The following is a 72,089-nucleotide window of genomic DNA, read 5'->3' as shown; positions in this document are numbered from 1 at the left end:
GCTAGTTTTGTCAGTCATGTATTGCTTGACCATCTTTAACACGTCTGTGACCTGCACCTTACTAGTAGTGCTCTGGTCGCTTCCCAGCCTTTGATCTAGGCTTCGGCAGTGAGCGCACATCTTTCATGTTACATGTCGCTGTTTTGAACAATGGGCATGTAAAAGGAACAGCCGTGGGTGGAATCGCGATCCACCCACAGCTAATAACTCATTAAATTGCCTCTTCAGAGAAAAAGATGACTTGAACTCTATAGCGCCACCTGTTGGTAGTAGCGATCCTACAAGTCACAATCAACCCTTTAACGGGTCTTGTAATATGACTTAGGATAAAAGCCAAATCAGAATCTCAATTTGCAGACATGGTGTTTCGAGCTATTGGCTCTCGTCAGTGCAAAGTATGAGAACTGATTTGGCTAGGTGAGAGGCTCTGGACTAAGGTCTAAGGGGTATGGTATGAGGTAGTTAAAGGGTTGATTGTGACTTGTAGGATCGCTACTACCAACAAGTGGCGCTATAGAGTTCAAGTCCTCTTTTTCTCGGAAGAGGCAATTTGCATATTATTTTCCCAGAGGAGCATTGCATGGTGAATTAGCCTCCTTACCTTGACAAGCCAGAGCTGGCATGCCACTCTCCACAAGGAGAAACCTTACCCCTTAGACCTCAGTCCAGAGCCTCTCACCTAGCCAAATCAGTTCTCATACTTTGCACTGACGAGAGCCAATAGCTCGAAACACCATGTCTGCAAATTGAGATTCTGATTTGGCTTTTATCCTAAGTCATATTACAAGACCTGTTAAAGGGTTGATTGTGACTTGTAGGATCGTTACATCCAACAGGTGGTGCTATAGAGTTCAAGTCCTCTTTTTCTCTGAAGAGGCAATTTGCATGTGTATATGTATGTGAGTATTTGTATATGCATAGAGAAATGTAAGTATTTCTGCATATCTGGAATTGTTTGTGGAATTGCTGGGTGTTTGGATTATTTATTCCGGAAAAAAATCATAATTTTCAGCAGCACACTGGTGTAGCATACTGCAAACAACAGATAGAACATATTGACCATTGCTCTGTTCCCCTATTTTTCCATCAGCCTAGGATAAAGGCCTGTAAGTCATTGATTGACTTGAATATAGTAGTATAGTGCTCAATTAACTCACTCAAATGGGTGGTGTAAAAGCACCTTAAATATTTCTATGTGATGGTGCAATATGTTAGTGTCACGGTTACACCCTTCAATGTGTCTGGGATGCAGTTACTGACAGCTCAGTGGTCCAATTTGGTACTGGGGCATGCTGAAGATGTTAGTATCGGGAGACTATTATATTATAGTATAAGTATTATAACTAATAGGTGTGTCCGCCTGTCAAGTGAAAATGCTGACAGGCTGACTCATCAAAATGAACAAGGGTTGGATTGGCCCAGACTTCTTAATACCACCAGATGACAGCAGCAGAACATAAACTCAAATTGAGTGATTGTTTTCTGGTCTATTCGCATGCACCACTTCTACCCAAATATGGGTATATGCTTTAGGAATTTGTCTTTTTTGTGTCATCCTCATCTTTCTTATATTTAGAGACTCTAAAGCGACGGGGTCTGTTCCTCAGGACTGGCGCATAGCAAATGGGGTACCAATATTCAAAAAGGGCTCTAAAAGTGAACCTGGAAATTAAAGGCCAGTAAGTCTAACCTCTATTGTTGGTGCAATAAAATATTTGAAGGGTTTCTGAGGGATGTTATTCTGGATTATCTCAATGAGATTAACTGTTTAACGCCATATCAGCATGTGTTTATGAGGAATCGCTCCTGTCAAACCAATCTAATCAGTTTTTATGAAGAGGTAAGCTATAGACTGGACCAAGGTGAGTCATTGTATGTGGTATATCTTGATTTTTCCAAAGTGTTTGATACCATGCCACACAAGAGGTTGGTACACAAAATGAGAATGCTGGGTCTGGGGGAAAATGTGTGTAAATGGGTAAGTAACTGGCGTAGTGATAGAAAGCAGAGGGTGGTTATAAATGGTATGTTCCTTAACTGGGTCGCTGTGACCAGTGGGGTACCGCAGGGGTCGGTGTTGGGACCTATTCTCATCAACATATTTATTAATGATCTGGTAGCAGGTTTGCACAGTAAAATATCGATATTTGCAGATGATACAAAAAAAATGTAAAGCAGTCAATACAAGAGAAGATAGTATTCTGCTACAGATGGATCTGGATAAGTTGGGAACTTGGGCCGAAAAGGTGGCAGATGCAATTTAACAATGATAAATGTAAGATTATACACATGGAAAGAAGGAATCAATATCACCATTATACACTGAATGGTAAACCACTGGGTAAATGTGACATGAAGAAGGACTTGGGGATCCTAGTTAATGATAAACTTACCTGGAGCAGCCAGTGCCAGGCAGCGGCTGCCAAAGCAAACAGGATCATGGGGTGCATTAAAAGAGGTCTGGATACACATGATGAGAGCATTATACTGCCTCAGTACAAATCTCTTGTTAGACCGCACAAGGAGTACTGTGTACAGTTTTGGGCACCGGTGCTCAGGAAGGATATAAGGCTACTTTCACACTTGCTTTTTTTTGCAGCACGTTTTTCCCGCAAAAAAACGCATGGAAAAAACGCATACAAACGCATAGAAATGCTACATTTTTTTCAAGCATTTTTATGCGTATGCTTGAAAAAACGCAGCGTTTTTAGAGCGTTTTTACCGCGTTTGCATTTTTTTTCCAACATTAGTTGGCCCCTCACACTAACCCAAACCATGACTTTACTAACCCTGACCCTAACCCTTAGCCAAACCATACCCTAACCCTAACCCTTAACCAAACCATACTAACCCTAACCCTAACCCTGACCCTAACCTAACCCTTAACCAAACCATACTAACCCTAACCCTTAACCAAACCCTACTAACCCTAACCCAAACCCTAACCCTAAACCCTAACTAACCCTAAACCCTAACCCTTAACCAAACCATACTAACCCTAACCCAAACCCTAACCCTAACCCTAAACCCCCTTTAACTAACCCTAACTCTAACCCAAACCCCTAATTTCCATTGTCTAACCAATGGTCAACAAAAAAACGCATGCGCAAAAAAACGCATACATGAGCATGCCAATGCACACATATGAGCACCCATAGACTTATAATGGGTGTATTGCTGTAAAAAAACGCATTGCGCGCGCATGCGTTTTTTTGAGGCAAGTCGGACTCCCAAAAAATGCAACAGGATGCATTTTGTGCGCCCGAGCGCACACCACAAAAAAACGCATGAGCGTAAAAACGCATACAAACGCATGTGTATGCGCACATAAGCGCATCCCATGCAAAATATAGGAAAAAAAGCGCATGCATTTTTTAGCGCTAAAATACAGCGCAAAAAACGCAAGTGTGAAACCAGCCTAATGGAACTAGAGCGGGTACAAAGGAGGGCAACAAAATTAATAAAGGGGATGGGGGAACTACAATACCCAGAGAGATTAGCAAAATTAGGATTATTTAGTCTAGAAAAAAGACGACTGAGGGGCGATCTAATAGCCATGTATAAGTATATAAGGGGACAATACAAATATCTCTCCGAGGATCTGTTTATACCAAGGATGGTGACGGTCACAAGGGGGCATTCTCTGCGTCTGGAGGAGAAAAGGTTTTTCCACCAACATAGAAGAGGATTCTTTACTGTTAGGGCAGTGAGAATCTGGAATTCCCTGCCTGAGGAGGTGGTGATGGCGACCTCAGTCGAAGGGTTCAAGAGAGGCCGTGACATCTTCCTGGAGCGTAACAATATTGTATCTTACAGTTATTGTTAGGTACTTTAGAAGGACGTTGATCTGGGGATTTATTTTGACAGAATTTTATAGGCTGAACTGGATGGACTGATGTCTTTTTTCGGCCTTACTAACTATGTTACTATGTTTCTCCTCCTCCACTACCATATCAACAGGGTGATCATGCTGCCCTCGCTATAAATTTTTTAAGGGGTATTTATGATTCCCACATTAAGAATTTTTATAGGCCTACCTCTAACATTCTTTGATATATATGTACACCCACAGAAGTAAATGTTTTTCAGTCCTTGCACTTAGTACATGCGCATTACCAGTCTAAGGTCCCCACTCCTTAACTCATTCGCGACCAAGCCTGTTTTCACGTTTCTGACACGGCCTATTTTTACAATTCTGACCACTTTCTCTTTATGAGGTAATAACTCTGGAATGTTTCAATAGATTCCACTGATTCTGAGATAGTTTTCTAGTGGCAAATTGTACTTTCTGATAGCAGTAACATTTCTTCATTATGACTTGTGTTTATTTGTGAAAAAAATGGACATTTGACGAAAATTTTGTAATTTTCCAATTTTTAATTTTTATGTCAGAGAGTCAGAAAGTCATATCGCACAAAATAGTAAATAAATAACATTTCCCACATGTCTACTTTACATCAGCACAATTTTGGAACAAAATGTTTTTTCTTAGGAAGTTGTAAGGGTTAAAAGTTGATCAGCGATTTCTTATTTTTTCAACAAATTTTACAAAGCCAATTTTTTAGAGACCGCATAACATTTGAAGTGACTTTGAGGAGTGTACATGACAGAAAATACCCAAAAGTTACATTGTTCTAAAAACTTGCACCCCTCGTGGTGCTCAAAACCTCATTCAAGGAGTTTATTAACCCTTCAGGTGCTTCACAGGAATTTTTGAAATGTGGATGGAAAAAATGAACATTTACTTTTCTTTTTTACTTTCACAAGAGTAACAGGAGAAAATGGACAATACATTTTGTTGTGCAATTTCTCCTGAGCATGCCAATACCCCATATGTGGGGGAAATCTACTGTTTATGTGCACTGCAGGACTCAGAAGGGAAGGAGCGCCATTTAACTTTTTGAATGTAAAATTTAATGGAATAATTAGCGGACGCCATGTTGTGTTTGAAGAGCCCCTTGATGCGCCTAAACATTAGAACCTCCCCATAAGTGATACCATTTTGGAAAATAGACCCTTATGGAACTTATCTAGATGTGTATTGAGCACCTTGAACAGACAGGTGCTTCACAGAAGTTTATAGCGTAGAGCCGTGGAAATAAAAAAATCACATGTTTCCCAAATCAATCTTTTAGCTCCATATTATCCATTTTCCTAAGGGTAACAGGAGAAATTGCTTCATAAAATTTGCTGTGCGATTTCTACTGAATACGCCGATACCCCATATGTGGGGGAAAACCACCGCTTTGGCGCACAGCAGGGCTTTAAATTGAAAAAAATAGTTTTTGCTTTCGGCAGACAGAATCATGAGGGCGTGATTTTTGCAGGACGACATTTTTGTTTGTATCATTTTTGGGCACATAACATTTTTTGATCACTTTCTATTCTGATTTTTGGGAGACAGAATGAACAAAAACCAGGAATTCAGGAACTGCTTTTTTCCATACCGTTCTTCATGTGGTAAAATTGGTAAGGCAGCTTTATTCTTCGAGTCAGTGTTATTACAGTGATACCTCGTTTATGTAATTTTTTTATGTTTTGACGCTTTTACACAAAACCATTTTATAGAAAAAATTATTTTTTTTTCCATCGCTTTTTTCTGAATGCTAAAACTTTTTTATTTTTTTGCAGATGGAGCTGCATGGGGGCTTGTTTTTTGCGGGACAAGATGATGTTTTCAGTGGTACCATTTTTATTTACATTTTTTTTTTGGTTGTGTGTTATTGCACTTTTTGTTCGGCAGTATGTTGATAAAGCATTGTTTTTTGCCTTGTTTTTTATTTATTTTTTTATGGTGTTCACTGAAGGGGTTAACTAGTGGGACAGTTTTATAGAGTGGGTCATTACAATACCAAATATGTGTACTTTTATTGTTTTATTTATTTACATAAATAAATGTATTTTGTGGTATAATATTTTTTTTTTTACTTTATTTGGGGATTTTTTTAAATATATTTACACATTACCTATATATTTTTAACTTTATTACATTGTCAGTATGGGACATTACTATATAATGTCAGATCGCTGATCTGACACTTACCACTGTGGAGTATCAGATCAATGATCTGACAGGCAGGGAAGGAGGAATCTGAGCTCCTGTTCTCAGCAGGCGCAGAGAAGACACCTCTCTGCAGGACCCAGAAGGACCCCGTGGCCATCTTGGAGCCGGGGAAAAAACGCAACCGCGATGCTTCTCTATGCTGCTGTCAGTGCTGACAGCATGATCAAAGGGGTTAAATGCCCATGATCAGTGCTAGCACCGATTGTGGGCATTGCAGCGGGGTGTCAGCTGTCACCGTGGCGCTCATGCCGCTGTACTAGTACTGCTGCGGGCAGAAATACAGTTCCCGCAGAGCCGTACTAGTACGGCGAATGCGGGTAGGGGTTAATAATGGGAAAAAAGTGTTTTCAGAGGGTCTTCCTGTTAGGAACGGCAGAACACACTAAATAAAAATAATAATAAAGTGCGTTCGCTGCTCGGGGTCCTCCGTGCAGTAGGTGATATAACTGCTGCTAAGTGGTGGCAGGAGCAATATGGTAGTAATGCGCACAGGGTTAAACTTCACCCAGGTGCGCAGAGCAATCTCAGTTAATTCACAGAGATGCCAAATAAATACAAATACAAAAGACTGAGCCTGTTGAGGTCACAGTACTCAGTAAAAAATGCACACACGGTATCAGGTCACAGGAGTAGCCCAAGACGGCGGCACTACGCCCATCTAGACCTACCGTGTGCAAAGCATCGCAACCGCGAATGCAAAGGAGCTGCTACTGCAGCACGGCATGGACACTGCCGCTAAACGACAAGGCTAAGGCGCAAGCGCAATGTCGGATGCTAGCAGCTGTGGATGTTGTAGCAGAGGACTGCTGGCGCTGATTCTAAACTCAGTCCCTAACCACATACGTAATATCAGAGGGAAGAGGTTTTATAATGAGTCATTCACCAGAATCATACATCCGTCCTCATACACACAGCAGCAAGTAAGTCTATACTAGTGCATGGTGGAACAGCCATGCGCGCCTTTTATAGCAGCCAGGACCTTCTGCAAGCTTCCAGTTCTCTGAGATGGACCAATGAGATCTAGAGCGGGACCTGAGCACATGACTCCCGATCTCCAATGGGAGATCTTCCCATGAGCATGCTCAATAGGAGGACAGAAGGAGTTAGCCTCAGGAGAGATCTGCTGCAAGGCAATCTCCTCTGCAATCTCCTCTGCAGTAGATAAACAGCAGGAGACTGCAGAATGTGAAGGTCTGGAACCTTGCGGAGTAAACGCAGAGATCCGACGCCTAACACTTCCTTCTAGTTGAGGGAACATTTTTTTAAACCAAAAGAGCCGGTGGGTTGTAGCAGTATATGATCCAGTGCCTTGTTGTGGGCTGTCAGGTGGTCATCACATAGGGAATTCTCACACTACATACAGGATTTTACAGTTAGGACAGGAAACTTTGTACAGTAAGTACAGAAGATCCTGGTCTCCTTCAAATCAGGCAGAGTAGAGTCGAAACACTCAACTATATTCCCCAGCAGGATTAATGAAATAACAGTCTATGCTGCTATGTTAAACTAAGTGCTTTTTTCATGGCTAATTCAAATAGATTCTATTCTCTAATAATACTCCTCTGGGCAGGTGGGCAGTAGAAATAATGTATTAAAAACATCTAGTCAGGGATTATTGTCTTATAAATTACAAGCCTTACTGCTGCTTTTTTCCATACACTCATTAACAGATTCGTGTTTTTGATGGTGATCTGTTCTCAGAAATTTAACAAAGCTGGTAGCGTTGCTTGTGTTTCTCCAGAGTTTGTTGATGCCATTTACAAGAAAAAATGTTTTCAGGGCCTGTTCAAATCTCTTCTATAATCTACAATAATGCTGCTCTTATCTACCATTCAGTTAGGGTTAGGTGTGGCACTAGGGATAGCATATTTTAGGGATCTAGTCTGCTCTTGGTGTGTGCAATCCACCCTCTACTCTATTGCCATCTAGTGGAGCTTGCATCTACCTGCATATAGCAGCAGCGTGACAGATACCACATCAGCCATCACCCAGACTCAGACATTCTCCCAACAGTTTACTAGCCTGAGGATGAATCAGGCAATTCTTGAGAAAATGTTGAGAGACCACAGTACAGATAGAGTCCATGATTTTTTTTGAAAAAAAGAATGAATCAGCTCACCCACAGTGGCACACGGCTTGCTGAAGCACGGAACTTGTGCATTCACAAGTTAAGTACTGATGAGAAAAAAATGTGTTCCAACTTCAGTATACTTCAAGAACCAGGTTTTATCAACATTGACGTTCATTGACTGTGGGTCAGCTAATGCCTTTATGAATATGGGACTGGTTCTGAAGTAAGGGTTAGTTTAAAAAGATCCTTTCAAATCTTCTCCTTTGACAAGACACTGTTAGAACAGAATTTGTGTTAGGGGCTGGCGGAACGCACCAAATAATGAAGATGGTATAAGGTGCGTTCGCAGCCCGGGGTTCACCGTACAGAGATGGAAAACTGCTGCCCAGTAATGGCGGAGGTTATATGGCAAATAATAACTGAACACACGTGGGTTAGCATCACCGGGTGTGTAGAGGAGCGAGTTCTGTTTCTTCACAGAACTGCGGTGCCGCACAAAGTAAATACCAAAGCCTGTTAAGCTCACAGGGCTCGGCTGAATGAGCGCTAGGATATGGACACAGGCTCCTGCCCCAAGAACACAGGGTGGGAGTCCCTCTAGTCCACTAGTGCTCGGCTAGCGAGGAACAGAATATATTTAACACACTAAGTGTGCACTGCACCGCTCTGGCTGACGCCACTAACCACCCTGACTGAGTAAGGAAAACGCTACCTGTGCACGGCGCCAAGCTGGCAGATGCAGCTACTTAGGTGCCTTGTGCTGGATGGCACAATATGGCGCTAAGAAAAGTGCTGTGGATAGCAAGCACTGTGGTGCTAGACTTGGCCACTGCAAGGTGCTGACTCAGACTAAGATACCCTACAACATGCGTATTAAATGAAGGGGTTTCATAATGAGTCAATCACCAGTTCCATACATCCATCATCACACATACAAATTACAATAACTGTCTATACTAGCACATGGCCAAGCGGCCATGCGAACCTTTTATATCAGCGTCCTTCCGGGACCTTCCTGATGGTCCAATCCGAGCTGGAGAAGAACCTGAGCATGTGACCTTTGATCTCCAATGGGAGATCGTCCCACAGGCATGCTCAGTGGACCAAAAGTAGGACTTAATCCCTGGAGTAGCTTGCTGCTGACCAGCATGCGTTGCTATAGCTGGACCAGAGGTGGCAGCAGCAACCAAACCCACAGTGCTAATCTGAGAAGAGCGCCGGGATAGACGAGTCTGCTGAGCAGCCTCATCTGTGGCCGTAGAGCAATGGGAGACCGCTGAAGGCAAGGCTCGGGATTCCTGCTGTGCAGCGACAGGAACCCGATGCCTAACTATTTGTTCAAGTGGGTAACAGTGGATTTCATGCTCCAAGTAGGAGCACTCCACTCTGAATCCTTCTTCTGTTTTGTTTTGGATAATTTACCTGCTGGGTTGGTAATGGGGCTTCCATGGTTGCAGATTCACAATCCTGTTATTGACTGGTGTCAGTAGGAGACTGTTAAATGGAGCCCCAATTGTTCCAATAAATGTCTAAACACTGTTCATATATGCTCCTTTACTCTTAATTGTCTGCCAGAGTGCCTGAATGACTTTGGAGATGTGTTCTCGGGAAAAAAATGCTGGAGAGAGAAAATGGTTCAAAATAGGGTTTTATCCAAATAGAGTATTAGTATAAACATTAGATTCTGCTAACTTGATTAGGCTTCATTTGCTCTTGTAGTATTTAACAGCTGCTGCAGATCCACGGGTTACAGCGCAACCTATTAGACTCTATATCCAGAAGAAATTTTAGTGGATATCTTTTTCGCTGCTGGATGGTTGAAAAGATGTCAGTCCAAGTAGAATTTAATAAATAAATTGAAGCTTTATTCTAAACGTTTGACGTGTGAATTAAAGGTAGGGACATGATTTTTCTTGTAAATGTACATCAAAAGTTGTGAAGGGTTTAAATTGTACTGGTAAAACAATTATGCAAAAACTATTCTTACACTTTAATATTTTATAGATACTTTAAATTCTACTTCCCTTAACAAATATAATTTTATTGTTTGACCTCTTATTGGTCACCAATGCACCTGTTAATGGTGACCATTAAGGGGCCTTATTCCTCAGCATTGCTTTTTAATGGTGCTGAGGAATAAGAGTTTAGTACCACCTTGCGAAATTCCCACGAGTGTCAGGTGTACATGACAGACAAATAGCACTCTTTACTTTCCTTTTCAAGCCCTGCCATGTGCCCAAACAAAAATATTTCACCACATGGGGTATCATGGCATTGAGGAGAAATTGCAAAACATATTCATTTTCACCTATTATTCATTGTGAAAATTACAAGATTATGGCTAAAACATTTTCGTGGAAAAAATTAACATTTTCAATATGACGACCTATAGTTTACAAATTCTGTGCACTACCATTGGGTTCAAAATGTTAGCTATACCCCTGGACAAAATCATTGAGGGGTATAGTTTCCAAAATGGGGTCATTTGTGGAGCTGCTTAGGTATATCAGGGGCGCTCACAGCATGACATGATGCCCACAGACAATTCCATCAAAGTCTGAGTTCCAAAACATCACTCCTTTCTTTCCGAACCCTGCCATGCATCCAGACAGTAGTTTTACCCTACATATGAGGTATCAACATACTCAGGAGAGATTGCACAACAAATTTTGGGGTCCATTTTCTCCTGGAACCTTAGGAAAATAATAAAAATTGATGCTAAAACACATTTTTTGTGGAAAAAAATGTGATTTTATATTTTCACGGCTCTATGTTATGAACTCATATGAAGCACCTGGGGGTTGAAGGTGCTTACTCCAAATTTAGGTAATTTCTTTGAGGTATCTAGTTTCCAAAATGGGGCAACTTGTGTGGTTTTTCTACTGTTTAAGCACATCAGGGGCTCTACAAATGTGACAGTATCTGCTCTCGATTCCAGCCACTTTTGTGTTAAAAAAAATCAAAATGTGCTCCTTCTCTTCAGAGCCCTGCTGTGCACCCAAACAGTAGCTTTTCGCCACATATGGAGTATAGTCGTTCTCAGGAAAAATTTCACAACAAATTTTGGGGTCCATTTTCTCTTGCTACCCTTGTGGAAAAAAAATTGGGCCTATAGTAAAAATTTTTTGAGAAAAGTAAAATGTTCATTTTTTCCTTCTGCACTGCTTTAGTTCCTGTGAAGCACCTGAAGAGTTAATACACTTCTTGAATGTGGTTTTGAGAACTTTGAGGGGAACAGTTTTTAGAATGGCGTCACTTCTGTGTATTTTCTGTCATATAGATCCTATAATTTTTTGGGTATAAAGGAGAAATTGCTGATCAACTTTTAACCCTTGTAACATCCTAAAAATGTATTGTGGGGATATGACTCGCTTAGGTGCAGCGGGAGACAAATATGAGACAGGTTCTTCAACAGTGCATGCGGTTTATTCACGTCATAAACGCACAAGGCAGTGTAACACCAAAAAGTAGCCTTTAGCTCAGGCAAAATAACACAAAATGTCCGTGGTTGAGGACTCAGAGCAGGAGTCTCAGCACACATGGGAGGCTTAAGGCCCTTTTACATTTAGCGATGCACCAGCGATCTGACCAGCGATCCGACCCGGTCAGGATCGCTGGTGCATCGCTAAATGATCGCTAGTGAGCTTTCATACAGAAAGATCTCACAGCGATGCAGCAGCGATGCAGCGCACGATACTTACCATTCACACACAGCGATCCAGATGTCCTCCCGCCTGCACCCAGCGTCGCTCGTCGTCACAGCAGGAAGTCTCAGCAGGAAGCGCCCGACGAGAAATGGAGCCGGACATTCTCGCGCGATCAGCGATGGACAGCGGGGGAGCCGGTCGCTGGTAAGTATCACACATAGCGATATCGCTAGCAATATCGCTATAACGTCACAAAACCAGTGACGTTTTAGTGATATTGCTAGCGATATCGCTTAGTGTAAAACCCCCTTTAGTCCTCCCCACACACAACTCCCTAGTTCAGGAGCAGGCCACATTATAAGGCTGTAGCCACACCCACGATCCCAGCAGCTGACTGGTCACCTGACTGTGACCTCACCACAGGTCCTTCAAACAACAACAATAACCATATCTGGTATGCTTTACTTATGCCTTACATTATAGAGACAAGCCATTTATGAGGCACATATCTCCTATCGATTACACGACCCTTAGCCCTGCCACAGTATTTAAAAAATTATGCAGGTGTAAAGTATACATGTGGGAAATGTAATTTTTAACTATTTAGTGTGATATAACTCACAGGTTTAAGGGTATGAGAATTAAAAGCTTGAAAATTGCAACATTTTTACCAAAATTCAGATATTTTCACAAATTGTCATATTGAACAATTGAAGAGAATTTCAGGAAATTCAAATCAAAGTTGATTTGCCGTAGAGCAATTTGCTCATTTGCACTCATTACTTTATGTTTGTGAAGTGTGTTCTATTTTGTTAAAAAAAGGAAAATGTTGAAATTAAACTTTTACTGAGCATATTTGTTTTTGCTCAACTGTTTTATTACTCCAACTTGACATTCAAACATGACACACCTACAGTATATTTGGGCCTGCTGTAATATGTTGCCTACAGAACATGTGCCTATTTACCTAAAATTTCTGATTGTGTCCTTTTTGGCAAAGGTTAAATGATAGAGGACAATGGTAAAAAGTTAATTATAGTGTTGCACAAAATTAATAATAAAATTAAATGTGTCAATTACAATTGATAGGGTAGTGTAAAATAAAAATATAAAAAAATACAATGGCTAAGAATGTGGGAGCAGCTAACAGCAGCAAAACACCTACCTACCACCACTACTGGAACCAGCTGCCCCAGCAGTAGAACTTACAAATGTAGGGCACAATTGGCTTCCTTTGTCTTCTGAAAGCATATTAATGTGGAGGAAATAGAGGACATTATGGAATATATGGCATAACACTTGTCTCAGTCACAGCAGGAGGATGATACAGCGACACTATCAGTTGAAGTCAATGTTGTGTACAGAACGGTCTGCCTAATCACAAATTATACATTTTGGACCATTTTTATTTAAAAAAAGATGAAAAGTCTTTCAGTGTGCTATGATAATAAAGGATCTGTTAGTAAATACTGGTTTACTGTCTGAAATCACTTTGACATTACTAAGGTGGTTTTCGTGTTAAAGAGCGTGAAATACTGTAGATTAGATACAGTTCTAATTAGAGTTGAGCGATACCGTCCGATACTTCAAAGTATCGGATCGGAATGGATCGGCTGATCTTAAAAAAAAGTATCGGTATCGCCGATTCCGATACCGGAAGTCCCATTCAAGTCTATGGGACTTCCGGTATCGGAATAAGAAAAATCCTGTTTTTCCCTTGTACAGCCTCTCTGGGGTCTGTACGGGCCTTTCGGGGGGCTGTGCCGGCCTGCCAGGGGGTCTGTGCAGGCTCCGGTGGTCTGTGCCGGCCTGCCGGGGGGCTGTGCAGGCTCCTGTGGGCTGTGCCGGCCTGCCGGGGGGCTGTGCAGGCTCCGGGGGGCTGTGCCGGCCTGCCGGGGGGCTGTGCCGGCCTGCCGGGGGGCTGTGCAGGCTTCGGGGGTCTGTGCAGGCATCGTCCGATGGGACTACAAGTCCCATCGGGCGATGCCTGCTACCATGACAGTGATTGACACATTAGCCAATGATGGGACAGTAGTAGTCCCATCATCCGGCTAATGTGTTGAATGTAAAAAAAAAAAAAAAATTACATGCTACATACATGCTACATACATACAACATGCATACTACATACATGCTACATTCATACTACATACTACATACATGCTACATTCATACTACATATATACTACATGCAACATACATACTACATATATACTACATGCATGCAACATGCATACTACATATATACTACATGCAACATACATACTACATATATACTACATGCAACATACATACTACATATATACTACATGCATGCAACATGCATACTACATATATACTACATGCTACATACATACTACATATATACTACATACATACTGCATGCTACATACATACTACATGCTACATACATACCACATACATACTACATACATACTACATGCTACATATATACTACATATATACTACATGCTACATACATACTACATATATGCTACATACATACTACATACATACTACATGCTACATACTTACTACATATATACTACATACATACTACATACATACTACATGCATGCTACATACATACTACATGCTACATACATACCACATACATGCTACATACATACTACATGCTACATATATACTACATATATACTACATGCATGCTACATACATACTGCATGCTACATGCATGCTACATACATACTACATACATACTACATGCTACATACATACCACATATATACTACATACATACTACATACAATACATTCATACAATACATACATAGACATGCAGTACATATAACATAGAGTAACATACTTACCAATACTTGTCACATTGTTCCCCGAAGCCATTGTCTTTTACGGAATAAATATTAACATAACAAACCACAAAAATACTCACCCACGATCCGAAGCAGTCCACGAGTGTGTCCCACGACGATCTTGGGTAGAGAACTGCCGCATCAGCTGATACTGCCGTTCTCTACGGGCTGCAGGAATCCAATGACGGAAGGTAGGTATCCTTCCGCACTGTATTCCTCCGCCACTTAAAAAAAAAAAAAGTCCCTAGTCTCACTTTATGCCATTGCTGCGTGGGAATTTCCCACACAGCAATGGCATAAAGTGAGACTAGGGACTTTTTTTTTTTAAGTGGCGGAGGAATACAGTGCGGAAGGATACCTACCTTCCGTCATTGGATTCCTGCAGCCCGTAGAGAACGGCAGCAACAGCTGATGCTGCAGTTCTCTACCCAAGATCGTCGTGGGACACACTCGTGGACTGCTTCGGATCATGGGTGAGTATTTTTGTGGTTTGTTATGTTAATATTTATTCCGTAAAAGACAATGGCTTCGGGGAACAATGTGACAAGTATTGGTAAGTATGTTACTCTATGTTATATGTACTGTATGTCTATGTATGTATTGTATGAATGTATTGTATGTAGTATGTATGTAGTATATATGTGGTATGTATGTAGCATGTAGTATGTATGTAGTATGTATGTAGCATGCATTTAGCATGCAGTATGTATGTAGCATGCATGTAGTATATATGTAGTATGTATGTAGCATGTAGTATGTATGTAGTATGTATGTGGTATGTATGTAGCATGTAGTATGTATGTAGCATGCATGTAGTATATATGTAGTATGTATGTATGTAGTATGTATGTAGTATATATGTAGCATGTAGTATGTATGTAGCATGCATGTAGTATATATGTAGTATGTATGTAGCATGTAGTATGTATGTAGCATGCATGTAGTATATATGTAGTATGTATGTAGCATGTAGTATGTATGTAGCATGCATGTAGTATGTATGTAGTATGTATGTGGTATGTATGTAGCATGTAGTATGTATGTAGCATGCATGTAGTATGTATGTAGTATATATGTAGTATGTATATAGCATGTAGTATGTATGTAGCATGCATGTAGTATATATGTAGTATGTATGTATGTAGTATGTATGTAGTATATATGTAGCATGTAGTATGTATGTAGCATGCATGTAGTATATATGTAGTATGTATGTAGTATGTATGTGGTATGTATGTGGTATGTATGTGGTATATATGTGGTATGTATGTGGTATGTATGTGGTATGTATGTGGTATTTATGTGGTATGTATGTAGCATGTAGTATGTATGTAGCATGCATGTAGTATGTATGTAGTATTTTTTTTTTTTTTTTTTTTTTAACATTTAACACATTAGCCGGATGATGGGACTACTACTGTCCCATCATTGGCTAATCTGTCAATCACTGTCATGGTAGCAGGCATCGCCAGATGGGACTTGTAGTCCCATCGGACGATGCTTGCACAGACCCCCGGACATCAGCACAGCCCCCCGGCAGGCTGGCACAGCCCCCCGGCAGGCCGGTACAGACCCCCACAGGGTGCAAAGACCACCGGCAGGCCGGCACAGCCCCCCGGCAGGCCGGTACAGACCCCCACAGGGTGCACAGACCACCGGCAGGCCGGCACAGCCCCCCGGCAGGCCGGTACAGACCCCGGGCAGTCCACACAGCCCCCCGGCAGGCCGGCAGAGACCCCCGGAAGGCCCAAAATGACGGCGCATCATGATGCGCACACACCGCGCATCATGATGACGTCAGGCTGTCAATCAACTTTGAACTTCCGATTCCGATGCCGACTTCCGATATTGAAAAAATATCGGAAGTCGGTATCGGAATTCCGATACAGCAAGTATCGGCCGATACCCGATACTTGCGGTATCGGAATGCTCAACACTAGTTCTAATAGATTTTAGAATGTAACTAATTTCTTATCAGGACAATTGGAATTTTTTATAGTATTGCAATTAGCTGTGAAATGATTAACAGCAAATTTAATGTTTTTAAAAAATGTATGAAAAATTCACTGTGAATCAATTTTTAAAAGAAATTCATAGAACCTTGCAAATTAAAATTTAAATTTCCTATTGAATAGGCTAAATATATTTTTTGCCCCCACATAAGGAAAATTAGTAGATTTTGTTCAAACATAATATCTGTGCATATATATTTTACCTTTTATGTTTATAAAGTTATATTTTTGACATTTATTCCAGGTTACTGGTGTATCCTGCATGGCAGAATATTGTGTTTTTGCGTAGATGTATGCACCTAAGATTTTTGACATTGTGCAGCCCTGGGGACGTTTTGAAAGTCCTTGAGCTATATCCAGGGTGATGCAATTTCCTGTTACTATACCATTGGGAATAGCATTTACCATTATAAATGGAAATTTCTCTTGTCCTCACTGTTGTAATTATGTTTGATCACACAACCAAAGTGCCAAAATGATTTATTATCAGGTAGACATGAGTCAATATTTTGAAATTAGAATTTTCCAGCTTTACGGAATTTTTCTAAAACATTTGACTTGTGACAAATTTGCATAAATCTCAGATCTGAAAAGTTTGTAAATGCTTAGAAAATACACATGGATGAGAGGAGAGAGAGTCCTGCTCACCATAAGAGCTTAAATTTTGTAGACGACAAAGAGAGGGGATCCTGCTGAAAATTTGAGCTTGCACACTATAAAAGAGAGAGAGAGAGGGCCCCGCTGATCATAAGAAAGTACACTTTACATGAGAAAGAGAGAAAAAGAGAAGATCCCACTGACTGATAAGAGGAAAGAACCCCACTGATTATAGGAGCTTAAAATCTACAGGAGAAAGAGGGATTGAGAAAGGACCCTGTTGACCATAAGAGCTTAAACTCTAAAGGTAAGAGAGTTAAACAGTGACTATGGTGACATAAAATGACTCTGACACATACAGTGGCTTTCAAAAATATTCACCCCCTTGGCTTTTTAGCTATTTTGCTACATTACAACCTGTGTTTAAATATTTTGTAATCTGATTTGTGTGTGATGCATCAACACTAAATAGTCTAAGTTGGTGAAGTGAGAAAAATATAGACAAAAATTCAATTTATGGCATCAGATAACTTAAAATTGGCATGTGCATATGTATTCACCCCTTTTGCTATGAACCACCTAATACTTTCTGGTGCAAGCAATCCCCTTCATAAGTCACATGCTTATTGAAAGGAAGGCCACCTGTGTGCAATCTTCATGACACATAGTCTGTCAGTATATACACACCATTTCTGAAAGGCCACAGAGGCTGCAACACCATTAAGCAAGAAGCACCACTAACCAAACAACATCATGAAGACCAAGGAGATCTCCAACTAAGTCAGGGACAAAGTTGCCAAGAAGTACAAATAAGGGTTGGGTTATCAAAAATATTCCAATTTCTAATGATCCCCTGGAGCACCATCAAATCCATTATCTTCAAATGAAAAGAAAATAGTATAGCAACAAACCTGCCAAGAGAGGACCACTCACCAAAATTCTCAGCCTGGGCAGGGAGAGGATTAATCAAAGAGGCAGCACAGAGACCATTCATAACCCTGAAGGAGCTGCAGTGTTCCCAAGTAGAGACTGGAATATCTGTCGATACAACCGCAATAAGCCCTACACTCCATAGAGGTGGCCTTTATCGAAGAGTGGGCAGAAAAAAAGCCTTTACTTACACACAAAAATTGTAAGGCTCATTTTGAGTTTGCCAAAAGACACGTGAGCGAGTCCACAAATGCATGTAAGAAGGACTGCTGTGGTCAGATGAGACCAAAATTGAAGTTTTTGGCCATCAAGATAAAAGCTCATCAACCCAAGAACACCATTCCCACAGTGAAACATGGTGATGGCAGCATCATGCAGTGAAGATGTTTTTTCAGCAGAAGGGAAAGGGAAAATAGCCTGAGTTGAGGGGAAGATGGATGGTGCGAAACACATGGATATTCTTGATCAAAACCTGTTACAGACTGTCAGTGATTTGAGACTGGGATGGAAGTTCACCTTCCAACAAGACAATGACCCAAAGCATGCCACTAAAGCAACACAAGTGGTTTAATGGAAAAAGTGTAAATGTTTTGGAGTGGCCTACTCAAAGCCCGAAACTTTAATCTAATTGAGGATCTGTGGTCAGGCTTGAAGATTGCTGTTCACCAGAGGAAAATATCTAACTTGAAGGAGCTAGAGCAATTTTGCCTTGAGGAATGGGCAAATCCCCAGTAGCAGAATGTGGAAAGATCATAGGCTTATCCAAAGTAACTTCCAGCTCTAATTGCAGCAAAAAGAGGCTCTACAAAGAACTGACTTTAGGGATGTGAATAGTTATGCTCATTGATGTTTTTAGTTATTTTGTCCTATTTGTTGTTTTCTTCACAATAAAAAAGCAAATGTACACAGTTGTAGACATGTTCTTTATATGAGCAAATGCAAACCCTCAAAAAACAGTGAAATTAAAGGTTGTGAGGTAGCAAAACACGGAAAATGCCAAATCGGTGAATTCTTTTGCAAGCCACTGTAATCCATTAAGAACTGCTGATCTATGACTGCCAAAGTACTAACCATCACTGTGCAAGGAAAGAAAAACATTATGGGAAAGCTGACACTCCGATGTTTCAATAATGTGGTATATGGTGCGACGCAAGTTGTTTTTTTTGCAAATTTTGAATTTGTGAGAAACTGCGAATTTCATGAAATTCAACTCAAACACAGTACTTCATGAATCGATGTGCTCATCCCTACTACCAGAGTCAGAGTTCTCTGAACCCATCATCTCCAGTATGAGCTATTCTGATTTCAAGTAAGCACTGAAAATGCGTCCAAAATCCTCATGTTGATAAAGGTATTTTGTGGCTACTGGCAACCCCCTAATATATACATTTCCGTCTTTGCAGAAAACTATTTAACAGAGATGGACGACTCCGAACAGTAAAATTCAGTGTCCGCAATGAACACCTACACTACTGTTCAGGCATGAACACCAAACATGGACTTCACCAGAAAGTCTGTTTTACTGTTCGGGTTCAGCCCGGGTGTTTGTTGTCCTGTCATATGCATTGACAGTGCTACAAAGCAAGTGGGAAGAGCCAGGCAAAGCAACAGAATTGGCACTTCTAATAGATATGCCTTTTCTGGGCAGCTGCAGGCTGCTATTTTAGGCTAGGGGGCCAATATAGAAGGCCCCTAACTATCCTGACAATACCAGCCCCCCAGCTGTCTGCTTTAGCAAGGTTGGTTGTGAAAAATTGGGGGGACTCCATGCTGTTTCTTAAACAATTTTTTTAAGCTGTCAGTCTTGCCTGGTTGATTATCAATAATACAGGGGAACCCACACAGTTTTTTTTATTCTTATTTTTTTTAGATGCTATTGTCCAGAGGTAAACTTTATACATCCGATCACAGCTGCAGACTCAAGCTGTCGATTGACAGCGTGGTAACCGCAGCTGTCCGACCGGCGGTAATGATTTTATCAACGATCAGAAGTAGTGTTTGCTGTACTATCATGCCAATTACAGCATGGCAAACACTGGATGCTCGGGTCACCCAATCAAGTGAATTGGGTCCGGGTTCACATTCGGGTCTGGGTACTTTTCTGGTACCGAAACATTTTTCAACCATTTGGCCGAATCCGCTGGAAACGAATATCCAGGAGTCTGCTCATCTCTACTACTATTTAATTTTAGTTTCAAATGGAACATTTTTTTTGTTTTTGTTCAATCACACCACTTTTATCTTTACTCTGAGACATTGTCACCATGTTAGGTAGAAAAATTGTCCTCTTTTATCTATATCTTCATAATACATATTTTATCTGACTTACATTCTGGTGGCTTGTTAGGACAGATTCTTTGCCAACTTAAACTCTGCCTATAAGTATACGGCTTTAAAATATTTGCATGTTCTTATAAAATAAAGCAAAACATCAAAAATCCCCTGTAGTCTTTTACTTGCCCCTCTATTGGTGGCCCATTTAGACTTGGCATTGTAATAGCATAATAAATATAAAAAAACCCTTAAATCCATATTGCTCAGGAAGGGGGCGGAGGTCTCCTTTAAGCGGGTACAATACAGAGCTACAAAATTCAAAAGATATGCCTAGCATGTCATTTCGGCATGTTGAGCGTTCATAGAAATATTGCATAGCTTTGTCAATTACCACATGGCTGCTATTTACTAAATCTGTATTTTTAGGGATATATATTAGCACAATTATACTCTACTTCTCCCTAGATAAATATAACTATGTATATATTGCTATACCTAACACTATATAGCACTGAAAGCCTGATTTGTACCCAGGGTGATGTTCAGTGTTAACAGAAATTTTGTGAAGTTGCACTGTTTTTACAATGTACAGCACAGTACGTCATGTTTCATTTTAATTGCATGCAATCCAAACTATATGGGAACCAGTTATTGAAAAAATGATGATTAATTTTCATTCTTGTCACATGTCCACAAAAAATAAGACACCTACTTACCATAATTGCTTAATAAACACTCAACACTTACCCTAAAGAAATCAGGCTCAAATTACCCCTCAAGTCTTTTATTGCAATTCTTTGTTGTTATTTTAGTAGATGTGAACTGTTTCATTAGATTTGTTTTAAGGAGCAGATGTGTATTTGCATAATGTACAGATTTAGTTAGACATGTGAAAAGAAAATCGCATCTTTACTTTGCAATACACCTAATATATGTATGGATTTGACAAAGCCGTCCAACAACAAGCATATGATTTACACTTTATTCTTAACTTGTTCTTTGTAGTTGAAGAGGTCCCAGATGTATTATAAATGTACACAGCTATATCTAATTTACCAGCAGAGGTATGTTCGATTTCTAAAATAGCTTTGTTAAAAATTCAGCATGTTTCACCAGGCAGCGAAATTGTAATGCTGGATGATTTTTATTTCTCCACAAGAACTCAATCACTTCACCTTCATCTGATAAATAGCTTTTTACAAAGTTATATTTTAAAGATACCTTGAGTCTTTGTATGAATTTGTGTATTAAAATATTATACATTTTGCTTTCTTTGATACTTTGAAGTGTGCTGTAAAGTAATAGAAGACAATTTCCTAAATTGAATAATATTCATTGTAGTAATTTCATCAAGTTTAAGATTACAAATAAGTCTGTGCCTACAGTTTGTTTTTCTTTTGGCATTTGGTAAAAAATCAACCATCATCCACTTCTAATAGCAGCTTTAATTGTCACTGTAAATCTCTGATAGTAGCATTTAACAGACAAGATCGTGGGGAGATGATGGGCTGCCATGACAGCTGGGGGTCTATTGAAATTTTCTGTGCTTAACATGACAATGTGAAATCCAGCATTTAGCTATCCTTCATTAGAGACTGTGATTTCCGCCATACATAGCAATGCTTATAACCTGCTATGTATTTATAGTAGCTGATCGTAGGTAGAGATGAGTGAATATGTCAATGTTCGGTCAGGCTCACTATTGCCGAATTTGCAATATTTGCCAATTTAATCAATAATTAAATCACCAAATATAGCCGAACATACACAGCACAAAAACTGGTGTTTCCCACGCTGTGTGACAACGTGGGAAGCTCCGGTGTAGCCCTTCTGATAGGCGGTGAAATAATCTCCACTGGTCAGACAACTGCTGTTCCCATGCTGTCAGAAGACAGTGTGAGCACTCAGATGTGATCAGAGGTATAATGTTTACCTCTGGTCACTGGTGTCAGCTGATGGGACTACTGATCCCATCATCTGACACCTGCTGCCGCTAATAACTGTGAGAGCAGGAGCAGAGGATGGGAGTATTCATCAGCCAATCCTGTGCTATAAATAAAAAAATAAAAAAAACCTGCATGGGTTCCCCTGTATTTTTGATAACCAGACAGGCAAAACTCACAGCTGGGGGATGCAACCATATGTTGTCAGTTTCAGCAAGGTTGTTTATAAAGAATAGAGGGGTCCACACGCCATATCTTTTAATTAAATAATTAAAAAAAATGGAGTGGGGTCCCCCCATTTTTGACAACCAGCCTTGCTAAAGCAGGCAGGTGGGGGCTGGTATTCTCAGGCTGTTAAGGGGCCATGAATATTGTCTCGCCCAGCCTTAAAATAGCAGTCTGCAGCCACCCAGAAAAGGCATATCTATTAGATGTGCCAATACTTGCACTTTGCCCATCTCTTCCCACTTGCCCTATAGTGGTGGCAAGTTGGGTTCATATTTTTGGGGTTGATGTCACCTTTGCATTGTCAGGCGACATCAAGCTCTCGGATTACTAATAGAGAGGCGTCTGTAAGACACTTATCCATAATTAATCATATATTTACATGGTAAATAAAGACACAGCCAGAATAAAGTAATTTATTAGAAATAAGACTAAACAGTTTTCAATTTTATTTAAAAATAACAAACAGCTATACTCCTCTAAGGCCTATTCCACCAAAACCCTCGTTCTCCTGAAATAAAACTAAAACAAAAAACAACAATATACCATACCTAATGCAAATAAATATACCAGCAAATAAACTGCAATCATATACCCATTAAATTGGCGACTCTAATATAGCATAAACAAACAAGGAGAAAAAGAGCATTTGTTGCCAAAAAGTATTTTTTAAATTTTATTCATTACCAAATGTTGTACAAAAGTTACATAATTTATATGTCATATAAGTTACATGGGTTTATTTTTAATGTGACTAAATCCATGGGTCAAACAATTGACCACAAGATACAGGACAGGATAAAACTATGACACATGCACAAACAATAATATCGCTCAATGCAAATCTCATATCTTTCCAAAACATGTGCCAGACAGTAAGGTGAAATTCAGTGAATAAACATATCAAATGCCATGATTACCACATAATCAATAAACACCATACCACCTCATGTATATCATATTAAACATGGTAAGGGAAAAAGATAGTTACCCATATGTGTTCAATAGTCCCGTTCTGACCCCAGTCAAAAACCCAGACGTGCTTTTCTCAAACACAGGATGTCGCTTCCTCAGGGGGCGTGATATACCATACCTGTCAGTTATTCTGTCCCACGCTGTAATCCATTTCTGTGTGATTAATAGTTTTCAATCTTGATGGTGCCAAATGCTACCATCCAGGCTGAGAACCACTGGGGAATGAACTGCTGTGAGCACAGCCTCAGTGACCGGCGGTGACATCATTGAGGTTATGTCTGGTCACTGAGACTGCACCCCAGCCAGGCTGAACTGCTGAAGAGCCAGCACTCACAATGATGTCAGAAAGGTGAAGTGAGTTTATTGGCAGTGAACTTGCAGGACCTGTCAGACGGCACCTCGAGCAGGAGAACTTTCTCACGCTAGTGGCGCCATCAGACAGGGAATAGCAGTTTACAGGCTGACACTGAGCAAATAGGTGCTCAGTGTCTACTGGATGACAGATTGCATGGTTGCATCATGCAACCATGCAGTCTGCCATTTAGATGTAGCAGAGCTGAACCCAAAAAATTGATTAAAAGCATCTCAGCGGAAAGGTGAGAAATATTGTCATTTTTTCTACCTCTTTTGCAGATGACGAGGGCATTGGGGGAATAGGTGAGGTCATATGTATGGTTTAATTAAGATTATTAAAGGAGTCTGTGTCTTTCTTTCAATTAAAAGACTTTTTTCTGGGTGTGACTATGAGGTTAGTAATGGGGTTACAGTGTGACTATGAGGTTAGTAATGGGGTCATCGAATTGACACCTCTCCATTACTAACCCTGAGGCTTGATGTAACCTGATAATACAAAGGTGACATCAACCCCCCCAACTATTACCCCACTTGCCACCACTACGGGGCAAGTGGGAAGTGGGAGGCTAAGTGCCTGAATTGGTGCATCTTAGATATGCATTTTTTTTTTCGGGGGAGGCTGAGAGCTGATGTTTTTTAGCCTGGGGGTCCAGTATCCATGGCCCCTTTCTAGGCTATTAATATCAGCCGGCAGCTGTCATCATAGCCTTTCCAGGTTATTAATTATAGGGGGACCCTACATCATTTTTTTTAGGTTCCTTCATTTTAATAGCCATAAAGGCTAAGAATACAGCTGTGAGCTGATAGTAATAGCCTGGGAAGCTCAATGGGCATTACGCCCTTCCGAGGCTATAAACATCGACCCCCAGCCATCGACTTTCCCTCTACTAGTTACGAAAATTACGAGGGAGCCAGCGTAATTTTTTTCAGAAAAATAGTCTTTTAATAATTAAATACATGTACAGTAATCTGCACACACACTGTACTAATTGTATTTGCCACTGACATCTGTATATCTACATTTTCTACTTGTATTTACTGCATGTAATCCACCTCTTCTATTTTACAGTACACGGTAAATGAATTGCCGGCTTTTCTTCTATGTATGTAATACATATATATATATATATACATACATACATATATATCTGTGTGTGTCACTGACATTTATATTTCTATATATTCAGTATGTATTTACTGTATGTAGTCCAACTCTTCTATCCTGTCGGTTCCTGCTGAGATTGTACAATACGCGGCTGCTGAATTGTCAGCTTTTCTTCTATGTAATATACAGTATACAGTATGTGTATTCTATGTTTATATATCTTTTCTATCTTTTCTATTCTTACCTGCCATGCTGTGATTTTACTGAATGCGGCACATGAATTGCCGACTTTTAATCTTTCTTTTACCTAATGTTACCGACTTTTTACGATTTTAAGAAAAAAGCTTGTGTTAATGATTACGAATCCGAATGTACAATATTCATGCCGACTTTGCTTGGCGATCATTTTCCAAATGTATTCACTCATCTCTAATCGTAGGTTCATGTCCATTAAAGGTACTATTAAATATAGTTAAAAATGGGAAAAAAGCAACATTCTTAAAAATATGAAACAAAAATTTCAAATTGGCCCCCTTTGCCCAATTAAAACAAAACCGTTAAAAAATGCACATATTTGGAATTGCTGCATTCATAAAAGTCTGATGTATAAAAATATAAATTAAATTAATCTGACCTGTAAATGGCGTAATGAGAAAAAGCTTAAAAAAGCTCGAATTGTTTTTGTATGCCGCAACATTGCAATAAAATGAAATTTGAGGTATTCAAGACATCAGTATCAATATCGGCAAAAACATTAGCTAAAGGTGCAAAAAATAAACCATCACACAGTCTCATATCCTGAAAATTAATAAATGTCACGTGTCTCAGCATAAGGGGGCACAAGCAAACATTTTTTTTTTACAATTTTCCCAATTTTTTGCTTGGCTTCAGCATAATCATAATGACCTGAAAAATCATGTTGTCAGGTCAGTTTTACCACATAGTAAACATGATAGATAAAAGATTCAAAAAACAATTATGGAATTGCACTTTAAATTATGACATAATGATCATGGGAGATTTTAGCTATCCAGTTATTTGTTGGGAATTAATCTCAGGCAAAAGTAATGGGTCCAGAAAATTATTTTAGTCTCTTGCTGACAACTTTATTTTTCAAAAGGTAGAAGAGAAAACAAAAGCATCTGCAATCTGGGACCTAATCTTTACTAACAAGGAGGAAATTGTTGAGGAAGTAAAGCTGGATGGGAATATAGGACCATGCTGTTCTCTATTTTTTACTACAAGAGGAAGAAGACCAGTGAGGACTCAGATCTTAAAGGATGGACTTAAGAAAGACAGATTTTAATGGACTCAGAAACAGGGTAGGAAAAGGCCTATGGCTGAATGTTCTAAAGGACAGAAATATCCAAGAAGGATGGGAAATTTTGCTAAATGAATTTGTCACTGCACAATTAGTAATGATAAGGAGTAATTGGAAGCATTTAAAAAGAGACAAGGAAGGATGAACACAGAACTTGCTAAAAAGGAAAAAAGAAATGAATATCAAATGGAAAAAAGGGGCATATCTAAGGAAGAATAGAATGCTGTTTACAGGGAATACTGGGAAAATGTTAGAAGAGCTAAAGCAAATAAGTGAGGCTTGCAAGGGAGACAAAAAACAATAAAAAAAGGATTTTGGGGCTATATTAAAAACAAAAGAAAAGTAAAAAATGACATAGGATTTTTGCAGTATGAAAAGGGTGAAATGGTTAAAAATGATGTTGAGGAGACCAAACTTTTACATTTCTATTTTGCTTCTGTGTTTTCTAAGAAATGAAATGTAACATCAACTGAGCTTCATGGTGCCATCAAAGGAATAAAAGCATCCACACTATCCACAAACAGAAAAATGGTGAGGGAACACTTAGCTATTTTAAATAAATTTAAATAGCTTGCTACAGATAAATTATATCATAGGATACTAAAAGAGATAGCAGAAGAAATTGCACAACCACTAGCCAGTATCTTTGAAAATTCCTGGAAAACAGGAGAATTACCAGAAAATTGGAGAAAGGCTATTGATATCCCTATCTTCAAAAAAGGAAAGAAGATGAAGCCAGGAAATTTCACATCAGTGACCCTTACTTCTATACCAGGAAAGATCTTTAACAAATTATTAAATAGCATGTATGTGAGTACTTTGACAAGAATACAGTAATTAACCAGAGGCAGCATGGGTGTGCAGCAAACAAGTCATGGCAGACTAATCTAATTTCCTTCTATGATGGCATCACTGGCTGGGTGGAACAGGGAAATACGGTAGATATAGTATATCTGAACTTCAGCAAAGCATTTGATAAAGTAAATCATACCATACTTAATGAAAAATTTACCAAGTATGCAATCAACAAGTCTATAGTTAGATAGATTCATAACTGGCTCAGTGATTGTATCCAAAAAGTGGTAAAAAATGGTTGCACATTGAATTGGAAGAGTGTTTCAAATGCGATGCTACAAGGCTCTGTCTTGGCCAGAGTGTTGTTCAAAATTTTTATAAATGATCGAGATAAGGGAACTGAAGGTAAAATAATCAATTTTTAAGATGACACAAAGCTAGGAGGGATAGCTAACACAATAGAAGGCAAAGAAAGGTTTCATAAGGATCTAGATAAGTTTTAACAATGGGCAGCGACTAATAGAATGGTATTTAATAGGGAAAATGCAAGATTCCATATCTGGGCAAAAAAAATGAAAATTACATATACAGAATGGGAGGAATAGAACTAAGCAACAGAACGTGTGAAAAATACTTGGGTATACTAATGGATTACATACTGCACATGATTCAAAAGTTTCATGCAGCAGAAAAAAAGGCAAACACAGTTCTTGGATGTATTAACAGAAGTATAGATTCTAGATCAAGTGAAGTGATTACCCCCCTCTGCTCCTCCTTGGCCAATCCATATCTGGAATACTGTATTTAATCCTTGGCACCACATTTTAAAAAATACAAAAAAACTGGGGCCTGTTCAGTGAAAAGCTACCAGGATAGTGTGCAGACTGCAAACTACAGTGGGGCAAAAAAGTATTTAGTCAGTCAGCAATAGTGCAAGTTCCACCACTTAAAAAGATGAGAGGCGTCTGTAATTTACATCATAGGTAGACCTCAACTATGGGAGACAAACTGAGAAAAAAAAATCCAGAAAATCACATTGTCTGTTTTTTTTTTCATTTTATTTGCATATTATGGTGGAAAATAAGTATTTGGTCAGAAACAAAATTTCATCTCAATACTTTGTGATATATCCTTTGTTGGCAATGACAGAGGTCAAACGTTTTCTGTAAGTCTTCACAAGGTTGCCACACACTGTTGTTGGTATGTTGGCCCATTCCTCCATGCAGATCTCCTCTAGAGCAGTGATGTTTTTGGCTTTTCGCTTGGCAACACGGACTTTCAACTCCCTCCAAAGGTTTTCTTTAGGGTTGAGATCTGGAGACTGGCTAGGCCACTCCAGGACCTTGAAATGCTTCTTACGAAGCCACTCCTTCGTTGCCCTGGCGGTGTGCTTTGGATCATTGTCATGTTGAAAGACCCAGCCACGTTTCATCTTCAATGCCCTTGCTGATGGAAGGAGGTTTGCACTCAAAATCTCACGATACATGGCCCCATTCATTCTTTCATGTACCCGGATCAGTCGTCCTGGCCCCTTTGCAGAGAAACAGCCCCAAAGCATGATGTTTCCACCACCATGCTTTACAGTAGGTATGGTGTTTGATGGATGCAACTCAGTATTCTTTTTCCTCCAAACACGACAAGTTGTGTTTCTACCAAACAGTTCCAGTTTGGTTTCATCAGACCATAGGACATTCTCCCAAAACTCCTCTGGATCATCCAAATGCTCTCTAGCAAACTTCAGACGGGCCCGGACATGTACAGGCTTAAGCAGTGGGACACGTCTGGCACTGCAGGATCTGAGTCCATGGTGGCGTAGTGTGTTACTTATGGTAGGCCTTGTTACATTGGTCCCAGCTCTCTGCAGTTCATTCACTAGGTACCCCCGCGTGGTTCTGGGATTTTTGCTCACCGTTCTTGTGATCATTCTGACCCCACGGGGTGGGATTTTGCGTGGAGCACCAGATCGAGGGAGATTATCAGTGGTCTTGTATGTCTTCCATTTTCTAATTATTGCTCCCACAGTTGATTTCTTCACTCCAAGCTGGTTGGCTATTGCAGATTCAGTCTTCCCAGCCTGGTGCAGGGCTACAATTTTGTTTCTGGTGTCCTTTGACAGCTCTTTGGTCTTCACCATAGTGGAGTTTGGAGTCAGACTGTTTGAGGGTGTGCACAGGTGTCTTTTTATACTGATAACAAGTTTAAACAGGTGCCATTACTTACAGGTAATGAGTGGAGGAAAGAGGAGACTCTTAAAGAAGAAGTTACAGGTCTGTGAGAGCCAGAAATCTTGATTGCTTGTTTCTGACCAAATACTTATTTTCCACCATAATATGCAAATAAAATGAAAAAAAAACAGACAATGTGATTTTCTGGATTTTTTTTTCTCAGTTTGTCTCCCATAGTTGAGGTCTACCTATGATGTAAATTACAGACGCCTCTCATCTTTTTAAGTGGTGGAACTTGCACTATTGCTGACTGACTAAATACTTTTTTGCCCCACTATATCTCCTATGAGGGACAGTTAAAGTATCTGGGAATGTTTATCTTGCACAAAAGAAGGCTAAGAGTAGATTTAATAGCTGTTTGCAAATATCTTAAGGTAAGTCACAGTGTACAGTTTTCATCCTTACTCTCATTTTCATTTTGAAACACGAGAAGCGATGGAATGAAACTGAAAGTCTTCAAACAGAGGCTGGACAGACACCTGTCTGAGATGGTTTATTGAATCTTGCATTGAGCAGGGGGTTGGACATGATGACCCAGGAGGTCCCTTCCTACTCTTAAGGGGGCTTCACACATAGCGATATCACTGGCAATATCGCTAAAGCATCACCGATTTTGTGACGCAGTAGCGATATTGCTAGTGATATCGCTACATGTGACACTTACCTCTGACCGGCTCCCCCGCTGGCTATCGCTGATCGCGAGAGAACGTCCTGGGCCGTTTCTCGGCGGCGGCTATCTGCTGGTGCCGACGAGTGACGCGTGGACACAGGCGGAGGACGTCATCATTGCCGCGTCTGACAGGTAAATAACGACTGCCGACTGCTGCTGCATCACTAGTGAGATCTGCATGTTTGGCAGCTCACTAGCGACCATTTAGCAATCCACCAGCGATCCTGACCGAGTCATATCATTGTCGGATCTCTGGTGCATCGCTAAATGTAACGGGGCCCAAACATTCTATGAAATATGATGTGATTTTCTTTTTTAAACTTTTTTTTGACTTTTAGATGTAAAAAGCACAATTTAATAAGAATATTATTTTTTTTCTGTTACTGTATTCTGAGGGTTATTACTTTTTCATTCTTCTATTTTGCTGTATGAGGGATTGTTTTGTGTAAGATGATTATTTTCATACATTTCTAACATTCATGAGGTTTAATGAATATTTTTTTTCTCTATAAGAAATTGAAACGCCTGTAAATCCGCCAACACTTACACCTTGCTTACTTATTGTTTAAAGCTAGAAAAAATAGGAAAAACAGATGGAAAAAAGAAAAAATCCTTGTGAATAATTACATGTTCTAAAATGTAGCAAATTAGTAGTCATTTTTAACCCCTTAAGCCCCAAGGGTGGTTTGCACGTTCATGACCGGGCCAATTTTTACAATTCTGACCACTGTCCTTTTATGAGGTTATAACTCTGAAACGTTTCCATGGATCCCGGTGATTCTGACATCATTTTCTTGTGACATATTGTGCTTCATGTTAGTGGTAAAATTTCATTCATATAACTTGCGTTTATTTGTGAAAAAAATGGAAATTTGGCGAAAATTTTGAAAATTTTGCAGTTTTCCAAATTTGAATTTTTATGCCCTTAAATCACAGAGATATGGCACAAAAAAACTTAATAAATAACATTTCCCACATGTTTACTTTACATCAGCACAATTTTGAAACCAAAATTTTTTTTGTTAGGAAGTTATAAGGGTTAAAATTGACCAGCAATTTCTCATTTTTGCAACACCATTTTATTTTTACGGACCACATCACATTTGAAGCCACTTTGAGGGGTCTATATGATAGAAAATACCCAAAAGTGACACCATTCTGAAAACTGCACCCCTTAACGTGCTCAAAACCACATTCAAGAAGTTTATTAACCCTTTAGGTGCGTCACAGGAATTTTTTGAATATTTAAAAAAAAATGAACATTTAACTTTTTTTCACAAAAAAATAATTCAGGTTCAATTTTTTTTATTTTACCAAAGGTAACAGGAGAAATTGGACAGCAAAAGTTATTGTGCAATTTGTCCTGAGTTCGCTGATACCTGATATGTGGGGGGGAACCACTGTTTTGGCGCATGGCAGACCTCAGAAGGGAAAGAGCGCCGTTTAACTTTTTCAATGCAAAATTGGCTGGAATTCAGATTGGACGCCATGTCGCGTTTGGAGAGCCCCTGATGTACCTAAACATTGGAAACCCCCACAAGTGACCCCATTTTGGAAACTAGACCCCTCAAGGAACTTATATAGATATGCGGTGAGAACTTTGAACCCACAAGGGCTTCACGGAAGTTTATAACGTACAGCGGTACAATTAAAAAATCATATTTTTTCCACAAAAATGATCTTTTCACCCCCAATTTTTATTTTTCCAAGGGTAACAGGACCCTAAAAGTTATTGTGCAATTTGTCCTGAGTACGCTGATACCCTATATGTGGGTGTAAATGACTATTTGGGCGCATGGCACAGCTCGGAAGGGAAGCAGCGCCATTTGACGTTTTTAGCTGGAATAGAGATCGGACACCATGTCGCGATTGGAAAACCTCTGATGTACCAAAACAGTGGAAACCCCCCACAAATGACACCATTTTGGAAACTAGACCCCCCATGGAACTTATCTAGATGTGTAGTGAGAACTTTGAACCCCCAAGGGCTTCACAGAAGTTTATAACATACAGCCATACAATTAAAAAATCATATTTTTTCCACAAAAATGATCGTTTTTGGCTGGAATTGAGATCGGACACCATGTCGCATTTGGAAAGCCCCTGATGTACCAAAACAGTAGAAACTCCCTACAAATGACACCATTTTGGAAGCTAGACCTCTCAAGGAACTTACCTAGATGTGTGTTGAGCACTTTGAACCCCCCAGTGCTTCACAGAAGTTTATAACGCCCGGGCGTGAAAATAAAAAAATCGTATTTTTTCCACAAACATGATCTTTTAGTCTCCAATTTTTTATTTTCCCAAGGGTACAAGGAGAAATTGGACCCCAAGATTTGTTGTACAATTTGTCATGAGTACGCTGATACCCCAAAAGTGGGAGAAAACTACTGTATTGGCACAACTCGGGGCTCGGAAGGGAAGTAGTGACGTTTTGGAATGCAGACTTTGATGGAATGGTCTGCGGGTGCCATGTTGCTTTTGGAGAGCCCCTGATGTACCTAAATAGTGGAAACCCCCCACAAGTGACCCCATTTTGGAAACTAGACCCCCTAACGACCTTATCTAGATGTGTGGTGAGCACTTTGAACCCCCCAGTGCTTCACAGAAGTTTATAACGACTGGGCGTGAAAATAAAAATATCTGATTTTTTCAATTAACATCATCATTTAGTCCCCATTTTTTTATTTTCTCAAAGGTAACAGGAGAAATTGGACCCCAAATGTTGTTGTCCAATTTGTCCTAAGTACGCTAACACCCCATATGTGGGAGAACACTACTGTATGGGCACACGTCGGGGCTCGGAAGGGAAGTAGTGACGTTTTGGAATGCAGACTTTGATAGAATGGTCTGCAGGTGTCATGTTGCCTTTGGAGAGCCCCTAAGGTACCTAAACAGTGGAAACCCCCCACAAATGACCCCATTTTGGAAACTAGACCCCCTAAGGAACTTATCTAGATGTGTGGTGAGCACTTTGAACCCCCAAGGGCTTCACAGAAGTTTATAATGCCCCGGCATGAAATTAAAAAATTGTATTTTTTCCACAAACATGATCTTTTAGTCACCAATTTTTTTATTTTCCCAAGGGTACAAGGAGAAATTGGAACCCAAAAGTTGTTGTCCAATTTGTCCAGAGTACGCTGATACCCCATATGTGGGAGAAAACTACTGTATGGGCACACGTCGGGGCTCGGAAGGGAAGTAGTGACGTTTTGGAATGCAGACTTTGATGGAATGGTCTGCGGGTGTCATGTTGCTTTTGGAGAGCCCCTGATGTACCTAAACAGTGGAAACTCCCCACAAGTAACCCCATTTTGGAAACTAGACCCCCTAAGGAACTTATCTAGATGTGTGGTGAGCACTTTGAACCCCCCAGTGCTTCACAGAAGTTTATAACGACCGGGCGTGAAAATAAAAATATCGTATTTTTTCAACAAACATCATCTTTTAGTCCCCATTTTTTTCATTTTCCAAGAGTACCAGGAGAAATTGGACCACAAAAGTTGTTGTCCAATTTGTCCTGAGTACACTGACACCCCATATGTGGGAGAAAACTACTGTATGGGCACACGTCAGGGCTCGGAAGGGAAGTAGTGATGTTTTGGAATGCAGACTTTGATGGATTGGTCTGCGGGTGTCATGTGCGTTTGGAGAGCCCCTGATGTACCTAAACTATTGAAACTCCCCACAAGTGACCCCATTTTGGAAACTAGACCCCCCACGGAACTTATCTAGATGTGTGGTGAGCACTTTGAACCCCCAAGTGCTTCATAGAAGTTTATAACGCCTGGGCGTGAAAATAAAAAAATCATTTTTTTTCCACAAAAATGATATTTTTGCCCCCAATTTTTTATTTTCCTAAGGGTAACAGGAGAAATTGGACCCCAAAAGTTGTTTTGCAATTTGTCCTGAGTATGCTGATACCCTATATGTGGGGATAAAACACTGTTTGGGCGCATGGCATTTTTTAAGGGGTTCGCTAAAGGGGTTAACTAATGGAACAATTTTATAGGGCTGGTCATTACAGATGCAGCGATACCAAATATGTGTACTTTTATTGTTTTTTTTTATTTCCAAAAAATGAATTTATTAGGGAATATTTATTCATTTTTTTAACTTATTTAGGCTGGTTTCACATTTGCGTTTTTTAGCGCTGGAAAAAAACGCATATGTGCGCATGCGTTTTTTCCCCTATATTTAACATGGGTGCGCATACCTGCGCGCTTGTAAGCGCATGTATGCGATTTTCATGCGCTGCGTTTTTTTGGGGTGTGCTTTTGTATTTTCCAGACGCAGCATGTTGCATTTTTTGGCCCTGCAAAAGAGCGCATGCGCACATATGCGCACGTTTTGCGCTAAAAATGGCCATTATAGCCTATGGATGCGCATATGTGCGCACTGGCATGCTCATGTATGCGTTTTTTTGCATATGCGTTTTTTATTTTTAACCATGGAATTTAGGGGTTTGGGTTAGAGTTAGGGTTAGTTAAGGGGGTTTAGGGTTAGGGTCAGGGTCAGGGTTAGGGTTGGGGTTTGGGTCAGGGTTAGGGTTAAGTATGGTTTGGTTAAGGGTTAGGGTCAGGGTTAGGGTCAGGATTAGGGTTAAGTATGGTTTTGTTAAGGGTTAGGGTCAGGGTTAGGGTTAGGGTCAGGGTTAGGGTTAGGGTTAGGGTCAGGGTTAGGGTTAGGGTTAGGGTCAGGGTTAGGGTTAGGGTCAGGGTTAGGGTTAAGTATGGTTTTGTTAAGGATTAGGGTCAGGGTTAGGGTCAGGATTAGGGTTAAGTATGGTTTGGTTAAGGGTTAGGGTCAGGGTTAGGGTTAGGGTTAGGGTTAGGGTCAGGGTTAGGGTTAGGGTTAGGGTCAGGGTTAGGGTTAGGGTCAGGGTTAGGGTTAAGTATGGTTTTGTTAAGGGTTAGGGTCAGGGTTAGGGTCAGGATTAGGGTTAAGTATGGTTTTGTTAAGGGTTAGGGTCAGGGTTAGGGTTAGGGTTAGGGTCAGGGTTAGGGTCAGGATTAGGGTTAAGTATGGTTTGGTTAAGGGTTAGGGTCAGGGTTAGGGTTAGGGTTAGGGTTAGGGTCAGGGTTAGGGTTAAGTATGGTTTTGTTAAGGGTTAGGGTCAGGGTTAGGGTTAGGGTCAGGGTTAGGGTTAGGGTTAGGGTTAGGGTCAGGGTTAGGGTTAGGGTTAGGGTTAGTTAGGGTTTAGGGTTTGGGTTAGGGTTAAGTATGATTTGGTTAAGGGTTAGGGTCAGGGTTAGGGTTAGGGTTAGGGTTAGGGTCAGGGTTAGGGTTAGTAAAGTCATGGTTTGGGTAGTGTGAGGGGCCACCTAAAAATGTTGGAAAAAAACGCAAACGCGGTAAAAACGCACTAAAAACGCATACAAACGCATAAAAACGCTGCGTTTTTTTCATGCATGCTCATAAAAATGCTTGAAAAAAATGCAGCAGTTGTATGCTTTTGTATGCGTTTTTTCAATGCGTTTTTTTGCGGGAAAAACGCGCTGCAAAAAAAAGCAAGTGTGAAACTAGCCTTAGCGATTTTTTTTTAAATTATTTTTACACTTTTTTTTAAACTTTATTAGGTTGTCCCAGGGGGGACATCACTGTCCTGTGACAGATCACTGATCTGTCACATCACAGATCACTGTGACAGATCAGCGATTTGTCACAGGCATAGACGCAGACTTCCTCATGCCTGATAATCAGCTGACACCCAGCAGCGATTAGCGGCGCTCACCACGTGGGCGCCGCTGATCGCGCTAGACGTACTATCCCGTCCATGGGCATAGGGGCCCGGGTCCCATGGACGGGATAGTAAGTCTGATGTCAGAAAGGGGTTAAAGTGCATATTTATTTGATAATTTAAAGTACAATTGAACAATTTAGGCTTTATCTTTTCAGATGCTGATATCTCTATTTTTGTTTGGGAGAGATTTTCCTTTCATTAACCCCTTTCTGACATCAGACGTACTATCCCAGCCATGTGCCCTGGGACGTAATTCCCATTGATGGGATAGTATGTCATAGCAATCAGCGGCGCTCACATGGTGAACGCCGCTGATCGCGGCCGGGTGTCAGCTGATTATCACAGCTGACACCCGGCACAATGTGACAGGGGCGGTCACGGACCACCCCCAACACGTTAACCCCTTGTACACCACAATCAAACACGATCGCGGTGTACCGGGGTTAAAGGGAAGCATCGGCAGGGAGGGGGCTCCCTCCGTGCTTCCCTGAGCCCCCCACGGCAGCGCAATTTACAGCGCTGCTGCGGGGGTCTCTTTCCCTACAGGCCCCCGGATCCAAGATGGCGACGGGGACCTTCGGGGGCCTGTAGGGAGCTTACTTCCTCACTGCCTGCAAAGCATGAGGAAGTCTGCAGCAGTGCCTGTGACTGATCACTGATCTGTCACAGTGATCTGTGATGTGACAGATCAGCGATCTGTCACAGGACAGTGATGTCCCACCTGGGACAATGTAATAAAGTTTAAAAAAAAAAAAAGTGTAAAAATAATTTTAAAAAAATCGCTAAATAAATTAGTAAAAAAAAAAATATTCCCCAATAAATTAATTTTTTGAAAAAAACAATAAAAGTACACATATTTGGTATTGCCGCGTCCGTAATGACCTGCCCTATAAAACTGTCCCATTAGTTAACCCCTTTAGCGAACCCCTTAAAAAATAAAAATAAAAAACGAAGCAAAAAATAATGATTTATTATCATACCACCAAACAAAAAGTGCAATAACGCGCGATCAAAAGGACGCATATAAATATACATGGTACCGCTAAAAACGTCAGCTTGTCCCGCAAAAAACAAGCTGCCATACAGCGTCATCTGCAAAAAAATAAAAAATTTATAGCTCGCAGAATAAAGCCATGCAAAAATAATAATTTTTTATATACAGTAAAATAGTTTTCATTGCATAAAATTGCCAAAACATAAAAAATAACCTAAATGAGGTATCGCTGTAACTGTACAGACCCGAAGAATAAAACCGCTTTATCAATTTTACCGCACGCGGAATGGTGTAAACGCACCCCACAAAAGAAATTCATGAAACGCTGGATTTTGTCCCAAAAATCGGAATAAAAAGCAATCAAAAAATGTCACGTGCCCGAAAATTGTACCAGTAAAAATGTCAACTCGTCCCGCAAAGAATAAGAACTCACATGACTTGGTGGGTCAAAATACAGAAAAATTATAGCTCTCAATATGTGGTGATGCAAAAACTATTTTTACAATAAAAAGCGCCTTTTAGCATGTGACAGCTGCCAAACATAAAAACCGCCATAAATAGTAAATCAAACCCACGTTAGGGAAAAATAATAAAATTAAAAAAATGTATATTTCAATTTTCCCATTAGGGTTAGGGCTAGGGTTAGGGTTAGGGCTAGGGCTAGGGTTAGGGCTAGGGTTAGGGCTAGGGTTAGGGCTGAGATTAGGGTCAAGGGTGTGTTGGGGTTAGGGTTGGTGTTAGAATTGGGGGTTTCCACTGTTTGGGCACATCAGGTGCTCTCCAAACGCAACATAGCGTCTGATCTCAATTCCAGCCAATTCTGCACTGAAAAGTCAAATGGTGCTCCTTCCCTTCCAAGCTCTGCCATGCGCCCAAGCAGTGTTTTACCCTCACATATGGGGTATCAGCCTACTCAGGACAAATTGCAAAACAACTTTTGGGGTCCCATTTCTCCTGTTGCGTTTAGGAAAATAAAAAATTTGTGGCAAAAATATCATTTTTGTGGGAAAAAAAATATGATTTTTTTATTTTCACTCCCTGGCGTTATAAACTTCTGTGAAGCCCTTGGGGGTTCAAAGTGCTCACCACACATCTAGATAAGTTCCGTGGGGGGTCTAGTTTCCAAAATGGTGTGATTTGTGGGGGGTTTCCACTGTTTTGGTACATCAGGGGCTCTCCAAAGGCAACATGACACCCGCAGACCATTCCATCAAAGTCTGCATTCCAAAACATCACTACTTCCCTACCGAGCCCCGACGTGGGCCCATACAGTAGTTTTCTCCCACATATGGGGTATCAGGGTACTCAGGACAAATTGGACAACAACTTTTGGGGTCCATTTTCTCCTGGTACCCTTGGGAAAATAAAAAATTGGGGACTAAATGATCATGTTTGTAGAAAAAATACGATTTTTTTATTTTTAAGCCCAGGAGTTGTAAACTTCTGTGAAGCACTGGAGGAGTTCAAAGTGCTCACCACACACCTAGATAAGTTCCTTAGGGGATCTAGTTTCCAAAATGGTGTCATTTGTGGGGGTTTCCTCTGTTTAGGTACATTAGGGGCTCTCCAAAGGCGACATGACACCCGCAGACCATTCCATCAAAGTCTGCATTCCAAAACATCACTACTTCCCGACGTGGGCCCATACAGTAGTTTTCAACCACATATGGGGTATCAGGGTACTCAGAACAAATTGGACAACAACTTTTGGGTCCATTTTCTCCTGGTACCCTTGGGAAAATAAAAAAATTGGGGACTAAATGATCATGTTTGTAGAAAAAATATGATTTTTTTATTTTCACGCCCGGGCGTTATAAACTTCTGTGAAACACTGGGGGAGTTCAAAGTGCTCACCACACACCTAGATAAGTTCCTTAGCGGGTCTAGTTTCCAAAATGGTGTCATTTGTGGGGGTTTCCACTGTTTAGGTACATCAGGGGCTCTCCAAAAGCAACATGGCACCCGCAGACCATTCCATCAAAGTCTGCATTCCAAAACATCACTACTTCCCTTCCGAGCCCCGACGTGGGCCCATACAGTAGTTTTCTCCCACATATGAGGTATCAGGATACTCAGGACAAATTGGAGAACACCTTTTGTGGTCCAATTTCTCCTGTTGCCCTTGGGAAAATTAAAAAATTGGGGACTAAATGATCATGTTTGTGGAAAAAATAGGATTTTTTTATTTTCACGCCCAGGCATTATAAACTTCTGTGAAACCCTTGGGGGTTCAAAGTTCTCACCAAACATCTAGATAAGTTCCTTGGGGGGTCTAGTTTCCAAAATGGTGTCATTTGTGGGGGGTTTCTACTGTTTTGGTACATCAGGGGCTTTCCAAACGCGACATGGTGTCCAATCTCAATTCCAGCCAAAAAAGTCAAATGGCGCTGCTTTCCTTCTGAGCTCTGCCATGCACCCAAATAGTGGTTTACCCCCACATATGGGGTATCAGCGTACTCAGGACAAATTGCACAATAAGTTTTAGGGTCCTGTTACCCTTGGGAAAATAAAAATTGGGGGTGAAAAGATCATTTTTGTGGAAAAAATATGATTTTTTAAATGTACCGCTGTACGTTATAAACTTCTGTGAAGCCCTTGTGGGTTCAAAGTTCTCACCACATATCTAGATAAGTTCCTTGGGGGGTCTAGTTTCCAAAATGGGGTCACTTGTGGGGGGTTTCCACTGTTTAGGTTCATCAGGGGCTCTCCAAACGTGACATGGCGTCCGATCTGAATTCCAGCCAATTTTGCATTGAAAAAGTCAAACGGCGCTCCTTCCCTTCTGAGCTCTGCCATGCGCCGAAACAGTGGTTCTCCCCACATATCAGGTATCAGCGTACTCAGGACAAATTGCACAATAACTTTTACAGTCCATTTTCTCCTGTTACCCTTGGTAAAATAAAAAAAATTGAACCTGAATTTTTTTTTTTGTGAAAAAAAGTTAAATGTTTATTTTTTTTTAGATATTCAAAAATTCCTGTGAAGCATCTGAAGGGTTAATAAACTTCTTGAATGTGGTTTTGAGCACCTTGAGGGGTGCAGTTTTTAGAATGGTGTCACTTTTGGGTATTTTCTATCATATAGACCCCTCAAAGTGGCTTCAAATGTGATGTGGTCCATAAAAATAAAATGGTGTTGTAAAAATGAGAAATCACTGGTCAAATTTTAACCCTTATAACTTCCTAACGAAAAAAAATTTTGGTTCCAAAATTGTGCTGATGTAAAGGAAACATGTGGGAAATGTTACTTATTAAGTTTTTTGTGTGCCGTATGTCTGTGATTTAACGGCATAAAAATTCAAATTTGAAAAATTGCAAAATTTTCTAAATTTTTGCCAAATTTCCATTTTTTTCACAAATAAACGTAAGTTATACGAATTAAATTTTACCACTAACATGAAGTACAATATGCCATGAGAAAACATTGTCAGAATCACCAGGATCCATGGAAACATTCCAGAGTTATTACCTCATAAAGGGACAGTGGTCAGAATTGTAAAAATTGGCCCGGTCATTAACGCGCAAACCACCCTTTTTGGGTGAAGGGGTTAAAGTTTTGTTCATTATCAGCTTTACAAATGCATGACTACTTTACATCTGAATTGCTGCACAAGAACTTCTCTTCAACTATTTTCATCCTGAATGTGTTGGAGGTGATGTAAAGTTCAGGAGCAGCAGATAATAACACAAGGTGATGTGAAGGACCATGATATGATATTTTCAGGTGATCAGTCATTCTGAAGTAATAGATTAGAAGAGGTGCTGACAGGCAGCATGAAATAAATTCTTTGTTAAAATCTTTGTTTAAGGTAAATATAATTTAAAATCATGTGTTATTATTTGCAGATTTAATAAAACACCAAAGGCAGAAAATAAGAAATCCTTACAGTGCTCAGAATAATATTTTCTTCTTCAGTGCAAGGGAATTTGGAAAAAAATTTGACATGTAACCCTATAGGCAAATGTTTTTATTAAACCCTGCAGTGAAAAAAACAAGTTTTAAAAAAGTTTAGGTATATAATTGGTTCATATATGGCCAGAGCTGCATCTTAACCATTCAGTGTTTAACTGAAACGCCATACAAAATATGATGGAAGAACTGATCCCATTGTCCCTACCTATCTGTAGCATTTTGATCCAGCACCTTATAAGCTCCTGGGATAAAAATAGTGAAAAAGCAAAAAATAAATTTTGCATTAGTTATGTTATTAGTTTTGATCACCTTGAGTTGTATTTAAAAAACTGATGCAACATATACAGTGGGGCAAAAAAGTATTTAGTCAGTCAGCAATAGTGCAAGTTCCACCACTTAAAAAGATGAGAGGCGTCTGTAATTTACATCATAGGTAGACCTCAACTATGGGAGACAAACTGAGAAAAAAAAATCCAGAAAATCACATTGTCTGTTTTTTTTTCATTTTATTTGCATATCATGGTGGAAAATAAGTATTTGGTCAGAAACAAGCAATCAAGATTTCTGGCTCTCACAGACCTGTAACTTCTTCTTTAAGAGTCTCCTCTTTCCTCCACTCATTACCTGTAGTAATGGCACCTGTTTAAACTTGTTATCAGTATAAAAAGACACCTGTGCACACCCTCAAACAGTCTGACTCCAAACTCCACTATGGTGAAGACCAAAGAGCTGTCAAAGGACACCAGAAACAAAATTGTAGCCCTGCACCAGGCTGGGAAGACTGAATCTGCAATAGCCAATCAGCTTGGAGTGAAGAAATCAACTGTGGGAGCAATAATTAGAAAATGGAAGACATACAAGACCACTGATAATCTCCCTCGATCTGGTGCTCCACGCAAAATCCCACCCCGTGGGGTCAGAATGATCACAAGAACGGTGAGCAAAAATCCCAGAACCACGCGGGGGTACCTAGTGAATGAACTGCAGAGAGCTGGGACCAATGTAACAAGGCCTACCATAAGTAACACACTACGCCACCATGGACTCAGATCCTGCAGTGCCAGACGTGTCCCACTGCTTAAGCCTGTACATGTCCGGGCCCATCTAAAGTTTGCTAGAGAGCATTTGGATGATCCAGAGGAGTTTTGGGAGAATGTCCTATGGTCTGATGAAACCAAACTGGAACTGTTTGGTAGAAACACAACTTGTCGTGTTTGGAGGAAAAAGAATACTGAGTTGCATCCATCAAACACCATACCTACTGTAAAGCATGGTGGTGGAAACATCATGCTTTGGGGCTGTTTCTCTGCAAAGGGGCCAGGACGACTGATCCGGGTACATGAAAGAATGAATGGGGCCATGTATCGTGAGATTTTGAGTGCAAACCTCCTTCCATCAGCAAGGGCATTGAAGATGAAACGTGGCTGGGTCTTTCAACATGACAATGATCCAAAGCACACCACCAGGGCAACGAAGGAGTGGCTTCGTAAGAAGCATTTCAAGGTCCTGGAGTGGCCTAGCCAGTCTCCAGATCTCAACCCTATAGAAAACCTTTGGAGGGAGTTGAAAGTCCATGTTGCCAAGCGAAAAGCCAAAAACATCACTGCTCTAGAGGAGATCTGCATGGAGGAATGGGCCAACATACCAACAACAGTGTGTGGCAACCTTGTGAAGACTTACAGAAAACGTTTGACCTCTGTCATTGCCAACAAAGGATATATCACAAAGTATTGAGATGAAATTTTGTTTCTGACCAAATACTTATTTTCCACCATAATATGCAAATAAAATGAAAAAAAAAACAGACAATGTGATTTTCTGGATTTTTTTTTCTCAGTTTGTCTCCCATAGTTGAGGTCTACCTATGATGTAAATTACAGACGCCTCTCATCTTTTTAAGTGGTAGAACTTGCACTATTGCTGACTGACTAAATACTTTTTTGCCCCACTGTATTTTGTATGTTTACCCAGCTTTAGGGCTTCTTCAATCATCAGTATTTTTTCTCCTCCCCAAAATAGTTTAAGCATTCTAAGTCTAAGTCTAAGGCCTGTTTCACACTTCAGTTGTTTGACATAATTTGCAAACTGCCAGTGTGAAAAAACAGATCCGTCTCCGTTTTGCAACAAAGGGTTGCCACTGGATCCGTTTCTTTGAAGGATCCGCTGCAGCCGCTAAGTACATGAAATGTAAGGGATCCGATCTCTGGAAAAGGAGAGAGAAAGATTCACTTTTTTGCGGCTTCCAGAATGCTGTTTAGGGTTAAACTGCATGAAAAGGAAAATCTTCCGGGCATGCGCAGTTTAAAATAGCAGTCCGCCACTGGAAAAAAAATGTTACATTGTCCGTCTACTCCAGCTGGCGGATGCTAAAATTCAAACAGATCCGTCAAAAAATGGATGCAACGGATGACCATCAGTCAATATCTGCCGCTATTGCAAGTCTATGGGGAAAAAAAAACGGATCCGCCAAAATAATGGCGGATCAATTTTTTTAATAAAAACGACTGATTTTGACTGACGTATAACTGAAGTGTGAAACAGACCTAAGTTATTAAAAAATGTTTTTCATCAGAGTATCATAAAAGTTTGGTCACTGTCAGTTTCCACCATCCGTGTTTGGACAAAGTGAAAAAAAGATGTGTTTTTGAAATTTCTCCGATCAGTCTGTGGCAAATGTGATAGCATCTGAGTCGTCATTTTTTCACAGACCCATAGACTTGCATTGGTGAGTTTTAGTCAACACTCATATCTATATTGAACAAGTCTTTCTGTTTCTATGCAGACCACTCGGTCCAAGGATGAAATATGACATGTGAAAGATGTAATGTGACTATCAATAGTTTGGGTACTATTTGTGAAAAACATGGAGAGCAGCTGGACAACAAATACAACAAGTCCTAATGTTTTAATAAGCCCTTAAACTGCTTTGTTTCTGAATTGATGACAGATTGCTGCAGAAAAATCCTGAAATACAACAAAAGAAACATGCCTCTTAGTCTTTTTCTTCTAAATATTCCAGCTAAACATAGCAAGAACAAGGAATTAAAATTGTCTCTAGATGTCTTCAGTAGTGATTTAGGCGCTTTTAGGCCTGCATAATGCATAATGCATTTGCTTTTGACCAATGCTAAAATAAAATAATAATTTAATAAGTCATTAATAGTGTTGAGCATTCCAATACTGCAAATATCGGGTATCAGCCGATTTTCGCGGTATCGGAATTCCGATACTGATTTCCGATACTTTTTGCACATCTAATACCGGAATCGGAAGTTCCCATAATGCTATGAGCCAGTTTTATTTGATTCAGCCAATGAGGAATCCTAAGAAGTGTGAGCACATCCTGTTAGGCATGTAGGCATGTTAACTAATGGTATGGCTGTGATTGGCTGCGAGCAGACCACCCAGCTGCTCCTCCCCCCAGACACATGCTGAACAGTGATCTATGGAAAGTGAAACTAGTGAGGGAGGAGGAAACGACAAGTTCTCATTTCAATGCCAGAACACCCCCCCCCCGGACGTTTATCTTAGAAGCAAGAGATGATATCTTGGAAACCATGCAGACTAGCCACAGAAGGTAAATTACTTATTGTCAGCATTCTGCAGCCTAGATATACATTGAGATTATGTGAAAAGCCCAGACAACCTGTTCTGTTATGTATTTCCACCAAGTTGGATCGCCCGCCAGGGCTGGTGGGGTACTTGGTACCGGGCCCATTGGTTTCAATGGGGGATATCACAGTAGCTGTGACCCGGTCCGTGGCCCTGGGCATCCATTGTAAATGGGAAATGTTGAACATGTGGATGATGATTAAAGTTTATGAGTGAATGATTCGTGACGCCACCTGTGGTGTTCGGCAATGAAGATGTTAAGCCGATGCTGCAGACAGATCCTCTGGAACAGATGGTGTGATGCAGCAATGATGTTGTGGCCCTCTACAGGTAGGGCTGCAGTCCCAGGGCAGTGTAGATGGAGAGGTAGGGAAGAGATGTAGATGGTGCAGTGCCAGGCACAGATATGTAGCAGTGCTGAGTGTGTTGGTGCAGGAATAACTGGAGGACACTAGGGCATGTAGTTCCAAAGCTTTACTCACAGTCTGTTGTGCATACAGGTGCCCGCATCTGAGCCATGTCCTCCGTGTCAGGGGCTCAGTCAACCTCCAAGCTAGATGAAGCACTCCGTTACAACACTCCGCCAACATGTGCCTTTTCTGAACGTCTCCCTCTATTGCTACACAACCCCTCTAACATAGTCAATATCTTTGTAACTCCGAACGTCTTAAAAAAAATTAATTCCTGCTATTCCATTTCATTGGGCTAAACCTCTATGCCTTAAATGTCTCCTCCACCTCCCCCAATATATTCTACATTATTCTTAGTTGTTTTCCTTCATGTAGAATTAACCTACAAGGAAAGAAAGGGTTTATTTTAATTTCAATATTTCTGTCCCATTGACTTGCATTGGTTTCCGGTATCGGAATCGGCGATATCCGATACTTTTTGGGTATCGGTCCGATCCAATCCGATCGGATATTTCCCGATATCAGAAGGTATCGCTCAACACTAGTCATTAATTTAAAAAAATGAATGCAATTAAGTATTATAGGTATTTTGTATTTAAGATTAAAATATCACATGGAACTTATGAGTCTACTTTGAATTAAAGTATATAAGTCAAATATTCCATGTCTAATTTTTGCATGTTTCTTAACCCTTAACTCTGAATCCCTCCCTTTGATGTGGGCTCCAGCACTGAGCCCACATCTTTCCCGGCATATGTCAGCTGTTTTGAATAGCTGACATATGCTTCTAGCAGCCTCGGATTGAATATCGATCCACCCATGGCTGTTAACCCATTAAATGCCGCTGTCAATCTCTGACAGCAGTATTTAACTCATGCTTCCGGTACGGTGTTAATGACATTGTAATAGAATAGCAAATTGTAACCAAAAAAACAGTAAGCTAATAAGAGTCCTCTGTTTGAATGAAATAGTGACTGATCATCATTTATTCTCTATTCATAGTCCACAGGACTAAGAGAGAAAGCCATATACAATAGAAAGAATCCTTGAAGTAATCACCTAAAGATAGGTGATGAGTTTCAATATTGATGCAACCCATTTAAAGAGGTAGCATTACCCCATCAAATGAATTTTAATTATTTATATGATTATCAGCTATAGTATAACTATTGTAGCGGGAATTATGAGCAGTTCCAAATATCAGTATACTTTGCAACACATCCTTCAAATTTCTACTAAAAATCCAAAGATGAAAATAGAACTTTACCATTCAGCACAAAAAACTCTAAGTGTGATGGCACAGCATTTATCCTTAATTATGCCAGACATATTATGTAGCAGGTCAAGAGACATAAGCCATTGTTCACATGAGCCTGACTTTTTGTATTTTGAATTGATATTGAAGTTGTGGATTTGTTGAATGTTATGAGCTCATTTTCTCCTTCACCTTTGATGTCCGATGAACTCCCTCTGCTGGTGAAAGGAGGTAGTGAAATTGATTTGGATGGGAAAAACCTGTCATCTGAACAGGTGGCGTGTGATTGGATATCCGGAATCTCTGAGTGGATATAAGGCCGCCGACGCCCTGCTGGGTTGCTGGTGATCCTCTCTGCTCTGAGCTCTGGCCTCCAGTTTAGTCCTGTCTACTAAAGCTAAGTTTTTGCTCTGCTATTGTTCCATTAAATTTTGCCTGGTTTACTTAGTGTTTGTGTTCAGCCAGCCCTGGTTGGGACTGGCTGAACTCCATTTTTGTCTCTGATCAGTTGATCTCTTTGCTCTGTTTTCAGAAAATACCTGAGTGCTGATATACTGATTTTGAAGTCTAGTGACTTCAGGGCCTTTTCTATCAGACGTGTTGGACATAATTTTTGGCAGGGTTTTTGCGTGATTGCAGACAGTTGCTTTTCTTTCCTGTACTATCTAGTTAGTGAGGGCCCCATCGTTTGCTCAGCCTGTCTTTCTGTCTGTGTTTGTGTTTTCATCTGTTTTCACCGTCAATACATGTTGGGGGCTGTCTATTGCTTTGGGGTCTGCTCTGGGGCAGTTTAGATTTCCCCTTTCTTTCTTTAGGTTTATTTAGTTCTCCGGCTGTGAACGAGGTGTCTAGGACCACCGTAGGAACACCCCACGGCTACTGTTAGTTGTTGTGAATAGGATCAGGGGTCTGCAATCCGCTAGCTACCAACCTCTCCGGTTTTCTGGACTTAGCTTGTATTTTTGCTTTATCCTCCTCCAGTGACTCATCCATAACAGAATCACCAGCAATACCACAGATTCTAGGGTACTCAATAGCAGGAAAGAATTGTAAAAAAAAAAAGTGTCAGAATTTTTTTTTTTTGTTTATTTTTTCCTCTTTTTCTCTGGGGCCGTTGGAGGAATTTTCTTAATGGAGATTAAGCAATTGTCTGATCGTGTGGAGCAGCTGGCTGCTGAATGCGGGGAATTTCCGCCTATCTTGCTCATTCACTTGCTGCTGAACCAAAGATTCCTACTCCTGATGTGTTTTTTGGGGATCGGTCTAAATTTTTGAATTTTAAGAATAATTGGAATTTCTTGCCTTGAAGCCTAACTCATCGGGGAGCTCTGCGCAGCAGGTTAAAATTGTCATCTCTTTGCAGCGCGCCGATCCCCAGGATTGGGCATTTTCTTTGACACCTGATGATCCTATTCTAACTAATGTGGATGCATTTTTTCAAGCCTTGGGGTTGTTGTATGATGAACCTAATGCTATTGATCAAGCTGAGAAAGCCCTGTTGGCATTGAGCCAGGGTCAGGATTCTGCAGAGTTATGCTGTCAAAAATTCTGAAAGTGGGCGGTCCTTACTGCCTGGAATGATGGTGCCTTGGCAGCTCTCTTACGGATGGGTTTGTCAGAAACCATAAAAGATACTATGGTGGGATTTCCTGTTTCCTCTGGTCTTGACGATTCTATGTCATTAGCCATTCAGGTTGATCGGCGTTTACGTGAACGTAAAAGTTCACGAGAAATGTTGCCACCTGTTGAACAAATGTCTGAACCTATGCAATGTGATAGAGTTTTGTCTAGGGCGCAATGTCAGGAGTTCAGAAGGCGTAATAAGCTGTGCTTTTTCTGTGGAGATGCCTCTCATATGATTTCTGCCTGCCCTAAACGAGAGAAACGTTTTGCACACACATTTGCTGTGGGTGGTGTTCAACCTAAGTTTCTTCTGGCAATTACTCTGATCTGCTCCCTGTCCACATTTTCTGCTAAGGCTTTTGTGGATTCATGAGCGGCTCTGAACCTGATGGACTTGGATTTTGCTAAACATTGTGGGTTTCCTATGACACCTCTGCGGACGCCTATCCCTTTGAGGGGTATTGATGCTACTCCTTTGGCGAAGAATAAACCTCAGTTTTGGACCCAGGTGGTAATGCGGGTCGCCCCAGACCATCAAGAAAATTGCAGATTTTTGGTGTTGCATAATTTGCATGATACCATTGTTCTGGGATTTCCCTGATTGCAAATCCACAATCCAGTTTTGAATTGGAAATCTGTGTCTGTGGTGAGTTGGGGTTGTCGGTGTGCTCTTGGTGACGCTCCTGTTTTCTCCACCTCTCCCCAGTCGCATGATGTTCCTGATTATTCGGCTGATTTTTATGATGTATTTAGTGAGAATAAGTCTGCGTCTTTGCCTCCTCATAGGAGTTATGACTGTGCAATTGAGTTGAGCCCTGGGTGTAAATTTCCCAAGGGTCGACATTTCAATTTATCTGTACCCGAGTACGAGGCTATGCGATCTTATATTAAGGAGTCGTTGGAGAAGGGTCATATTAGGCCAACCTCTTCACCCTTGGGTGCTGGGTTTTTTTCGTGGCCAAGAAAGATGGTTCATTAAGGCCTTGTATTGACTATCGTTCCCTCAACAAAATTCCTGTTAAATATCAGTATCCGTTACCCCTGATTTCTGATCTATTCTCCAGAGTTAAAGGTGCTTGCTGGTTTACCAAGCTTGACCTCAGGGGGCGTATAATCTTATTCGCATTAAGCATGGCGATGAATGGAAGACGGAGTTTAATACTACGGAGGGACATTTTGAGTACCTGGTGATGCCTTTTGGGCTCACTAATGCCCCTTCTGTCTTTCAGTGCTTCATGAATGATATTTTCCAGGACTTTGTGGATAAATTTTTGATAATCTATCTGGATGATATTTTGATCTTTTCCAGGGATTGGGACTCTCATGTGCAACATGTTCGGACTGTGTTCCGGATTTTGACGGAGAATTCCCTGTATGTTAAGGGATCGAAATGCCTTTTTGGTGTACAGAGGATTTCATTTTTGGGATTTATTTTGTCTCCGTCAACTATTGAAATGGACCCGGCCAAGGTACAGGCCAATTATGATTGGGTACAGCCCACTTCTTTGAAGGCCCTCCAGAAGTTTTTGGGTTTTGCTAATTTTTATCGTAAATTTATAGCTCATTTTTCTGGTATTGCCAAACCATTGACTGATTTGACTAAGAAGGGTGCTGATGTGCTGAATTGGTCTCCAGAGGCTGTTTGTTCCTTTCAGGAGCTGAAGCGGAGGTTCACTTCTGCTCCAGTTTTGCGGCAACCTGATGTCTCACTCCCGTTTTAGGTAGAGGTGGACGCTTCTGAGATTGGTGCAGGAGCTGTTTTGTCCCAAAAAGATCCGGCAACATCTAAAATGAATCTCTGTGTTTTCTTTTCCCGAAAGCTCTCCCCATCTGAACGCAACTATGATGTGGGGAATCGGGAACTGTTAGCCATGAAATGGGCATTTGAGGAGTGGAGACATTGGTTGGAGGGAGCTAAACATCATGTCGTGGTCCTTACTGACCACAAGAATTTGATTTACCTTGAGTCGGCCAAACGCTTGAATCGTAGACAGGCTAGGTGGGCCTTGTTTTTCACACGTTTTGATTTTGTGGTCTCTTTTCTTCCGGGCACTAAGAATGTCAAGGCAGACGCCCTCTCTAGGAGTTTCTTTGCTGATTCTCATATTGTGACCAAGCCTGCTACCATCTTAGGTGAGGGGGTAGTTCTTTCTGCCATCTCGCCCGATTTGAGACGTGCTCTGGAAGAGTTTCAGGAGGACAAACCTGAGCATTGTCCCATTGGAAAATTGTATGTTCCTGACCAGTGGAGGAAGAGAGTAATGTCTGAAGTTCATTGCTCCGCATTGGCTGGTCATCCAGGTATTTTTGGTACTAGAGATTTGGTGAGTCGGTCCTTTTGGTGGCCCGCCTTGTCTCGTGATGTCAGGAATTTTGTGCAGCCCTGTGGGACTTGCTCCCGGTCTAAACCTTGTTCTCGCTCCAGTGGGTTGTTGATGCCTTTGCCGGTACCCGGGAGGCCATGGACCCATATTTCAATGGATTTTATTTCTGATATGCCTGTCTCTCAGAGAATGACTGTTATTTGGGTGATTTGTGATAGATTCTCTAAGATGGTCCATCTTGTACCACCCCCTAAGTTGCCATCATCCTCAGAGTTGGTGCCCTTGCTTTTGCAACAGGTGGTTCGCTTGCATGGGATTCCTGAGAACGTTGTGTCTGACAGAGGAGTTCAGTTTGTTTCTAGATTTTGGAGGACTTTTTGTTCCAGGCTGGGAATTCAGTTGTCCTTCTCCTCTGCGTTTCACCTTCAGACCAATGGGCAGATGGAGAGAACAAACCAGACTTTGGAGTCTTATTCGAGATGTTTTATTTCTGCTGATCAGGATGATTGGGTTTCATTTTTGCCCTTGGCCGAATTTGCTTTAAATAATAGAGCTAGTTCTGCCACTTTGATGTCACCTTTTTTTTGTAACTTTGGGTTTCATCCTCGATTCTCTTCAGGGCAGGTGGAGTCTTCTACCTGCCCAGGTGTTGACACTGTGGTGGAGAGAATGCACCAGATCTGGGACCAAGTGGTGGATAAGTTGTCTCTCTCCCAGGAAAAGGCCCAGCGGTTTTCCAACCGGCATAGGATAATTGGTCCCCGGTTTAAGGTGGGTGATATGGTTTGGTTGTCATCAAAGAATATCTCTATGAAGGTGGCTTCTCCAAAGTTTAAACCTAGATTTTTTGGACCTTACAAGATTTTGGAGATTCTTAATCCGGTCTCTTTTCGATTGGCTCTTCCTGTTACATTCAAGATCCATAACGTGTTTCATAAGTCTCTGTTAAAGAGGTTTGTTGAGCCAGTAGTTCCTGTGGTTGCACCTCCTGACCCTGTATTGGTTGAAGGTAACGTAAAATATGAGGTTGAGAAGATACTGGATTCTCGTCTGGCTAGACGGAGACTCCAGTATTTGCTTAACTGGAAGAGTTATGGCCAGGAGGATAATTCTTGGAACTCTGCATCCGATATTCATGCCGAAAGATTGGTTCGTGCTTTTCATTGGGCCCATCCTGATCACCCTGGTGGCGTTGATGAGGGTTCGGTGACCCCTCCTCAAGAGGGAGGTACTGTTATGAGCTCATTTTCTCCTTCACATTTGATGTCCGATAAACTCCCTCTGCTGGTGTAAGGAGGTAGTGAAATTAATTTAGATGGGAAAAACCTGTCATCTGAACAGGTGGAGTGTGAATGGACATCCGGAATCTCTGAGTGGATATAAGGCCGCCGACGCCCTGCTGGGTCGCTGGTGATCGTCTCTGCTCTGAGCTCTGGCCTCCAGTTTAGTCCTGTCTACTAAAGCTAAGTTTTTGCTCTGCTATTGTTCCATGAGATTTTGTCTGGTTTACTTAGTGTTTCTGTTCAGCCAGCCCTGGTTGGGACTGGCTGAACTCCATTTTTGTCTCTGATCAGTTGATCTCTTTGCTCTGTTTTCAGAATATACCTGAGTGCTGATATAGTGATTTTGAAGTCTAGTGATTTCAGGGCCTTTTCTATCAGACGTGTTGGACATAATTTTTGGCAGGGTTTTTGCGTGATTGCAGACAGTTGCTTTTCTTTCCTGTCCTATCTAGTTAGTGAGGGCCCCATCGTTTGCTCAGCCTGTCTTTCTGTCTGTGTTTGTGTTTTCATCTGTTTTCACCATCAATACATGTTGGGGGCTGTCTATTGCTTTGGGGTCTGCTCTGGGGCAGTTTAGATTTCCCCTTTCTTTCTTTAGGTTTATTTAGTTCTCCGGCTGTGAACGAGGTATCTGGGACCACCGTAGGAACACCCCACGGCTACTGTTTGTTGTTGTGAATAGGATCAGGGGTCTGCAATCTGCTAGCTACCAACCTCTCCGGTTTTCTGGAGTTAGCTTGTATGTTTGTTTTTTCCTCCTCCGGTGACTCTTTCATAACAGTTGAATGGTTGTGGACCACCTATTTTATCAGTCCTTGCAGCTTATTGTTCTGCAATTGATGTTTGTTAATTTGGTGAATGCCTGCTTATTATTGTATTAGTCCATGCAGCTTGATGTTCTGCAAACATTGAGGGATAAAATATTCAGGTTAATTGAACACTTCAACAATGAGAGATTACCTCCTCCCAAGTCCCCCAAATCTGTGGACAATGCCCTGAAGTACATCTGTGGATAAAAAAGGGACCTCTCTTCTTCCACAGGGAGATTCTAGAGAATGGCAATCAAGGCACCATTGCTTTGGAGGAAAACAGATTTACCTCACTGCCCATAACTAAACTTAGTGAGATTTTTGGAGAACCCAGGTTGGGACAATCAGGTCATCTGGTCACTCACCTAAATGTACTCTGTCAGCTTCTTAAGTTGGTCATTAACTTCTCTCTGTGAGTCCCCTCCAAAAGATGGGTGCCAGTGGATGGGGTAGTTGACCCTGGAAGCCCAGAAGCAGCAGACATACAAACTCCTGGTGAGCCAGTGGAATGGTGAGACTCTGTAATTTCCACCACAAGCAGAGTAGAGACAGTGCTTCACAGGTTGGTGGATTTTGCATCTCCTTTATTCTGCCTTTTGTGGCGATGTTTCGATCACACAAGATCTTTTTCAACACGTGTCATCTTAACCTCATTTTAATAGTATAAAGACCTCCCATTCATTAGAAAGCACCAATCTAAAATAAACAAACAATTAACCCCTTCATGACCCTGGCTATTTTGACCTTAATGACCTGGCCATTTTTTGCAATTCTGACCCTTTATGAGGTAATAACTCAGGAACACTTCAACGCATCCTAGCGATTCTGAGATTGTTTTTTGTGACATATTGGGCTTCATGTTAGTGGTAAATTTAGGTTGATAATTTTTGCGTTTATTTGTGAAAAAACGGAAATTCAGTGAAAATTTTGAAAATTTCGCAATTTTCAAATTTTGAATTTTTACTCTGTTAAACCAGAGAAGTATATGACACAAAATAGTTACTAAATAACATTTCCCACATGTCTATTTTACATCAGCACAATTTTGGAAACAAAATTTGTTTTTGTTAGGAAGTTCTAAAGGTTAAAACTTGACCAGCAATTTCTCATTTTTACAACAAAATTTACAAAACCATTTTTTTAGGGACCATCTCACATTTGAAGTCACTTTGAGGGGTCTATATGGCAGAAAATACCCAACAATGACACCATTCTAAAAACTGCACCCCTCAAGCTACTCAAAACTACATTCAAGAATATTATTAACCCTTCAGGTGCTTCACAGGAGCTAAAGAAACATGGAAGGAAAAAATGGACATTTTAATTTTTCCAACAAAAATTTTCTTTTAGCATCAATTTTTTTCATTTTCACGTGGGTAACAGGATAAAATGGATCATAACATTTGTTTTGCAATTTCTCCTGAGTGCATTGATACCTCATATGTGGTCATAAACCACTGTTTGGGCGCACAGCAGGGCTCAGAAGGAAAGGAGCACCATTTGACTTTTTGAATGGAAAATATGCTGGAATATTTAGCGGTTGCCATGTTGCGCTTGGAGAGCCCTTGTGCACCTAAACATTGGAGCTTCCCCACAAGTGACCCCATTTTGGAAACTAGACCCTCCAAGGAACTTATCTAGATGCATAATGAGCAATTTGAATCCCCAGGTAATTCACAAATTGATCCGTAAATAAAAGTACTTTTTTTCACAAATATTTTCTTATAACCTCAGTTTTTTCATTTTCACATGGGCAACAGGATAAAATGGATCCTAAAATCTATTGGGCAATTTCTCCAGAGTACACCGATACCTCATATGTGGTCATAAACCACTGTTTGTGCGCACGGCACGGCTCAGAAGGGAAGGAGCGCCATTTGACTTTTTAAATGGAAAATATGCTGGAATATTTAGCGGTTGCCATGTCAGTTTAGGAGAGCACCTGTGTGCCTAAACATTGGAGCTCCCCCAAAAATGACCCCATTTTGGATACTAGACCCTCCAAGGAACTTATCTAGATGCATAATGAGCAATTTGAACCCCAAGGTGCTTCACAAATTGATCCGTAAAAAAAAAAGTACTTTTTTTTCACAAAAATGTTCTTTTAGCCTCAGTCTTTTCATTTTCACAAGGGCAACAGGATAAATAAAATGGATCACAAAATTTGTTGGGCAATTTCTCCTGAGTACACTGATACCTCATATCTGGTCATAAACCACTGTTTGGGCGCACGGCAGGGCCCGGAAGGGAAGGAGCGCCATTTGACTTTTTGAATGGAAAATTAGCTCCAATCGTTAGTGGACACCATGTCGTGTTTGGAGAGACCCTGTGTACCTAAACATTGGAGCTCCCCCACAAGTGACCCCATTTTGGAAAGTAGACCCCCTAAGGAGCTTATCTAGATGTGTGGTGAGCACTCTGAACCCCCAAGTGCTTCACAGAAGTTTATAACACAGAACCGTGAAAATAAAAAATATTTTTTTTCCCTCAAAAAATGATATTTAGCCCACTATTTTTTATTTTCACAAGGATAATAAGATAAATTGGACCCCAAAAGTTGTTGTCCAGTTTGTCCTGAGTACGCTTGTACCTGATATGTGGGGGGAACCACTGTATGGGCACACGTTGGGGCTCGGAAAGGAAGTAGTGACGTTTTGAAATGTCGACTTGATGGAATGGTCTGCGGACAACATGTTACGTTTGCAGAGCCCCTGATGTACCTAATCAGTGGAAACCCCCAACAAATGACCCCATTTTGGAAACTAGAGCCCCTAAGGAGCTTATCTAGATGTGTGGTGAGCACTCTGAACCCCCAAGTGCTTCACAGAAGTTTATAACGCAGAACCGTGAAAATAAAAAATATTTTGTTTCCCTCAAAAAATGATTTTTAGCCCACTATTTTTTATTTTCACAAGGGTAATAAGATAAATTTGACCACAAAAGTTGTTGTCCAGTTTGTCCTGAGTACGCTGGTACCCCATATGTGGGGGGGACCACTGTTTGGGCACACGTTGGGGCTTGGAAGGGAGGTAGTGACGTTTTGAAATGTCGACTTGATGGAATGGTCTGCGGACGTCATGTTATTTTTGCAGAGCCTCTGATGTTCCTAAGCAGTGGGAACCCCCCACAAATGACCCCATTTTGGAAACTAGACCTCCTAAGGAGCTTATCTAGGTGTGTGGTGAGCACTCTGAATCCCCAAGTGCTTCACATAAGTTTATAACGCAGAACCGTGAAAATAAAAAATATTTTTCTCCCTCAAAAAATGATTTTTAGCCCACTATTTTTTATTTTCACAAGGGTAACAGGAGAAATTAGACAATTTTTCCTGAGTACACTGATACCCCATATGTGTGGGTAAACCACTGTTTGGGTAAACGTCGGGGCTCAGAATGGAGGCAGCGCTGATCGACTTTTTGAGCGCAAAATTGGCTGGAATAAATGGTGGCGCCATGTCGTGTTTGGAGCCCCCCTGATATGCCTAAACAGTGGAAACCCCTCAATTCTAACTCCAATCCTAACCCCAACACACCCCTAACCCTAATCTCAACCCCAATCATAACCCTAACCTCAACCCTAACCCCAACACACCCCTAATCCCAACCCTAATCATAACCCCAACACACCCCTAACCCTAATCCCAACTCTAACCCTAATCCAAAACCTAACCCTAATCCCAACTCCAACCCACCCCTAGCCCTAGCCCTAACCCTAGCCCTAGCCCTAACCCTAACCCTAGCCCTAACCCTAACCCTAGCCCTAACCCTAGCCCTATTTCTAACCCTAATTGAAAAATAAAAATATTTTATTATTTGTCTCTATGGGGGTGATAAGGGGGCGGTGATTTACTTTTTTTTAATTTTGATCACTGTGAGAGTTTATCACAGTGATCAAAATAAAAAAGATGAATCTGCCACCAGGAAATGCTGGCGGGCACACTGCGCATGCGCCCGACATTTTCCATGATGGCGGCGCCCATGGACCGGGACGGCAGGACACCGGGACGGCCAGGGGGGTTACTGAGTATCGTGGGGGGATCGGAAGGTGGGGGGGAGAGAAGGAAAGGGGGAGGGAGCAGATTGTGACAGCGGCAGCCGATCGCCGCCATCAGTTTGTGGCGGCGGCCGATCGGCGCCGTCAGTCGGCGGGGGGGTTAACTTAGTGTCTCCAGCCATGTCCGATGCTATTTCAGCATCGGCCATGGCTGGATTGTAATAGTTCATCAAATTTCATTGATGAACTATTACTATCGCTCTGATTGGCTGTTTCACTTTCAACAGCCAATCAGAGCAATCGTAGCCATGGGGGGGCTAAGCCACCCCCCCTGTGGTGAAGCACAAAGGGTCCTGTCACTGCGGGTCAGGTGACCTTTCCGTGACCCCGGTCTCCCGACCCGCAGGGGGGCTTTAAACTCATGGCACAGCGTATGCGTCATGGGTCGGATTGGCACCGACTTTCATGACGCATGCGCTGTGTCACAGGTCGGGAAGGGGTTTTTAAGGGACAATATACCATATATCATATCTAAAACCACTCCAAATAATTAAGAGTCCATTAAATACCTTTAAAACATCAGAACCACCCCCTCTGATTGCTCCCCAATACAGTCTATGTATAGATCAAAGATACATATGCGCCGCAACACACATAAAGAATAACACCAATCATAATGCAGCATTACTGTCGTCATAGCGATCTTCAATAGTGGGGCCGCCCAGCAGTCTTCCTGGCCAATCAGTGCATCACAAGCCCTGTGCATGCCCCGGCATCTCTTCCTGTATGGCTTTCATGTAATTTACTGAGCATGATCAAGCATCATATGACCGCAGGTCCTTCACCAGTTGTATATCCGAGAATGAACATTGTGCACATTCCAGCATCACATGATTGCCGGTCTTTTATTTGTTAAATATCCAGGAATGATTTACATCGGATGCCTATGCGCATGCCCCGGTAACAAAATGCCATAGATCACAGGATTTTTTATCAAATGCTGCGGACTTAATATACCACAGTTGAACAGGCTACAAAATTCTCTATAAATCACAACTCCTAAACATAATTCAAATAATGTTATCAAATACTGCATACCGCATAGAGACAGATACTACATATAACCAGGATCACAAAGAAGCTTGGTCCCATATAGAATCCACTCCCAACACCTCATCCGAGAAAATCTCCCATCTGTACCCTAGAGCCATATAGGTTACCAAATTATTAGCATATTTATATCAGATATAGAAGTATAAATCCAGAATTGAAACTTTATGAAATATCAAATCATAATTATGCATTTATAATTGACCCATCCGAGTTCCCATACAAAATACATATAACGGAGTCAATACACCCACAAAATTAAATAACCATACAAAATATTAATCCACAATCTACACATAATTGTATACAAACAACTGCCCCATCCATGTTCCCATAATAACAAAACATATATAAAAGAGCCAGAGCAGAGTGGTGAATCCATAAGTATTAAACCATGGATAACCCAGTATGCCCTCGCTCATACACTGTATCTTTCCCCTTACATATCATGTCAATATATAGACCATTCAATAATTTCAAGAATGTGCAACCGCCTATAAAATTATCTATACGCCTATCCATGATAGAGTTTACCTCTGAAAACTAAAGGGATGAAGACCAATTAAAATTTACCCCAATACATCTGCTAGAAACACCATAAGATATATAGTCCCCCATAAACAAAAAAATTCTATACAAAAAAATTATGTTCCAAAAAATTATAATTAATTCCCCAACTAGCAGTTGATCAATTATATAAAAAGAGCCTTATGATATTTTATCACTATCCAAATATTGAGACATATTCAAAAGTCCTTATGACAAAGCCATACCCAGAACGTTATCCCTCACATAAGTATTGCACGAAAAGAAGGTTCCCAAGTCCTAATATCCATTATCATCATTCATTCATAAACCCAATCATTGGATGGCAATTCTGGGATAAAATAAAAACGGTTAAAAACAATACACAAAAAGAGCAGTGATGATCACCCCAAATATCAACAAAAGGTCATAATTAAAGTAGGCATCCTTGTTGGTTATACTCTACATTCATGCCCTTAGTTCTTAGAGTATCTAACTCAAAAATCCATTTTAATTCCTTCTTTTTCAATGCCGCTATCCGACCCCACCTCGTCTCATTACAGGAACATCATCAATAATCCTACAGCTTAGGTGCAGGCAATTCTATCAAACTAGTTCTTATTGTGCTTTTATGCTTGCTAATCCTAGCTTTTATCTCCATAGCGGTCTCCCCCACATAGAGAAGACCACATGGACAGCATATTGTGTAAATCACAAAATTGCTGGTACAGGTATAACACTTATGTATTGTATACCTTTTACCTGATTGCGGATGAAAAAAAATGACATCCCTTAATGACGTCAATACGTCTTTTAACTGACCTGAGATATAAGGTAATAGCATCCCCATATAGTTGACAATCCAGCAGCTGTCGGCTGTACACTATAGCTGACAACTTGCTGTATAAGCCACAATCAGTGTTGTCACCGTCCATATCTGTTTAACCCCTTAAATTCTGATGTCAATAGTGACTATGTCATATAATAGTTTAAAAGAGTGTGGCTTCTCCCTCTTTATCGCCATCGGTACCCTGATACTTTAATTGCATGGTCCTGATGATTGATGGATACACTGACCTGTTCAAAAGTTAGCGACATTTAGGTGGTAAAAGTCAGCTTTTTAATTCCTATCATGCAACTTTGTATTAATTCCTGAAAAGCACCTGAAGTGTTATCATAAAGTATAATGTGTCATGAAAAAAAACAAAATCAAAATCACTGGAATTTGTCTAAGCGTTCCAGTGTTATTACCAAATAAAGCGACACTGGTCAGACTTTTAAAATTTGTCCCAGTCACTACAGGGTTAAGCATATTGCCACAACAGGCACACCCAAGACATGGAAATCAAATTAATTTACGGTTATCATTCTCCCACCTTAATTTAAGCATGTCAGCAGTAGGTTGATGTGCACTCCTATTGTGGGTAAAATTAACCCTGTGATACTATGAGGTGCTGAGGACTTATTTTTCTTTTTGCTTGAATCATTGGAGTCAAGTTCTACATGCATCTGTAATTGTTTAAACATGGATACAGATCAAAGTTTTGGAATTTGACAGCCAAAGTGCAGTCCTGAATCCAATAAAAATGTGTGGGTTGACTTGTAGAGGGCTGTACAGGAGCAAAGATTATCAATTTTAGATGTGCCATGATGATAAACTCTAATCCACAAAGACTGAAGACTGTCATAAATTCAAAAGTGTACTTCAACAAAGTATTAGTTTAAGGATGTGCATATTTATGCAACCACAATATTTCAGTTATTTATTTTTTTTCTACTTGAAAAGATTTCAGTTTATTTTCAATTGAATTTTACTGGTTATGGGTGACAGAAGGTGGAAAAAGTTCTGAAATGATTCTTATTGGTATGATCGTTTTACATTTGTGAAGGATTGACTCACTCAGCTGCTTCCAAAGGCAGACACATGAACTCTTCTTGTGGTAAATCACATGCTGGATTACTATGGAACAGCATAAACCTTAGCAGGGTTCAGCAAAGTAAACATGGCCTATCTGGCATAATGGCAAAACAAAGAGATATCGTATAACAAACTTTATATGTCTGAGGGATTTGCCCGCTCAGACCACCATGTGTCTTCAGCTCCACCTGGAGCCACCGGTTGAAGTCTCTCCTCTCCAAACCACAACACAGAGAAAAAAAAACAGTGGCTTTTAGTGTTGAGCAATACCACCCGATACTGAAAAATATCGTATCAGAATGGATCGGCCGATCTAAAAAAAGTATCGGGTATCGCCGATTCCGATCCCGGAAGTCCCATTCAAGTCAATGGAACAGAAATATCGGAATTAAAAAAAACCCTTTCTTTCCCTGTTGGTTAATTCTACATGGAGAAAAACAACTAATAATAATGTAGAATGTATTGTGGGAGGTGTAGGAGACATTAAAGCCATAGAGCTTTAGCCCAATCAAAAGGAATAGCAGGATTTTTTTTTTTTTTAAGGACGTTCGTAGTTACAAAGATATTGACTATGTTAAAGTCTTTAATTTTTTGTCAGATAGGTATGTTTCACTACTTCCATGCTCTTCACCTTCTTTTTTACTTCTCCCACACTTTCTCCTTCATCATCTTCAGCAGCAGCAGTATCTTCTTCTTCTTCTTCTTCTTCTTTTATTCTTCTTTTATTCTTCTTTTATTCTTCTTCATATTCTACTTCTTCATCTTCTTCCTATTCTTCTTCATCATATTCTTATTTGTGTCAGGCATTCCTGTAGTTGTTATCTATAAAAATTTGAAGATTACACCTTCCGTTCAGCCTGTCACAAAAGATTTTCAACAGGATTTGCCCGCGTTCAGTTTGGCCTGCAGCAGCAGGCCTTTTCCAGGGGCACCACGAGGAGGAACGGACTCACCCCGATACACTGCTTAGTCTTCTTCTGCTTATAAATTAGATAATATCATTTGCTCTGATTTTTAGTCTTATGCTTCATGTTCTTCAGCTTTTGGTTTTTATGCTTCTTGGTCTTCTGTCTCTTGTTGTTCTGCATCTTGGTGGTTGTCTTCCTGTTCTTTGTCCTCTTGGTCATCTTCTTCAGGGTCATCTTTTAGGTATTCTTCTGTGTGGTCTTCAGGGTCGTCGTCTTCAGGGTCAATGTAAGGGAGATTCAGAGTGAGAATCAAAAACCATTTCCACAAGCTTGAACTTGGAAAAGTAGCAGAAGGCACAAGAAAGCTGAGGAACTGCCGAGAACTAGCTGATGGTACTGGAACCTGGAGGGGCAGCAGAATGAACAAGAGCCAATGGCACAACCGTGGACCAGCTGACGGTGCTGGAACACGGTTACTAAGCAGGAGGTACCTGTGCTCCAAAGCACTACCAAGAACCAGCAGACGTTGCTGGAACTCGGATACCAAGAAGGAGGCACCTAGGCCAAAGGCACTGCCGAGAACCAGCTGACGGTGCTGGAACCCGGATGGGTAGCAGAAGCTGCAAGAGCAAATGACACTAGCGAGGAGCAGCTGACGGTGCTGGAACCCGGTGGGGCAGCAGAAGGAACAAGAGCCAATGGGAGAACCGTGGACCAGCTGACGGTGCTGTAACACGCTTTCTAAGCAGGAGGTATCTGTGCTGCAAAGCACTACCAAGGACCAGGAGACGTTGCTGGAACTCGGATACCAAGAAGGAGGCAGCTAGGCCAAAGGCTCTGCCGAGAAACAGCTGACGGTGCTGGAACCCGGATGGGTAGCAGAAGGTACCCAGGAAAAAAACAAAGTTGCAAGGCCATGAGCTGGCCGCAGTTACCGAAACCCACAGTCCTACAGGTGGTGCTTGTTGCTTGTCCTATTGGCACTACGGAACCAGCCTTTATTACCAGAACCCGCAGTCCACATAGGAAGCACCAAAACTGTAGGCACCATAGACTCGGCTAACCCGACCGCAACACGACAGGACAACGTATCGGTGGCAAAGTGACGTTGACACTACCCGGAAACAGCTGGCGTGCTGGAACCAGGCTGGGCAGGAGGGAGTGCCTGTGCCAAAGACACTTCCGAGAACCAGCTGACAGTGCTGGAACCCGGATGGGTAGCATTAGCTACAAGAGTCAATGGAACTACTGAGAACCAGCTGACGGTTCTGTAACCCGGAGGGGCAGCAGAAGTAACAAGAGCCAATGGCACAACTGTGGACCAGCTGACAGTGCTGGAACACGGTTACTAAGCAGGAGGTACCTGTGCTCCAAAGCACTACCAAGGACCAGCAGACGTTGGTGGAACTCGGATACCGACAAGGAGGCACCTAGGCCAAAGGCTCTGCCGGGAACCAGCTGACGTTGCTGGAACCCGGATGGGTAGCAGAAGGTACCCATGATTAACAAAGTGTCGCGTAGGCGAGCAGGCCGCAGTTGCCGAAACCCACAGTCCTACAGGGGGTGCTTTTCTTATTGGCACTATGGAACCAGCCTTTGTTACCAGAACTAGTAGTCCACATAGGAAGCACTGAAACTGCAGGCACCATAGACTCGGCTAACCCGACTGCAACACGACAGGACAACATATCAGTGGCAAAGTGACATTGACACTACCTGGAAACAGCAGGCGTGCTGTAACCAGGCTGGGCAGGAGGGAATACCCGTGCCAAAGACACTGCCGAGAACCAGCTGACGGTGCTGGAACCCGGAGGGGCAGCAAAAGGAACAAGAGCCAATGGCAAAACCGTGGACCAGCTGACGGTGCTGGAACACGGTTTCTAAGCAGGAGGTACCTGTGCTAAAAAGCACTACCAAGGACCAGCAGACGTTGCTGGAATTCGGATACCGACAAGGAGGCACCTAGGGCAAAGGCTCTGCCGAGAAACAGCTGACGGTGCTGGAACCCGGATGTGTAGCAGAAGATACCCATGAAAAACAAAGTTGCAAGGCCGCATTTACCGAAATTTACCAGATCCCGCAGCCCACATAGGAAGCACTGAAACTGCAGGCACCATAGACTCGGCTAACCCGACCGCAACACGACAGGACAACGTATCAGTGGCAAAGTGACATTGACACTACCCGGAAACAGCAGGCGTGCTGTAACCAGGTTGGGCAGGAGGGAGTACCCGTGCCAAAGACACTGCCGAGAACCAGCTGATGGTGCTGGAACCCGGAGAGGCAGCAAAAGGAACAAGAGCCAATGGCACAACCGTGGACCAGCTGACGGTGCTGGAACATGGTTTCTAAGCAGAAGGTACCTGTGCTAAAAAGCACTACCAAGGACCAGCAGACGTTGCTGGAATTCGGATACCGACAAGGAGGCACCTAGGGCAAAGGCTCTGCTGAGAAACAGCTGACGGTGCTGGAACCCGGATGGGTAGCAGAAGGTACCCATGAAAAACAAAGTTGCAAGGCCGCAAGCCGGCTGCAGTTACCGAAACCCACAGTCCTACAGGGAGTGCTTGTCCTATTGGCACTATTGAACCATCCTTTATTACCAGAACCCGCAGTCCACATAGGAAGCACCGAAACTGTAGGCACCATAGACTCGGCTAACCCGACCGCAACACGACAGGACAACGTGTCAGGGGCAAACGGCACAGGAACAAGTGTGGATTGTGCAGACGGCACATCAGAGCAGCGACTGGCGGGGTTGGAGGCCAGGGGAAATACTAAAGACAGTACAGCCAGAGGCCTAAGTGGACCACGGTTAAAAGTCAGTAGTAGTGTGATGTTGGAGGCAGCAGGAGACTGTGCCATCCGCACAGCAGGGGAACAGCTGGCGTTACTGAACCCCACAGACACAGGAGCGAGTGTTTCTATCTGTGCGGACGGCACTTCCAAGCTTCAACTGGCTGTGTTGAAGCCCAGGATCAATGCTCCGAGCAGGCTGAGGCCTACTTGGAGCAAGTGGAAAATAACATGTAGTGTGATGTTGGAGGCAGCAGGAGACTTTGCCATCCGCACAGCAGGGGAACAGCTGGCGTTACTGAACCCCACTAACACAGGAACGAGTGTTTCTATCTGTGTGGACGGCACTTCCAAGCTACAACTGGCTGTGTTGAAGCCCAGGATCAATGCTCTAAGCAGGCTGAGGCCTACTTGGAGCAAGTAGAAAAGACGATGTTGTGTGATTTTGGTGGCAGCAGGAGACGTTGCCATCCGCACAGCAGGGGAACAGCTGGCGTAGCTGAACCCCACAGACACAGGAGCGAGTGTTTCTATCTGTGCGGACGGCACTTCCAAGCTGCAACTGGCTGTGTTGAAGCCCAGAATGAATGCTCCGAGCAGGCTGAGGCCTACTTGGAGCAAGTGGAAAATAACATGTAGTGTGATGTTGGAGGCAGCAGGAGACTTTGCCATCCGCACAGCAGGGGAACAGCTGGCGTTACTGAGCCCCACAGACACAGGAGCTAGTGTGTGTTTCTCTGTTAAGACGGCACTTCTGAACACCAACTGGCATTGTTGGATGAGGCATGGAGTTGGCTGAGGCCAACTTGAAGCACGTTTTTAGAGGTTGTAGACTACAACTGATTGTAACCGTGCTCCACTATGGCCTCTGGCTCCACTGTCTCTAGTATTTCCCCTGGCCTCCAACCCCGCCAGTGACAGCTCTGAAGTGGCGTCAGCACAATCCACACCTGCTCCTGTGTTACTTGGGCGCAGTCCCGTCTGTTGATCCCCTGAGGTGTGTCCGGCAAGGTCTCCTGCTCTGTCCTCATTCACACTACTAGTAATGGGAATGTGGACAGAGCAGGAGACCTTTCCAGACACACATCAGGGGATCAACTGACGTGACTGAGGCCAAGTAACACTGGAACAAGTGTGGATTATACAGACGCCACTTAAGAGCTGTCACTGGCGGGGTTGGAGGCCAGGGGAAATACTAGAGACAGTGGAGCCAGAGGCCTAAGTGGAGCAGGGTTAAAAATCAGTAGTAGTTTGAATGTGGATGGAGCAGGAGACTTTGCCGTCAACACAGCAGGGGAGCAGCTGGCGTTACTGAACCCCACTAACACAGGATCTAGTGTTTTTCTCTGTGCAGACGACACATCTGAGCGACAACTGGCTGTGTTGAAGCCCAGGGATTATAGTTCAGGTGGTAGAAACATGAACACAACAGGAGACCTGGATACAGTTGCCAACCAATTATTTAATCTGGAAGAGGACTGGCAAATTCCGGCGAGATCCAGGCCTTGTTCATTTTCAGAAAAGTAATCCAGTCAACATTATCGGAGGATAGTCGCATGCGACGGTCTGTTAGTACACCACCTGCGGCACTAAAGACGCGTTCCGATAATACACTAGCAGCAGGGCAAGCCAGCACCTCCAATGCATACTGGTTAAGCTCTGGCCATGTATCCAGCTTAGAGACCCAAAACTTGAAGGGGGAAGAGCCTTCTGGGAGTACACTCACAGGGCAAGACATGTAGTCTGTCACCATCTGACGGAAACGTTGCCTCCTGCTGACTGGAGCCTTCAGTGATGGTGTAGACAATTGTGGCGGACACACAAAACTTTGCCACATTTGGGCCATAGTGGTCTTGCCTTGTGCTGAGGCGCTGCCTCTGCTCCCTCTTTGTGCCGAGTTTCCTCCACTGGCTCGAAGCACAGAGGTGCTTTGTAAAGCACTAGCACCACTGCTGTCGGGTGGAATGGAAAACATGATGGACTGCACCAGTGTGTCTTGGTACTCCCGCAGTTTACGCTCCCAGTTCAACGTTGGTATGTGGGTTTGCAAGTTGTCCCGGTAGCGAGGATCTAGGAGGGTGTACACCCAATAATCAGCCGTGTAGAGAATGTGGGCGATGCGGCGGTCATTTCTCAGGCACTGCAGCATGAAGTCAACCATGTGCTGCAGACTCCCAACTGCCAAAGAACAGCTGTCCCCTGCTTGAGGCGTGATCTCTGCCTGCTCTGCATCACCCCACCCTCGCTGTACATACTGACTAGAGCTTTGTGTACCTTACTCCTGTGGGGAGATGTCTTCCTCCTCCATCGAATCCTCCTCATCCTCCTCACAAAGTGTCCCTTGCCTAGGCCTTTGTGAGGAAGCACGTAGCGCAGACTGTCCAGAAGCAGATGGCATTTGGGACTCCTCATCCTCCACCTCTTCCAAAACCTCATCCCTTAGTGCTTGCAGTGTTTTTTGAAGCATGCAGAAAAGGGGGACAGTCATGCTGACTAGTGCATCATCTGCACTCGCCATCCGCGTGGAATCATCGAAGGCACGCAAAATGAAGCAGATGTCCTTCATAGAGGCCCACTCAGTGGTGCTGAAGTGTGACCGGCGCACATTGCGACTTGTTTGCGCCTGATGCAGCTGGTACTCCATGACTGCTGCCTGCTGCTCACACAACAGCTCCAACATATGTAACGTTGAATTCCACCTGGTGGGTAGGTCACATATGATGCGATGTTCCGGAAGGCGTAATCGGCGCTGCAGAGCAGCAAGGCGCGATCTTGCCGTGCTGGAACGACGCAAGTGAGCACACTCTATGCGGACCTTGTGCAGCAGTGATTCAAGATCCGGATAGTCACTCAGAAAGCTCTGCACGACCAAGTTGAGCACATGTGCCAGATATGGGATGTGAGTGAGGTTGCCTAGGCCAAGATCTGCCACCAGATTTCGGCCATTGTCACACACTACCAAGCCCAGCAGGAGATTCGCTGGCACAAACCACACATCGCTCTCCTGCTTGATGGCATTCCAGAGCTCCTGCACTGTGTGGCTTCGATTCCCCAATGAAATTAATTTAAGTGCGGCCTGCTGACGTTTGGCCACGGCTGTGCTCATATCGGTCGTAACAGGCTCCTGATGCGCTGTTTCAGAGGAACTGGAGTAGGAGGAGTCAATATGTACAGACTGGATTCCTGCAATCCGTGGAGTTGGCAGAACACGTAGAGCGCCACTCTCCAGATCTGTACCCGGCTCCACAACATTGACCCAATGGGCAGTGAGGGAAAGGTATCGTCCCTGTCCATGGTTACTGGTCCACGCATCAGTGGTCAGGTGGACCTTGCTACTGACGGTGTTTAGTCGCGCATGTTTTATGTTTGCCTCCATATGTTTCTGCAGGGCAGGGACGGCTCGTCTGCTGAAATAAAAGCGGCTGGGCACGGTGTATTGTGGGACTGCCAATGCCATGAAGTCCCGGAAGGTGTCAGTCTCCACCAGCCTGAATGACAGCATTTCAAGGGCCAGTAGTTTGGCAATGCCAGCATTCAGAGCCTGTGTTCGGGGATGGTTTGCCAAGTATGGCCGCCTTTTCTCCCATGCCTGTGCTACCGATGGCTGCCGAGTGGCCTGGGAGTGTGAGGATGACTTGGAACGTGGTGCTGTGGGTGGAATGTCACAGGGTCTCTGGACAACAGTGCCAGAGTTTCTTCCTTGGTGATCCTGTGAGGAAGCCGAACCAGCTGTGTCTGAACTGTAGGAAGAGGCCCCAACATGAGCTGAAGAGGTGGAAGGTGGTGCTGTACGTTGGCCTACGTCTTCAGTGTGTCTGTGTAACTCCAGCTCGTGCTTGGTCCGCACATGTTTCCACATATTAGTGGTATTGAGGTTGCTGATATTTTTCCCTCTTTTGACTCTCTGATGACACAGCTTGCATTTGACAAAGCAAATGTCATCTGCAACTGTGTCAAAAAAGGACCATGCACTGCAGGTCTTGGGAGCGCCCTTTTTGCCTTTTGAAAGTGGAATGCTCCTAACGGGTGCCGAAGTGGAGGCTACAGGCAACCAAGTCTCGCCCCCTCCCTCTCCCTCCGGTTTTGGCCGTTCAGGGAATCTCTTCCTCAGAGCTGCTCCCACCACCTTCCTGTTCCTCACGCCATGGTGGGTCAAGGATCTCATCATCTACACTCCCCTCTTCAAACACTGTCCCTCACAGTCTTCAACAGCAGCCTGTCCCTAACTGAATTCACAGCAGAGTGACCAGAAATGGCGGCGGCAGTGGCTTTTATAGTGCATCATGACATCATTTCAGCAGCCAATCACTGCCATGCCAATAGAAAACATGCCTACATGCCTAACAGGATGTGCCCACACTTCTTTTTTTTTTCTCAATTATTTTTATTGAGGTTGAACAAGAAAACAAGTCAAAACAATGACAACCATAGTTACAACCACCATATATATGAAACTTGGGGAACGAGAGGAGAAAATAAGGAGCAGAAAGTGGGGACCAACAAATGAAAAACAGGAAAGGAAGGGGGGGAAGGGGTGAGGGGAGGAACAGGCATTAGTGGCATCGATAGAACTATGTGTAACAGCAAGTACACATAATAAGTCTCAGTGTTCTGCAGTACAGTAATATATTCCAAAAAGGAAAGAAAACAAACAACATCCAATATCTAATATCCGGCATCTTAATTATATACGGCTAAGCAGGCTGGAGCGGGGCAACCGTGGAGTGTCTACTATGTATCCAGGGGTGCCAAATGTTCTGTCTTTTTATTATGGCGGTCATCGAGTGAGCTAGTGCTAGTTCAAGCTGGCAGTGAGTGTTAATTTTATCAATTAGTCCTGCAACCTCTGGGGGGGTGGGATCTTTCTTCACCAGCAAGCTAGACAAATACTAGAAATTAAAACTAATAAACTTTATTTTAATTTGATTGAAAAGGGACTTAGTCCATTTTAAAAAATGCACATGTACAAAAACACAAACACAAACAAAAGAACTTTTTTCCATGAAGGCATTAAGTTTGACCCAGAGACTCCCCTGATGATCTGGACGGTGAAACGCGTAGGGAGATGGGAGCGTCACATGGAGGAACCCGTTACTGAGTAATATTTGGGTGAGATCTCTCCATGATATACGAGATTTTTTTTTTTTTCTAAAAGAAGTCTGTGGAGGTGGTGAACTGCATAAGTAGAGCAATGTATAGGTTCACACCGAGTTGAAGAATCTCAGACTGTGTGCCATGCCATTGTGTATAGTATAGGCTGTTGTTGTAAATATTGTCAAAAATCATTGTGAGTGTGAATGATGGATGTAACACAGAAGTAACACATCGATTTAAAAGCAATGGATTTAATATAGGCAATTTACGGCACTATAAGAGGGTGCTTGTTCCAAACAAATTTATACTAAGCGGATACTCTGAAGGAGTGCCTGTGTATTATTTGGACTACGACACTAAGAGTAAACCGGAAAGTTTCTGAAGTTTGGTCTTACCGCATTTAGCGGTTCTTTTGTTTGTGTTTGTGTTTTTGTACATGTGCATTTTTTAAAATGGACTAAGTCCCTTTTTAATCAAATTAAAATAAAGTTTATTAGTTTTAATTTCTAGTATTTGTCTAGCTTGCTGGTGAAGATATTATTTCTAGCTAGTAGATCATTTGCTGTAAACCGGGGTGGGATCTTTCCATCTAGCCGCTGTCAACACTCTAGCAGCTATCAAAATATGTGACAGCGTACCTCTAAGAATATGAGGAATTTCGTTCAGGCCAATGTGTAAAATGGCCTGGCTTGGGGTCAGAGTCATCTGGATACCCAAGACTTGTGAGATCAATAAATCAACACCCCTCCACCAAGGCTGGGGCACCGGACAGGACCACCAAGTATGCTCAAGAATACCCCTCATCCCACACCCCCTCCAGCATTCACCAGACCCACCAGCTCCAAAATGTGCTGTTCGGACCGGGAACTGGTACCATCTCAGGTGCGTCTTTTTCAACTGCTCCAGATGGTTCACACATGAAGAGACCCGTACAACTTGACACAATCCTTCCTCCCAGTCAACAGGTTCGGAGAGAAAACCCAGATCCCGCTCCCACCTGATCATATAGGGCAGTTTTGTATTATCAGGCGGGTCATTCAGGGCTCTATATAATAATGAGATACCTCTCGGGCCAGAATCAGGCAGCAGAAAATAACCGTTAACTGTGTTATTTAGTTGTGAATTGAAAAAAAACGAGTCCGGTGAATTATGCAACATATGACGTATTTGTAGGTATTGGTAAAAACACCTCCGGATGGCCGGAAACTCAGCAGCCAGTTGGTCAAACGGGATTAACCCACCACTCCCCACTAGGTCTCCCAGACTCACAATTCCGGCAGCAACCCATGACTGAAGATTAAGGTATGGAATATGCATCTCAAGGGCCTTTAACGATATGGAGATGGGACCACTGTCCTCCAATGATGTAGCGCAGCTTTCATAGTTGGCAAAAGTGGGGAATATTTAGTAGTTTTAATAGCTTCAACCTCACCTCCAAAATATATCGGGTAGACTTGGCGGTAGCATAATAATTTTCTATTTGAAGCCATTTATGGTCTCTGTCCGCTTGCCACCAGTCTCTCAGTCACGTCATTATAGCGGCTTTATGATACTTTAACAAGTTTGGTACCCCCAGTCCCCCTTTTTTATACGGGAAATACATTAGGGCCCTGGAGATCCTAGACTTTTTATATGACCAAATATGACTATATGCCATAGTCTGTAATCTTAGAATTCTTTTTTTAGGGATTATCATTGGTATGCACCGGAGTAGGTACAATATTTTAGGTAGGACAATCATCTTAAAGGCATTAATCCTTGCAATCCAGGAGGTCTGGACAGCATGAAGCTGCTCCAATTGTTTCTTAAGCTGTATTTCCACATTAGTAAAGTTCCTATCCACAATCTGCTCAGAACCCGTCAGTGTAATGCCCAAATATGGAATACCCTCTCTCATCCACTTAAACGGAAAAATGGCCTCCAGCCTTGTCTTTGCCGCACAAGGAACCGCCACCGGAAACAACAGGGATTTTGTGGGGTTCAGTTTATAGTATGAGACCTTGCTAAATTCCCCAAGTTCACAAATAATTGCAGAAAACGAAGATTCTAAATTTACACAGGATAGAATGACATCATCGGCGTATAGACCGACTTTGTGCTCCACCTGTCCAACCCTAATAACAGAAATGCCCGCCGACGTTCTAATTCGCTCGGCAAGCGGCTCCATGCACAACGCAAAGACAATAGGCGAGAGCGGGCACCCCTGTCTCGTACCGTTCGTGATCTGGAACGGGCCGGACAAGAAGCCAGACGTCAAAACCCTGGCGCAGGGGGTCGAGTACATGGCACTGATTGCAGACAATATAGGGCCCGACAGTCCAAATTTCTTCAGGACTGCTCTTAAATATCCCCAGTGCACACTGTCAAAAGCTTTTTCAGCATCAAGTGACAGGAATGCACTGGGTTGGCCAGACAACTCAGATATTTTAATCAAATTCAACATACGTCGTATGCCATCCTTCGTCTCCCGTCCTGCAACGAAACCCACCTGATCTGGTGACACTGTAGTCGGTATAATTAGTTTCAGTCTAGATGCTATGATTTTAGTAAACAGTTTGACATCTGAATTTAACAAAGCAATGGGTCTGAAGTCTCCGGGATGTGTGAGTGATTTCCCCGGTTTTGGTATAGTAGAAATAGTGGCCTCTAAATTAGGGGCCATCACAGTACCAGCGTCTCTCCAGTGTGTGAACAGACGCTGTAGATATGGTGTTAATTGCTGAGAAAAGTCCTATAATAATCATTTGTTAAGCCATCCGGGCCTGGGGCTTTATGAAGTTTAGTCTGTTTAATCGCCTGCTGAATTTCTGCAGCCACGAAGGGGGCGTTTAAATAATTTAATTGGTCAATGGTAATACATGGCAAATTAACAGAATCTAAGTATGCATCAATAGATGTTTGGTCAGGTTGAGAGGTGGAGGCATCATCTTTTAAATTATAGAGGGCAGTGTAATATTGAGCAAAGGCTTGCACTATGTCCCGTGGGTTCCTAAGGGCTCTACCTTGCTCATCCATTATGTGGTCAATTCGGGACATGACCTCCCGTTTACGAACTTTGCGAGCTAGAAGCGCTCCCGCCATGTCCCCGGTAGCATATAAGTTAGTTTTAAGTTTCCTCATATTGTATGCATATTTGTATAGGAAATTTTCCCTTAATTTAAATCTAATTTGGGAGATCTCCTCAGAGACGGAGGGAGTATGTGCAGCCTTATTAATAGCATCTAAATAATGTAAACGGGAAAGCAGAGCCTCTCTACTGGCTTCTCTTTTCTTCTTTAAATATGAAGCTTGTTGTAGGAGAACCCCCCTAACCACCACTTTGTGAGCAGACCAAAGGGTCTCATCAGAGACCTCCCCATTATCGTTTATTTGAAAGTGGCCCTCCAGCTCCGAGGAAACCTTATCAACCACCTCCCCCCTCAGCAGCAATGAGTCATGAAGATGCCACCTGAACGCAGGGTCAGCCTGGTGGGCAAGAGCAAGGGTCAGAGAGACAGGAGCGTGGTCAGACCAGGCGATTAGGCCAATAGTGGCATTTAGACACCTGCTTAGGGTCGCACTATCTATTAAGAAATAGTCGATACGGGAGTATGTGGAGTGCCTAGGAGAATAAAAAGTATAATCTCTTTCCGATGCGTGTGAGTATCTCCAAAAATCTTGCAGGTGAAATTCATGGGATAGGAGGTTCAAACCCCTCCTAGTTCTCTTCCTTCCTGAAGAGCAGTCAAGGTCCGCATTCATG

This window comes from Dendrobates tinctorius, unplaced genomic scaffold, assembly GCF_039654945.1.
Source record: "Dendrobates tinctorius isolate UK_male_01 unplaced genomic scaffold, ASM3965494v1 ptg000154l, whole genome shotgun sequence".
Taxonomy (NCBI): domain Eukaryota; kingdom Metazoa; phylum Chordata; class Amphibia; order Anura; family Dendrobatidae; genus Dendrobates; species Dendrobates tinctorius.
Note: the sequence above shows the minus strand (reverse complement) of the source record.